At 51.3% G+C, this 70859-nt stretch overlaps 2 protein-coding genes across 2 annotated transcripts; both read right to left on the reverse strand.

The window, feature by feature from the left end:
- Window positions 1-208: 208 nt before the first annotated feature.
- Window positions 209-9965, reverse strand: LOC308637389 (cell adhesion molecule CEACAM1-like; the record flags this gene model as incomplete). Its single annotated transcript, XM_081273693.1, has 8 exons — window positions 209-274; window positions 531-572; window positions 1063-1094; window positions 1420-1472; window positions 2402-2522; window positions 3161-3427; window positions 4779-5057; window positions 9902-9965. 8 exons carry the CDS (start codon window positions 9963-9965, stop codon window positions 209-211), a joined length of 924 nt encoding a protein of 307 aa, XP_081129819.1.
- Window positions 9966-24146: 14181 nt separating this feature from the next.
- On the reverse strand, window positions 24147-53635 carry LOC308637390 (cell adhesion molecule CEACAM21-like; the record flags this gene model as incomplete). The annotated part of the gene is given in 9 exon segments (XM_081273694.1): window positions 24147-24433; window positions 27534-27615; window positions 27619-27670; window positions 44765-44806; window positions 45298-45329; window positions 45670-45722; window positions 47410-47676; window positions 52344-52703; window positions 53572-53635. Coding segments are annotated over 9 exon segments (1239 nt in total).
- Window positions 53636-70859: the final 17224 nt, after the last annotated feature.

Raw genomic sequence — 70859 nt, forward strand, 5'->3', positions numbered from 1 at the left:
CTGGAAGCCCCTGCCCCTGGGCACAGGCAGCCTGGTTCTGGCCATTGACAGCCCAGGGCAGCCTGTGTCTCTAGAATCCCCAGGGACCACCCCCCCCTCTAGGTTACAGAGTCCAGAAGGGCTCAGGCTCCACCTCTGTCCCATCACCCAGCATCTGGGGTCTAGCAGGACCCTCCCTCAGCCCACATGGAGCATCGTGTGGTGGAAACTAAGAATCCACATCAGCCTTGTGGTCGGCCCGGCAGTAGGTGTCCAGGTCAGGGTTTAGTAATTCCTGAAAAAGAACAAAGAGGCTCTGACCCTTCTGAACCAGGAGACCGTGAACTCCTAGGCCCTGGCCCACCTGGGACTGCTCTGTCCCTGTGTCTGTCTGGGCTCAGAGGCTCCTGTTCCCAGGCCCCCCCATCCCCTGCTCACCACCCCCTGATCCCATTTTGGCTGCTGTTTCCTGGCAAGATCAGGAAGGTGTGGGGAGGGGCATCTCTTGGGTACACCCTGGACTGTGGGCAAGGGTCATCACCCACACTCACCTGGTAGATGGGGACAGCAGCTCCGTGGCCAGGGAGTGGGGCCTGGCAAGAAGGGAGATTGGAAATCAGGGTCAGCAAAGGGAGGGTCATCAAGGCTGAGACTCCAGGGAGCAGGTGCTGGGTGGTGCCTGGAAGGTTCTGGTCTCTGACAGGCCAGAGCTTACTCCCTGTGTCTGTTTAGCCCTTTCTTCTCAGGAGTTACCAGCTCTGGGTCCTGAGCACCAGCCTCCACTTCAGGACAGACGCTCCAGTTTCTGGCCAGACTGTGGCCCCCATCATTAACCCAGGGCCACCGATAGAAGCTCCCTGCACCCATTCTGCACCAGGACTCCCCCGAGATGGCAGGAAGTAGGGTGGACTGAGGACAGAGCGATGGTCGTCCTGTCCCTGAGAGTGGCCAAGTCTCTGGCCAGGGCCAGGCTAACCTTGTCCTGGTCCAGCATGAGTGGGGGTGTCTGTGCTGTGTGGGGGTTGACAGTGCCCCTGAGCCTGCAGAGCTAGTCCCCTGTGTAGAGATAGCTGGGGGACTCACCAGGGAGGTGGAGCTGTCAGAGGGACCTTGGCCTGGGGACAGAGACAAGAGTTAGCAGACATGAAGAGGCCTGGGCTCCTCCTGCAGGAGGGGTTAGGGGTCCTCAACTTTCAGAGTGTCAGGGAGACAGCATGTCCTGGGAGAGACCCTGTAGCCCTTGCAGTGGCCCAAGGAGCCAAGGAACCTGAGGAGTCTGGGCTGGCTTGGCCAGGTGGGTCCCCTGTTGTGTTTGATGATAGGGATCCTTGAATCCCCAGTGTAAACATTCAACCCTGGACGTGTGGTTGTGGGCAAGGGTGGACACTGTGGGGCAGGCCTAGGGGCTCCCAGCCACCCTCAGGCTGAGGGGGCACTTACCGGGTCTTGATACTGGGGTGCACTGGTCTCTGAGGCCATGCTGGACACTGGCCCTAGGAAAGGTCAGGCTTATTCATGAGGGTCATGGACTGGGGTCAGATAGAGGATGAGGAGGGCACCCCATTTCCAAGGAGGGTGTGAAACCTTCCTCTCCCCATCAGGTCTGTGTCCCAGGGGGCCCAGGGGAGGGGAGCAGAGGAAAGGCCTTAAGAAGACACTGCTGCCCTGGGCCAAGGTGAATGACCCTCCCAGGTGCAGACCCAGGAGATCATTGGCTGAGGGACCCAGAAAAGGGACTGAGGATTGAGGAAGAATTAGAGCAGGAGGGTTTGACTGAGTAAAAGGGTCCAGAGCCCTGGGGACAAGCAGGGTCACCACGTAGGCAAGACATCTGGGAACCACGTGCATCTTGAAAGTCCCCGACCCCCATTGGTGATCCTGCTGTGGAGGACCCTCTGCTCAGGCCAGGAGATGAGGTAATGTGACAGTGGCCTTTAGTGCTCTCCACCCACGTGACCAGGAGGCAAAGAACTTTCCAGGACACACTATCTGGCTGGGCCCTGGGATCCCACCTCACACATCAGGGGCCTTGGGTCACACAGGAGGTGTGCAGAGTGGACCCTCCTTCCTCTCCAGGCCCCAGCCCTTGCCCTGAGTGACCTGGGACAGGACCCCTCATACACATAGCTTCAGCCCTCTCTTGGTGTGGTGCAAATACTGCAGGAGGTGCCGTGTTGAACACTAGTCTAGGGAGGGACACCAGTGCTGTGGGGACAGGTCCTGGTGATCAATGTGCGGAGGAGGCAGCTGTTGAGCAATCATCCCAGGGCCAGCAGCTGGTGAGGGACGGGGGGCGACTGGGTAAGAGGGGAGGGTCCCTGGGAAGTGGGGAGGTCGGAGTCAGGCCAGAGTCTGAGGACGGGTCTCCTTCCCTCAGGCCTGGGGTCACCTGGGTGGGATCAGGTGGGGGAAGCCTGGGTACCTTCCAGTTCTTGTGTGGAGCAGGAAACACCCCAGAGCAGCCACCAGAGCCACCCCGACCAGGACCCCAGTCACGATGCCAGCGACGGCCTCCACAGGGAGGCATGGGGTCCCCTCTTCTGCTGAAAGAGAAGAGAAAGGGGCTGAAGGTCAGGTCTTCAGGGGAACCAGCTGGGCCCTGCAGGGGGCCACACAGGGTGGAAGGAAATGGCACCGAGGTCCCAGTGCAGTTTGTCATGTCGTCACCATGTCCTCCTGACTCTGCTTCTGGCGATTTCTTCACGTTTGGTTTTGAAACCTGCATCTGCTCTAGCCTGACCCTCTCCACATGGAGCTGGACCACATCCTGCTCATGCTCCTGTTAAGGTCTCTTCCTCTTCTCTTTCATTTTAATATATTTTTAGATGTTGAAGGACCTTTATTTTATTCATTTGTGTGTTTGATGCTGAGAATTGAACCCAGGTTCTCACACAGGCCGGGCAAGTGCTCTACCACTGAGCCCCACCCCACCCCCTCTTCCTCTTTTCTTCCTTCCCATCTCAGGACAGTGTCAGTGGGCAGCCCTCACAGACTGTCTAGCCCAGGCCTAGCCTCGGGTCAGATCAGAACCAAGGTGGCATCAAGGCACCTAATTTCTGGGTAGTCAACCACATTCTCTCCAAGCTCTAGCATCTACCCCATGCTCATGGCTGGTGCCATATGATGGCCCTTGACGGTGAAATATGTGAGGGAAGCACTGGGTGGGACGGGGGCCACTCACAGATCACAGCCAGTCTGTAGCGGTCACTCCTGGTGGAACTGGCGGGGTTGGAGGCCTCACACTGATACTCCCCGGCATCCTCCTGTCTGACGGGGTCTATGCTGAGGGTCCTGTGGTCCGGGGACAGCTGCATCCTGTCTGTGAGCTGCAGAGTCTGGCTATTGAGGATCCACGTGATGAAGATTCCAGGGTCACCTGAGAGGCAGGTCATGGCCACAGAGTGTGGTTCTGTGTTGGTGGCTCTGAGGGAGGGCTGGGCCACAAGCCCTGTGGAAGAGCATCAGGAGGCTGACTGAGAGTGGGCCTGAGGCCTGGGACCCTCTCTGTCCTCAGAGACATCTGCCTTTTCTCAGGGCCATCAGGATGTGGGTGAGGGGTCCAGAGGATGAGCTCTTTCCCACCCACCCACCCCTACCACCCCAGATGGAGTCGGAGCAGGACAGGATCAGAGCTGCTCGTCCCCCATCTGAGGGGGCTTTCCTCCTGTCATTTGGGGAAAAAGAGGATGAATGTATTGCAAAGCCATGCAGGTTCCTGGATGCTCACGGAGGAGGTAAAAGAAAGCAGAGAGGTGACAGAAAGGGACAAGTTAGTGATGGAAAGAAGTGACTTGACTTCAAGGTCCCTCCCCTTATCTGGGAAGCTCCTTCCACTACCTAGGACTTCCTGGGTCTGCGAAAAGCCCCTCCCCACATTCCACATGGATCCTAGATTGGTCATGAGAAGTCAGAAGCAAGAGGAGAGTCTCTGGGATGGAGCGGGAGGCTCAGGCAAGGACAGGATTTGCTTGTGCCAGGCGAGGAAGTAACTTCTTCCACATTGTTTCCAGAAAAATCAAGGCTCCACCCAGCACTTGATACTGTGCTCCCGGGTCCACTTACCAGAGATGGTAATGTTCTTGGTTGTGGTCCTATTGAGGTTAGTGACAGAGTTATGGGCGACACACACATAGGATCCGCTATTATTTGTAGAGAGGTTGGGGACTGAGAGCTCTTGTGTGGATTCCAGGGGCCTCCCTTGAAAGACCAAGAGAACTGAGCAGGCGGGTTAGAGTCTGCGTGGCAGGAGAGGTTGAGATCTGTCCCTGAATGGACATGTGAGTCTGGGGGTTTATGATGGGGGCATCCGGGCCATCTGGACAAATAGAATAAAGCCACCGGGAAAGGGAAGTTCCTAGACTGTAGAAGGCCACAATATAACTACTGATCCATGTCACAACCTTGTTTTTTTTAAATGTCACAACTAGGCTTGGGAGTACAGTGGTATAGCACATGCCCAGCATGCATGAGGCCCTGGGTTCAAATCCCAGCAACATACACACTCACAGAAAGTCTCAACCAAACCCCTTTGTTCACTGAAATTAGTCTGTGACATTCCCCTGCTTCTCTGTCCCAGGGGGTGACCCCAGGCCTCCCCAGGGAACCACAAGCCCTCCTCTCCTATTCATGGCCCAAGGCTGGGCCTGCCTGGATGTGCCTGGGGTAAATGACACAGCCAGTCCAGGTGCCCAGGAGAGAGGGTCTGTGTACTTGGACCAGAGAGGGACTAAGTGGCCCAGCCTCTGGCCCTGTGTGTTTGAGTTCACAGCCAGGGTAATGGAGGAATAGAAGTTACTCACAGGAAATATTCAGGGTGAGTGGGTCACTGCGGCTGGCACTCACTGGGTTCTGGATTTCACACTCATAGGGTCCTGTGTCATTCCTTGTGACACTGAATAAAATGAGAGTCCTGTTGTTGTTGGACAGCTTCAGCCTGTCACCATCTGGGATCATCTGACTGTTTATCTTCCACAGGTAGGTCGCATAATTAATCTCAGGTTCACAGGTTAATGCTAGAGAGTCCTCACCCTCCATGGGTTGGGAGTTGTTGATTGTGATGTCGGGTTTGGGTAATTTCTCTGTGCAGACAACAGAGGATTGCCCTGTGATCCCCCAAAAGGTGTCTTTCCACCTGGGCTGGCCTCTCACCTCCCACCAACCTGAGTCCTGAAGAACCAGGCAGAGTGGGTATCCTGGGCAGATGCAGGAGGATATGAGGGTTCAGAGGTCGTGGGGCCCCCTGCGCTGTGTCTGGGAGAAGCACAGAGTTTCTCACAGGTGCACTTATTTGCAGAGTTTGGTCCTGGAGATACCCAGGACTGGGAGTTAGAAACCCCGTGTCTCTGCTGGTCCTTGCTGGCCCTGGCTGGCCTTGAGACACAGAGTCCCTCCAGCTGCACAGACTCCAGGGCTCGGCCCACATGTGTGTCCTCTGAGCCTTTGGTTCTCAAGGCCATCCTAGAGGTGGGTCATGATGGGACACCCCATTGTGCCTAAACCCCAAGAAAACCCCACAGCCTCATCTGAGAATTGGGTGTGTGAACAGAAACCAGGATACCAGGGGAAAGCTTGGCATTCAGTTTGGTGGTCAGGCTGGGGCCACAAGGGGGACAGTTCTGCTCAGGTGTTTCCTGGTGATGGACAGGAGCCAGTGGCACCTGAAAGGCAAAGCATGAGTCCAAAGAATGCTCTAGGGTGAGAGGGACAGACAAGGTTTAGAGCAGAATCATGTTCCTGTCCTTGGTCTTTATATCCCTCTCCCCCTGCAGAGAGCCGGTAAGGCATGTGGAATTGTCCTGAGAGACCAGTGGATGGTTCCAAACACATCAGCACTAAGAGGATGAAGAGGGGACAAGGACCTTGCTGAAAATACATCCCTCGTGGGCTTGTGTGTGGCAGAACTGTGGTAGAAATGGGGGATGTTAAAGTTTTCCCATATGGGAAAATAGTGTTTAATACCCAGGATCTAAGACTCCTTTATGAAAGAAATATTTCTCTAAGGAGCACAGTGTCTTAGACTGAGCTCTGAAGTCCTGAGGGGTCACATTATGGCCCAAGGCAGATGGTAAAGTCAGTTTGAAACCTTAGCAGCCTCCTGAGTAGAGAGAGACCTGTGGGTTCTGATGGAGGACTGAATTGGTCAGAGGGGACATCTGAGGGTCTCTGTTATGTAAAATGAGGCCCAACACCAAACTCAGAGAAGTATTATTGATCATGTTAATCAATCTAGAAGTCTATGTTCCCAATTGCTATGGAGACTCAGCAAAGTGGGGAAGCACCTGACACAGGCCTGTGGAATGCCTTCTTCCTTTTCTTTTCACCCCAGGAAGTGCAGTGAGATCATCAAATCGATCCAAATCAGGGCCTAGAGCCTAATGTAAGTGACCGTGGCTGGAGCATCACACCATGTGGGGACAGACCTCCCTTGTGGTGATGGTGACCTCATGGGGACACAGGCACATATGGAATAGACAGTTAGCCCCTGAGACAGCACCGTTCAGTCCAGCGCCCCCTTGGGGAAGGTCCTGGGAGTCACTGGAGGAGCCTGAGCCCCACTTAGGGACCAGGATGGAGCCACCAGTCATCTGGGTGTAAGGAGCCTGGGACCTAGGGGCTTGCCGCCCTGTCCTGCCTCTGCCCCCCTCGCTGAGTCAGTGCAGAGAGTAGATGGAGGAGATGTGCAGGCCTGTGTCCTGCCCTATTTCACATGTCATTGTCATGGAAGGAAAGAGCCCTGGATGGGACACAGTGGTGCCTCCTTCACAGTGGAGGACATTGCCCCTGATGCAGCCTGACAGGGGCACCTGCCTCGACTGTTTCTGTGCCCTTTACTACTGCCCATCAGGGGGCCTGGCCCCAGGTGTTAGCAGGAAGTGGACAGGACAATGGCCATTAGTGCAGGAGGGAAGGGCATGGCTCATTGTGCAGGGCAGGGCCAGTCCTGCCTGAATGAGAAGGAGGGAGAGGATGGACAGGCAGGAGCAAGACAGCCAGAATCGCCATGGCAGGGAGCCGTGGGGCTACAGTGACTTAAAGCCCCAGGTCCAAGAGCCTCATGGCTGCCTCAGAACTGACCCAGGGCCACCCTGAAGACCTCCCCAGCCTGGCTACCCAACGGGCATCCTGTGATGTGGCTCCTGGGTGGCCTCAGGAGAGGTGGTTGTTGGGATGGAGCAAGAGCCTGAGCCTCCAGGAGGGACAGGGAGCAGGTGGCAGTATCCCCTGGGATTGCACATGCGGGTTCCAGGATCTGAAGAAGTTCAGGGTCATTCATTCATGATCCCTTCCCCCTTATCACAAAACCATTGAGAGTTGGCCACACCCTGGGCTCTGTGCTGGTTGCAGTTTCCATTGGGGAGTGAGAAAGAAAAGTCCTGTCCTTTATGCTTCAGAAGGAGTGACACCCAATACACCAGGACACATGTGGCTTCAAGTCCAGCAAGGGAGTGTGTGGACCAGCTCTGTGAAGGGGAGGCCTAGACATTCTGTTGAGGCAGGTGATTTGGTTCCGGAGTAAAAGTTGATTATCCTCCATTTGCTTTCACTCCCAGACCACACTGTCCCCTCCAGGCTGCCAGTGACCTGAGTCAATGTCTGGTCTCTGGTGCACAGATGCCTAATAGGCCCTCAGCATGCAGAGCACGGGGCTCTGGCTGCAGAGTGCCATGCACCACTGACCTGCCACCCATGGTCTGTGTGACCTGATTCAGGAACTGTGTTCCCCGTTCCTCAGTTTCCCTTTATTGGATACCTGGGAAGTGGTGTCTGGTTCACCATGTTGTCTATGAATTAATCTTGAAATCCTCACAGACCTTGGTTTGGAGGAGCTGCCCCCAAATGAACAAGCCCCTACTCTGATCTGCCTCCCAGTGAGAGTGCCCTGGGCTGGTCCCGGGAGGACCAGGAGCTCCAGGAGCATCTCTTTCCTCTGTTCCTCCCCTTGGGGACATGGACCTTCCTGTGGAGCTCCATAGAGGTCCATCAGGGCACCTGATTGGCCTGAGGAACCTGTCCCTCTGCTCACCACACCTAGTCCTGGGAGAAGGAGATGCCCAAGTGCCCCTGCCCAGATGTGGCTCCTTGGACTGTGCCCTGGCTCCTGACCACCTCCAGGAGCCACCAGATCAGGTGGCCAGTAAATCCTTGCTCCCCAGCGGCCCTCAACAGGAAGCCAAACTCCAACCCTGGCCACACGTCCTCAGGGTCACCTGGAGTCAGGAGCCTGGACAGAGGTCTGGAGCAGGAGCTTCCTGGGCTGACCTTCTCTGTGAGGACTCCAGGGCCCTCAGGCCAGGCCTGACTCAGTCCTGCAGGGTCTTTCTCAGGGCCATGCTCCCTGGAAGGACACAGGGGCTGGGCTGAGACTGCTCTGCCTGGGCCGAGTCTCCCACCAGTCCACCCTGCTCTCTGCCAGTGGATTCAGGCAGAGGACTCAGGTCTTGTGAAGTGTGTCTGCACTCTGTGTGTCCTGCACTAAATGCTCCAACTCCACTGTGGGGACGTAACTCACAGGAGGAGGTCTCAGTGTGCCGTGGAATTAACCCCTCCAACACGCGGAGGGCCTGGGGTATCACTCACCATGTACACGGAACTCTCCAGTTGCTAATTCAGGCCTGAGATCATTATATAATATTCGTAGGGTATAGAATCCTGTGTCCTCCTTTGTCACACTCATGAACAGCAGGGACGCATTGGTGTATAAGGTCTCTCGACCACTGAATGCAGGGCCTGTGTTAATTTTCTGTGTGAGTATCGAGTATGATATAATTTCATGGCTGTCTTCTGCTGTTTTTCCTTTGAACCAGTTGTAGCCTATGGTATTCTGTGATGCATTGTGGACAAGGAGAAGAACGTCTGTCCCTTCAGCAGCATCGAAAGGCACTGGTTCAATAGTGAGCTGGGCATTGGGGTGCGGGTTCCAGAAGGTTAACAGTGAGACTAGGAGGGAAGAGACAGAAATCCATCAATACTGGGCCCTTTGTATTGGGTGGAAAGATGGGGCCAGGTCCTCAGCAGGAGTCCTCATTCCTCAGCCTTGGGGTGTGTGGTGTATGAGTCCCTGAGTCAAGGTCAGCAGATTGATCTACATTCCTTCAGAACCCCCTGTACCTGTCATCCTGTCTTAGGAACACCTTTCCCCAGGTGTCTGCAAGGCTGGCCCCTCAGTGCCCTCAGATCCCTGCCCACACCCAGGGCACCTGGGCACCCGCCTCCCCTGACCACCTCCTTACAGACCCCAGGTCTTCCCTGTGGACATTCCCCTGCTCTCTGCCCTCCTAGATCTACACAGCACAGTCCTCACCTGCAGATCTCCCTCTGGCCTGGCTTCCTGCCCTCTAGAGAGGAAGCTCCAGGAGGCAGAGACTAGTCTGACCCTTGTTGTAGCCCAGGGCCTGGACCAGGCTCAGCCTCCTGTGGATGAGTGAAGCAGGGTCCCCACCCTGAGCGTCCAGGTGTCTGTGCTAATGTCTGAGGCTGGTGGCTGCAGACAATGTTCACTGGTCTTTCTATTTTTAAAACATTGTTTCTAGTTATTGATGGACACAAAATCTTTACTTATTTTTATGTGGGTCTGAGGACCAAACCCAGTGCCTCACATGTGCGAGGCAGGTGCTCTACTACTGAGCTGCAGCCCCAGCCCTCTGTTGCCCTTTCTATTTGGAGAGTTGCCCTTACAGAGATGCCAACATTGATAGTCAAAATATAAAGGCCCCTGGTGATTAACTTGGAAAAGAGAACCCCTGAGCTTTCCGTCTACCTTCAACATTTTCTGGTCACTGAGAGTTTCCTGTTGGTGAGCTTCTGTCTGTGCTCTGTTCCCATTGGGTTCCCAATGAAGCCCTGTGTCCCCTGTGAGGGTCATGTTCTCCCCAGGGGTGGCACCAGCTCCTGCACCCTCTTTCAGGGAACTGTCCCCTCTTACCTGCCAGCAGAATCCCCTGCCAGGGGATGCCCCCTCTGCAGGGACAGGCTGAGGGGGGCTGCATGGTCCCCGCTGCTGCTCTGTCCCCTCTGTGGAAGGAGCTTCACTGCAGACCCGCTGGGAAGCCGAGGTCCAGGCCAGTCAGCCCTGCTGCCCTGCTCCTCTCTGAGCTCTGCCTCCTCCCAGGGCAGGAGCACTTTCCTGGGTCACATGGGCTGGGGGCGGGGTCTCTGTTGAGGAACCTCTCTGTCCCCTCCCTCTCAGTCCTGCCTCCTGTCCCTTCTGCTTTCCCTGTTGGGTTTCACTACTGCATGCCACACCCCGAGGAGCAAGGCAGGTGGGGACGCTGTCCCCTGAGAGAAGTGGCTCACCCAGCACTGGCCTCAGCTGTGTCCTGGCCTCAGGGCTCTCAGCACCACCCAGGGAGCCCCTGGGGTCCCCTCACCCCTGGGCATATTTCCGTTATGACAGGGAATCCCAGGTTAGCCACACATCTTCCCCATGTTCTCAAATGCTCTAGGAAGGTGGCTTTCCTTCCAGTAGGAAGGGACAGAAACAGGTCTAGGGTTTAGAAAGGGGGCCACTGAGTGATGGCTGGTGAGGGGACCTGCTCTCTGTCCTGGTGTCTCCAGCTTGGCCTCTGAGTGGCTATCTCAGGACTTCACACCCTTTGTGTCCTGGGAGGGGAGGACTGTGGTAGTGGAGGTAGGTGACCATGGGCTCCTTGGTCCAGGGAGAGATTTTAGGGAAACCCTCCCTCTCCATTGTTTGGTGCAGCTGTGGCTCAGGCCTGCCCATGCCTTCCTTGGGTGGCCTCTGTCCTCTACCTGGTGATTCTCCTGTGGTCACCCTGACTTTTTTCCATGGGTGATGCCAGGAGGCAGGGCCTTCTCAGAGCCCCCTGGCTGTGCAGGGTCCTCACAGACCCAGTAAGGAGTGAAGGTGGGAGACACCCTGCAGTCTATTGGGGATGGAAATCAGGCCACAATTCCACCTCCCGAGACAAAGCCTAGTCCAAGCCTCAGAATCAATTTGCCAAGTGTTGACTGTGCATCTCATGTCGCCCCCTGGTGTTCATGAGGAGAACTGTGGCCAGTGTCAGGGTCTGTAGCAGGGATGGGGCCCAGTGTCCAAATGATGAAGGCTGGCCCTGACCCTGGGCACAGGTGGTTTTGACTTACAGGCTGCAGAATGGGTCCTGCTTACTCAGGGTCTCCAGGTCTCCTGATTCTGTCCAGTGAAGTGAGAGAACGGGAGCTGTCCTGGGGTCTCCTGCTCCAGAGTAGGAGAACTGTGCACCCAGGGGATGGGCAGCCTCAGGAGGGGCCATCTGTGCCTGAGGGTTCAAAGGAAGGACCTCAGGAAGTGTCGCTTGAGGCTTTATGGTGGAAGTACTAGCTTTGTGAGCTGGGTCTGCAGTTGGCTGCTTGTTTCTTGTCTTTAAATCCTTGGATCTTCGTCTCAAAGGGCCTATTGGAGCATCGTGTGAATATTATAAAGATTCTCTGGCCAGACACATGACACAGCCTCTCATCCCAGCTGTTCAGGAGGCTGAGACAGGAAGATTGCTAGTTTGAGGCCATCCTGGGCAACTTAGTGAGACCTTGTCTCAAAATAAAAAATGAAATGTATATTGGTGATAGAGTGCCCCTGGGGCCAATCCCTAGTCCCCTCACCTCTCTCTCTCTCTCTCTCTCTCTCTCTCTCTCTCTCTCTCACACACACACACACACACACACACACTATCTAAGCAGAGTGGGTGTATTTTATACATCTTTCTTAAAAACATTTTATTGTGCAATACTTATAACAAAAATGTGCTATATTAACCCTTGTAAATGTGCAAATACATGCCATGATTCCATTCAAATATACAACGACTACTACTATTTCCAGGATTTTTTTCATCACCTGCACTAAAACTCTGACCATTAAGCTATCACATCTCAGGACTCTCTAGCCTTGGATAACCTTGAATCTATTTTCTGTCTCTATGAATTTGCCTATGCTAGATACTTCATATAAATGAAATTATACAACCAGATACCATTTGCTTCTTGTTTAATCATGTTTTCAGGTTGACCTAGGTTGTAATGTGCATCAGAACTTTATTTTTTATGGCCAAACAATAATCCAACATATTTGTAAGCCACGTTTTTTATGTATTCCTCTGTTGATGGACACGGGGTTGTTTCCACACCTGCCTGTTGTGAAGAATGGTGTGGCGAGCCTTAGCCTGGGGGAGCTATTGGAGTCCCTGTTTCCCATCCTGTGGGCACGTGCCCAGCCGTGGGAGTGCTGGGTAGATGGGCTTCTGCCTGGCTCTGGCAGGAAGTGCCCAAGTGCTCTTCACTGTGACTGCAGCTCTTCAGAGTCCCTGGGGAATGCAGGAAGGTGTGGGGTGAGGTGTCATTGTGATTTTGATTTGCTTCCTTAGTGACTAATGACACTGAGCATCTTGTCATGTGCTTATTGGCCACTGGAATATCTCTGGAGACAGGCCTTCCAAGCCCTTTGCCCTCCCTCTTCTCTTTCACCCCTGGGGATTGATCTGAGGGGCGCTGTACCTCTGAGCTACACCCCCAGCCTTTACATGTATTTATTTATTTTTGTTTTGGGACAGTTGCCCAGGCTGGCATCAAACTTGTGAATCTCGTGTCTTAGACACCTGGGATTACAGATGCCCAGGACTGTGCAAGGGTCCTTGGCATATTCTAAAGTTAGGTTATTCTTTGGTTGCAGATTTATACCCATTTGTTATATAATCTAGATATGAAATCCATATCACGAAATATATCTGCAAATATTTTCTTCTATTCTGTCATTTCTTTGTTTATAAGTAATTTTGACAAAAGCATATGAGTCCACACTCGTTTACAAAAACAAGTTCAGTCTTCTAAGGTAAATACTTTTAGGGTTATCAAAAATAAATTCATTTTTCATATTTGAATGTCTTTTCAAGGAAGGATTCATTCTCCCGCATCCTGCTTGTTGGAAGTACTGCTGAGGATCCGATCACAGGCTTCCTCTTCCCAGTGTGCACAGAGCTCCCCACGTCCGTGATGTCATGGACCCAGCAGGTGTCACTCATGTGTGGCTACAGACCCGGGAAGCCCTCAGTGCTGCGGAGGTTCAGGCAGCCGTGTGGTCATACCTTGACACGTCTTCTCCAGGGACTTCAAGTGATTGGTAGTGACAAACATCAGTCTCTGCCCTCTTACACTCAGTTCTTCTGCCAAAAGGGGGAGGATTTCAAATGCCGAGTTGTTACTGGAGGTTGGTGTAGACACTGCTGATTGTCACAGCTGGGGGACGGGGTCCCCCTGGACTTAGTAAAAGAATCCCAGATGGTGCTCAACACTCCACAGCACACAGCCCCACAGGATGACCAGCCCCAGTGTCAGTGGAGAGGAGAGGGGAGCCCTGCTCTGCGCCCTTCCCAACCTGCCCAGTGCCTCCCCTCCCCCTGCTTCTTCCCATCCCTCACCACCCCTCCCCCACCACCGCTCCCTCCCATTGCATCTTCAGTTTCATCCTTTGAGGGTGCCCTTTGCCTAAGGTCAGCCCTCACCTGCCCTCTACGGGGCCTGTGTTTGCACCTGGCAGGAAGTGTCCACTAGAGGGCGTGCACGCTCTTCCCTGAGCCTAGGTGAGCCTTACTGTCCCAGTCCTGGTCCTGGGTGGAGCTGCAGATTTGCTCTAGAGGGAGCTCCTGGGACAGGCACCTGGGACCCAGGGAAGAGCCTCACGTAGGAGGTTTGTGCACCTGGACTGGTGACCCAGAACCAACGCCAGAGCCTAGGTCATTTGGAGGGGGAATGTCAGACTCAGTGGCTGGACACTCAGGACCCTGATGCCTCTGCCCGTGTGGCCACTGGGGGAAATGTCTGTGAGCCTGTGTCCCTAAAGGCTGTGTCACCTGGGCTTTTTGTAAATAGGTGTCAGCAGGGCTGCTGTGGAACATTCCAGACTGGACCTTCTACAATGGGATACGGGTCCTCCCAGGTATCCTCACTGGAAGAATCAGGAGGGATGTGACACTCACAGGCACAGATGCCCATCAGGGCATGAGGGAGCAGGGGGTCTCTGGGCCTCACTGTCACCCCTGAGTGGGGACCAGGAAGTTGGGCGTGGTGGTCCTGCCCACTCACCTCAGCAGGGGCCATTGCTGGTTGTCTGTAGGGAACTGGGCTTCCCACCACCCCCTTGCAGGGCAGAGGAGGATCTGGAACCTTCCCCTAGAGTCAGACAGTGGAGGACGCAGGTGAGTTAGGAGATGGAGGTGGGAGCTCTTGGTTGATGGGCAGCCAGGAGGCGCCCAGGCTCTGAGTGCTGCAGCTGACAGTGGTCAGAGTGGTCCTCTGGGAATCCAGCCTTGTCCCTGCAAATGTTCAGGAACTCCCCACCTCTGTGCTCCTCAGTTCCCTTCCTGAGCTCCACGCCACAGCCACCCTCACAGCTGAGGCCCTGGGTCCTACACCAGCACTTTGTCCCCATCTCACTGTGCAGCTCTGTGTGGCTGCCCACCTCTCTCCTACCCCAGGTCTTCTGAGTGGCTGCCTTACACCATTGTCCCCATGAGGATAAATGCCCAGCTGAAGGCAGAGTCCTTCCTGATGGGCTGAGGAACCAGCAACGGGGCCCCCTGAGTCTTGATTATCAGTGAGTCCCCAGGAGGTGGCAGCAGCTGAGCAGATCTGGAGAGAGGGACTGGGGTGGGGGTGGGGCCCAGGAATGACTGAACTTGCTAGTGCAGATGGCTTGTGCTGTGGGAACAGGGAATTTAATGGGAAATGTGAGGTTTTTCTTATTTCTTAGATTTTGGGGTTTGGAGCTGCAGGTTCCCCTGAATGTCCCTGTCAACCTCAGTGTTATGCATACATGGCAAGACTTCAGGTTCCACACTCTGATGCAGGTTGGTACTGGGAGCACCATCAGCCTGGCCCAGGGGACCCTCTGCATGTGCAGCTGCTGCAGACAGCTGTGTTCTCTGCTAGGAATAGTGCTCCTTCCTCCCTGGGCCTCCTGATCCCAGCTCCCTGATGCCCCAGCCTCCTGGCAGACCTAGCAATCATCCCCTATCTCAGTCCTCACAGAAGTCTGTGAGCTGGCTGCCCAAGGGCTTCGTGCCTGTCATTGGCTGTGTGTGCTCCTGATGTCTCCTGGTGCTAAGATTCTCCAGGTATCCTCTGGGGGGGGGGGAGAGAAAGAGAGAGAGGGCGACAGAGAGAGCAAGCACACCTGCATACATGTGCAGCCTCAGGCTAATAAGGGATTTTGAGATTTTGGGGTTTGGACCTACAGGTTCCCCTTGAATGTCCCTGTCAACCTCAATGCTATGATTAAACATCATTAAATAGATGTCTATTTAAAGCAAGAATAGAAAGAGCAGGACTTGTAATAAATGGTGTTTCCTGTTGTGGGTTGGGCCACTCTACTTCACTGTTCATTTCCTGTTGGGAACACTGTCCATCCACACTCTTGGCCACTGACCTTGGAGTTCCACCCACTAGACAGGAGCAGGGGGTGGACTGCAGCGGAGTGACTTGAGTCAGCTCTGCCTCACCAGAGAGAGCTCACATGTTGTCCTACTGTGTCCAGATCTGCCACAAGAAGAGTGTCCTCTGGAGGCCCCTCTGTCTACAGTGTATGCAGGGAACCTGCTGTGTGCCACATTCCTGAGGTCACCTCAGAGTCACCCCAGAAAAGGCCCACAGCACTGGCTTCCCATGTGTGGGCTGTGGTCAGGGATGTGAGCCTGGCTCTCCAGGTCCCTGGAGCTGCCCTCTCTGAGGCCCAGGTCTCCTCAGGAAGCTCTGCCACCCACCCTGTTGCCCCTCACCAGCCCTCCTGTGACTCTGCCTTGTCCTCTGCTGTCCTTCTCTGACTGGTGGCTCTGCCCTGTCCTTGCACCTCTGCACTGAGGCCCAGTCTTCATGGTGATCAGTGAGTCTGGCGCTGGCTGTAAGGTTTGTCCAAAGACACAATTACAACAAATTTGGTTAGAGAAAGTAACTGGCTTCTGAACCTGTTTCTGGAATCAGGCCGTGCTCAGAACCAGCAGCTTCAAAGAACCCCAGGGCTGCCACGAGGCCCAGCATGGTTTATGGTGGAAAAAGGAAGTGAGGTGTGGAGACCGCAGAGAGGTTCAGAGCCTGGCTGGTTTGCTGTGTTTGAACCAGTTGGCTGCCCAGGACAGACTGATGGACACTGTGACCCAGGGAAGCTCCGTGGCTGTAACCAACAGTCACTCGGCCATTGTTACATGAGTAGACCGCTCTGTTGATCAGTTTCAGTTAGTACAAATGACTCCATCTGTGTTTGTTCTTTTGGGCTCATTATGGGAGCCGAGTCCTATGCAATGGCTTCCAGAAGGTTTTATTTAAGAGGTTTTTTTGTTTTGTTTTGTTTTTGGTACCAGGTGTTGAACCCTTGGGTGCTTAACCACTGAGCAACATCTCCAGCTCTTTTTATTTTGAGACAGGGTCTCACTAGATTGCTTACAGTCTTGCTAAGTTGCTGAGGCTGGCCTTGAACTTGATCCTAATGCCTCAGCCTCATGAGCCACAGGGATTACAGAAGAGCACCCAGTCCAGAGCTCCCCAAAGTACCTTGTGAGTCTGTCAAAGAAGGCTCTGGAAGGGCTCTGTGAGACAGGAGGAGGGGGAGATGGGGCCTAATTTCCTTTCCTCTGGGATGACTGTGGTTTGTGACATCCATCCAGTGGTTGAGACTAGGAGGAGGAGGGGTCAGAGCAGGGCAAAGACACACTTTATTAATGGGCAGAAAGATCCTTTCTGTGCATGCAGAACCGAGGTCGGAGTGACCTGTGTCCTGAAGGTCAGGCAGGAAGTGTCCCATCGGGGCTGGTGTTCCAGGAACTGAGCATCGGCCTCCCCAGACACAGACTCCAGGATGCACTGACACAGGAGGGCCTGGCCCAGGTCCTGCTCCAGGTGACCAGGCCTGACTCTCTGCAGAAGGACCCATGTAGCACTTATGGGAACCCAGGATTGGCACCTCCTGTCTCACATGGAGGAGCTGGAGCCCTTCCTCTCCCATCCTGGACACCAGAGATGTTTGTGACGTGGCTCTGAGACACATGCCCCAGAGACTCAGCCTCTCCACACACCTCACAGGGGCACAGCCACACCAGGTTTGTCTAGAGGCACCTGGAGAAGGACCCAGGGAGTGTGCGGGGCAGGGCAGGGGGGCCCAGGCACTGTCCACAGAGCCAGGCTGGGCAGAGGCCCCCCCTCTTGGACAATGACCTAGGGACTTGTCCTTGGAAGGCAAGCAGCAGGGCCCAGGGCTTCCGTGTGTCCACTTCTCTCCGAGCTCTCTGTCTCAGGCCTTCTCTGGTGATGTGGTCAGTCCTGGGTGCTGGGGTGGGGGGAGGCTGAGGGACACAGTGAGCGCTCAGCTGGAGGGGCTGCCTGCTCATTCACCAGTCACCCACCTGGGTGGGAACACTGGGATGCCTCTGTCCTGAGTGTCCCTTGTCCTGTCACTTCTTGCTTTTTACTTTTTCTTTTAATTCAGAGCCAAGCACCAAACTCAGGGCACTGCACATGTTAGGTAAGTGCTTTTCCACTGAGCTAAATCCCCAAGCCCTGACCTGTAACTTCTCTGGAAAAACTCCCCCTTAGCCGGCTCTATGGGGCAATACCCACCACTATGCTCAGGGCAGGGACCTGAGGAGCCATTTGTTCCCTGGGAACAGGTGTGGACGTAGGTCACCATATCAGCTCTGTGCTTGAGGATCTGAAGCCTACAGTGAGGAGAGGGTCAACCCACCAGCCAGCTCCTCCAGGGACCCTCTATAGCTCCAGGGCATGGGGGACCTCTGCAGTTGTCCATGATGGTGCCCACCTGTGCCCAGCTCTCCCCCACAGGGTCACTGGCACATTAGAGCAGCTTCCTTCCAACTGGCCTCAGAGGTACACAGTTCCCAGAACTCTTAGGGAGAGAGAGAACCCATAGAGAGAGGCCTGGGCCTTGGGAGGACAGAGGCCAGGCCTGTGATGTGGTGGACGAAGGCTACTCCCTGGGTAGGGTCTGGTGTTTGCTGGTCCAGGAGGGCGAGGCCTGCAGGGGCTGGTCAGGCCTGGTGGTGGGTGCTCGGGGCTTTGGGGTTCATCCTTAGCAGGACTCAGCCTGGGCTTGAGTCCCCTAGCAGGTGTGCCAGGGAGCATCTTCCAGGGGGATGGTGAAGCCACATTGGGAGAGAGATCTTGTCCTCTCAGCCCCATCTCTCACTGGGTCTCAGCCCAGGTGCCCCTGTCCCTGCAGAACACCATCTCGCTCCACAGTGGAGAGGACACCTGTGAGACCTGCAAAGGGTGGGACCTGGGGTTGCACAGGACCTTAAGTCAAGAATAAGGTGTGTCAGGTCACGGTTCTGAGCATTTACTGACTCAATTCAAGTTCTCAGGAAATTCCACCTTTAGCAACTGTAAAAACATAAGTCCCTGAGAACTGCCGCATTACAGCAAAAAATATTCAACAGAGATGAATAATTAATAGGTAAGGCCAAATGTGGGTTATAATTCACTGCCAACTGAGTGTGTCACTCTTGCTGGAACTGACCATGTTGGGGACCTCCCATTTTACTCCCCTCCATCCTCCTGTCTGCTGGGGTCTATGCTGAGGGTGCTGTGGTCCTGGGACAGCTGCAGTCTCTGTGAATTGCAGAGTCTGGCTATTTAAGATCCACCTGATGGAGATTCCAGTGTCATCCGAGAGGCAGGTCCTGATCACAGAGAGTGGTGTTGTGTTGGCGGCTTGGTTGGAGGGTTCCCTGGGCTCTGCTCTGTCCTCCTCTGTGGAAGGGGCTTCGGCTTCAGACCTGCTGGGAAGCAGCGGGGCCAGGCCAGTCAGTGCTGCTGCCCAGCTCCTCTCCCAGCTCAGCCCCCTTCCAGTTCCCTTTCAGTGCCCCACGCCACACCTGGAGAGCCAGGCTGATGGGGACCCTGTCGCCTGAGAGAACTGGCTCACCCCAGCATGTGCCTCAGCTGTGTCCTAGATTAGGGCTTTCGGCACCCCACAGGCAACCCTTGGGGTCCCCATACCTGTGAGATGATTTCCTTTTATGATCCAGAGCCCAGTTTGGTGCTGAATCTTCCCCATGTTCTCAAGTGCTCTGGGAGGGAGATTTCCTCCCACCAGGACGGTGACAGCGTAACTCTGGAAAATGGAATGGGTCCCACTGAAGTATGACAGGTACCGGGACCCACCCTCTATCTCTGGTGTCACCCCCCAAGCCTCAGAGACCCAGACCCTAGTGTCTCAGGGAGAGCTCCAGGGCCCGTGGTGTAGGAGCATGTGACCTATTTCCTGGGAAGGGAGGATGGGGCAGGGGGAGGCCAGTGACCGTGGGCTCTCTGTACCTGGGGAAAGATCTGAGGGGGAGCTCCTCTCTCCATTTGTTGGAGCCCTAGCTCAGGCCTTCCCATGTCCCTGTGGGGGCCTCTGTCCTCTGCCTGCATTGTTCTCATGTGGTCACCTGCCTTTCCCCATGGGTGATGCCAGGAAGGAGGGGACTACATAAGGACGCGTGGCCTAGCAGGGTACTCCCAGGATCAGGAAGGATCGGTGGGAACAGAAGCTTGTGGGAGGGAGCCCACGGGGCCATTGGTGCCCAGGTGGCAATCAGGTGGCATCTCCACCTCCATCTCCAGCCAAAGCCATGCTCTTGTCCCCAAGAATCACCGCGGTGAGTGTTGGCTGTGAGTCCCATGTCGCCCCCTGGAGGTCATGAGGAGATTTGTGGTCAGTGTCAGAGACTGTAGCGGCAATGCTGCCCAGGGTCCCAATGGTGAGAACTGGCCCTGACCCTGGGCACAGGTGGCTCTGACCTACAGGCTGCAGGGTGGGTCCTGTTCAGTGCGGGTCCCAGGGTGCCTGGCACCAGTGTATGGTAAGTCCAGGGAGAGGAGAGGAGTTGTCCTGAGGACTCCTGCTCAGAGTCAGGAGAACTTTGCACCTGGCGATGGGCAGCCTCAGGAGGGTCCATCTGTCTCAAGGTTTCAAAGGGTGGTGTCTCCTGAAGATCATGACCCAGAGGGTGCACTGTTGGGAATCCCTGGGACGCCCTTGCCTTCTGACATTTGGATAGAGTGGTTTTCTGTTTACTTTCCCTTCTGAGAGTCGAAGGCATGTGGCAGGCTCTTCCTGTCTGCCTGGTCCCACATGTGACCAACCTGAGCACAGGTGACCCCTGCAGACCCCATCATGAGCACCTAAGGCTGGCAGTGAGCAGGGAGAGAGCTAGGAGGGCTGTCCCCTCTCTGTGAGATTCAGCAAAGATGGAGGGACCAAGTGGCTGCGGATTTTGGCTGAGGTGGGGCACAGGCAGGTTTGGGTCCCCTGACGGGGGTGGAGGGCACCCCAGGCAAAAGCAGCACCTGGTGTCACAGGGAGAGAGCAGCAAGGAGGTCGCTCTTCGGGCTGCAGCTGGCCTGGGGTGGTAAGTAGCCTAGGAGTGGCCTTCCTGCTGGATGGTGAGGCCAGGTGTGTTGTACGTGTCTGTCCCTCTCACAGGTGTGAGGAGGGATGGGCTGAGGGTGTCCTTGGCAGTGGAATTTCCTAGTGGCTTCTACCTCAGTGCCTGTCCCTGGAGAGGGTTAGGAGTGACCTGAAGCTGTGCTCGGGACAAAAATCTGCTGTGGCCTGCTGCCCTCAGGGAGAGAGGAGAGGGACCAGGGTGCTCCTGCATGCTGGAGCCTCAGCTGTCCCACCTGGTGAGTCTGCTCAGACACCTGCCTTGGGTGAGGATGTCAGAGCTGGTGGTTGTCACTGACCTGAAGCTGACATGTGTGGGGGCAGGTGTTCAGGAGCCCAGAGCACAAGGCACCTGTTGAGGGGAGGGTCACAAGGGCCTGTGCACCGTCACGAGGTAGGAATGGGAAGGACTGCTGGAGAGACAGCACCTTAACTCTGCCTGTTGTGACTTGAGGCTGTGTCCAGGGAAAAACAGTGGCTGCAGGGACAGGGTACATCTGGGGACTGCTCAGATGCAGAAGGTGAGGAGGACTCCACCCCGTCCATGTCAGGGAGGCTCCCCTGAGCTCACAGGAGACCCTTCCCCTAGGCAGTCTGGGAGGTGTGTGACCTGCAGGGACACTGCAGGGGCTGCACCTGAGTCCCTGGAGGGCCAGGGCTGGCTCTATAGGAGCAGAGTTCCTCCATGGATGGGACGAGATGGGAATGAGGAAGACGGGGTGACACACCCGGCTTGGAGGACTCTGCTTGGCTCAGGTTCCCAGGGGCTCACGTGTGGCTCAGGGAGCAGGATGCTGTGCTCAGGGGGAGCTCCAGCTGCTGTGGTTCCTGGATGGGCCCTGGGGCCAGAAGTGAGTTAAAAGTTCCCATCAAGTTTTAAGATGCAGCAGTGACCTGAGGCACAGGGGACTGTGTTCCTGTGCACACGCTGGAGCTTCGGAAGAATGCAGCTTCAGGACACCTTGATTCTGTTTTCTGAGCTACTGTGTGGGAGCCAGTCTGTGGCAGCAGCACCAGGAATCCAAGGCTAGAGAAGTCACCGTGTGTGAGCTGATGCTGTGTTCATGCAGGACGAGCCTCACTAGAACTGAGTCATGGGGGAATCTCCGAGGGTCTCTTCCTACTTCTCATCTCAGGACAGACAACTCTCTGGCATCAGTAGAGTGTCCTCTGATTTCCAGGAATGTAGTGGCCTGATTCACATGACCTACATGAGAAAGTCACCCTTCCCAGTCTTCAGGGAAAGAGTCAGAGCAGTGGCCCAGGTGTGTGGAGGAGGCTGCAGTGGACATCCTGGGCCCCAGGTCAGGGAGGAGATCCTCTGTCCCATCACCATGGAGCCTGGAGAGCCCCATGTGGGGAGCCCTGAGCCTCTGTCCTGGGTTCGGGAGTGTGGAGAGGAGACAGGTTCCAGAGAGACCAGGCAGGGCAGAGTGGAAGGTGGTGGGAGGGCAGGGCTGGAGCCTCGGACAGGGCCTGAGACCTTGTTCAGGGCCTGAGTCTGGGTCTGGCCCTGTCCCCTGATTACTGTGACAGTCCCATGTCCCAGCAGAGGTGAAGATGTCCTGAGTACTGGCCTTTGACTGGGAAAAAAATCAGTGGCCACAGCCAGCCACCCTGGGTCCCTGGAGCGTGAGGGCCACTGAGTGCTCTGCTGGCTGCAGGGCCTTGGGACCCTCCCCCTTCCCTGTGGACAGACCCGACCTTTGCCCTGGCTCCACCTCCCAGCTCCTGTCTCCCAGGAAGAGAAACCCTGAGGGAACAACTTAGAGACCATGATTCCCCCGCGTGACACAGGAGAGAGCTGACCTGGAACCTGAGGGGAGTGTCTGCCAAGAGACGTTCCCACAGGAACCAAAAGAGCGAAGGAGGGAAGGGGGTCTTTATTCAGCACCTTTCCAGGTGACCCACAGGGCTCTTCCCTCTCCCTGAAGCCCCTGCTCCTGGGCACAGGCAGCCTGTTTCTGGCCATTCAGAGCCCAGGGCAGCCTGTCTGGATCTCCAGGAACCCAGGGACCCGTAGCGCTTCAAGGTGCCAGAGTCTCCCAGGGCTCTGGTTTCATCACCCAAAGTCTGTGGTCCTAGTTGGACCCTCCCTCAGCCCATCTGGAGCCTTGTCTGGTGGGAACTAAGAAGCCACACCAGCTCTGTGGTCAACCCGGCAGTAGATGTCCACGTCAGGGTTTAGTAATTCCTAAAAAGAACAAAGAGGCTCTGACCCTGTGGCTTTCTGAGAACAGGAACCAGGGAGTCCTAGCCCCTGGCCCACCTGACTGCTCTGCCTCTGCCCCTGGCTGAGCTCAGAGGATCCTGTTCTCAGGCCCCTCCCTCTCTTACTCCACCCCCTAATCCTGTTTTGGCTGGTGTTTCCTGGAAAGCTCAGGAAGGTCTGATTATGGGTACCTCCTGGGTCCCCCTTAAATTGAGGGCTGGAATATGCATCACCACACTCACTTGGTAAATGGGAAGAGCAACTCTGTGACCAGGGACAGGGGCCTGGGCAGGGGAAGGAGAGTGGACATCAGTATCATCAAGGGACGGTCATCAAGGCTGAGACTCCAGGGAGCAGGAGATGGTGGTGCTTGAAGGTTCTGGTCTCTGACAGGCCAGAGGTACTTCCCTGTGTCTGCTTTAGACCTTCTCTCTCAGAAGTTACCAGCTCTGAGTCCTGAGCACTAGCCTCCACTTCAGGATAGACAGCCCAGTTCTGTCCACAGGTTGTCCCCCATCATTAACTCAGGGTGACTGATAGAAGATTTGAGCACCCCCTCTGTAGCTGCTGGCCTCAGGGGTCCCCTGAGACAGATGGAGAAAAGCAGGGTGGACTGAGGACAGAGTGAGGGTGGCCCTATCCCTGAGATGGCCCAATCTCTCTCCAGGGTCAGGCTAAGCTTGTCCTGGTCCCACATGAAAGGGGGTGTCTGTGCTGTGCTGGGGTTGACAGGCCCCTGCCCTGAGCCTGCTCAGCTGGGTCCCAGGTAGGTAGGGAGGTGGGGGACTTACCAGGGAGGTGACTCTGTAGGAGGAACTTGGCCTGGGGAAGAGACAAGAGTCAGCAGGAGGGTGTGAGGAGGGCTGTCCCTGCTGCAGGAGGGGCTGGGGGTCTTTAGAGTATCTGGGCAGACAGCATGTCCTCGGGGAGACCCTGTAGCCCTTTCAGTGGCCCAGGGAGCTAAGGAACCTGATGCCACAATTGTGGGCTGGCTTGACCAGTTGTGTCCGCTGACCTGAGTGTTTGATGACAGGGTTCTTGAAGCACCAGGAAAATGACTCTGAAGGGGTGAGTGACAGCAAGAGTGGATACTGAGGGGCAGGCCTAGGGGCTCCCAAGCCACACACTTGCTGAAGGGGCACTCACCAGGTCTTGATGCTGGGGTGTTGTGATTTCTGAGGCCATGCTGGACACCAACCCCAGGAAAGGTCAGGGTTAATCATGAAGGTGCAGGGACAGGTCATGAACTGGTTTCAGATAGGGGATGAGGAGGGTACCCCATTTCCAAGGAGGGTGTGAAACCTTCCTCTCTCCATCAGGTCTGTGTACCAGGGGGCCCAGGAGAGGGTAGGGGAGGAAAGGCCTTAAGTGGCCCCTCTGCCCAGGAACAGATGCAAATGTCCCTTCCAGATAGACTCAAGAGGATTTGGCTGTCTGACCCCAGAAAGGGACTGAGGGATTAGGATGAATTAAAGCAGGAGGGTTTGACTGAGTGGAAGGGTCCATGCCCTGGGGAGCGGGGAAGCAGGGTCACCATGTGGGCAGGACACTGCAGCAGCCACTTGCATCTTGACAATCCCTGATGGAACTAATGAGGTTAGAGACCTCACACTGATACTCCCCGGCATCCTCCTGTCTGACGGGGTCTATGCTGAGGGTCCTGTGGTCCGGGGACAGCTGCATCCTGTCTGTGAGCTGCAGAGTCTGGCTATTGAAGATCCACGTGATGGAGATTCCAGGGTCACCTGAGAGGCAGGTCATGGCCACAGAGTGTGGTTCTGTGTTGGTGGCTCTGAGGGAGGGCTGGGCCACAAGCCCTGTGGAAGAGCATCAGGAGGCTGACTGACAGCGGGCCTGAGGCCTGGGGCCCTGTCTGTCCTCAGAGACGTCTGCCTGTTCTCAGGGCCATCGTGATGTGGGTGAGGGGTCCAGAGGATGAGCTGGATGGTTGAGGCCATGGACAGTGGGTGAGGACCCAGAAATAAGATGCCCTTGTTATGATCTTGGGTCTGAAATGGTTCAAGTCTGTTCTGGGAAACTACAAAATATACTGCAATACGTTGACCTTGGACTACACAGCAACCTCCTCAGGTTCCTCATCTTTTTTTAAAAAAATTTTTAATTAGTTTTAAAGAGAGAGAGAGAATTTTTTAATATTCATTTTTTAATTTTTGGTGGACGCAACATTTTATATTATTTTATTTTATTTTTTTATATGGTGCTGAGGATCGAACTCAGCGCCCCGTGCTTGCCAGGTGAACACACTACTACTTGAGCCACATCCCCAGCCCAGGTTCCTCATCTTAAAATAGGAATTTGCTGAACATCCCTCTGACCCTAGATGACCCCAGGCAGACCCCAGACTTCTCCCCTTGATATCTCTCTGGGATCCAGATGGGAAACCTCTTCTCAGGCCCCAGGTCCAGCCACCTCATTATCAAGTGGATTTTCCCATGGACTCTTGTGTCTTATCTTCCAGAACTTCTGTGCTGGTCTTGGTGCATCTTGTGCTGCTCTAACAGAGCACCTGAGACTGGGTGGTTTATAAAGCTCACAGTTCTGGAGCCGGGAAGTTCAAGATCATGGGGCCGCATTGTTGAGGGCTCCTTGCTGCATCGTAACGGGGGAGGCCATCCTATGGTGAGAGAGCTCATGAGAGAGGAAGAGGGAAAGGGGCCTCATTCACCCTTTATCAGGAAGCTACATCTGCAGGACCTGGTCCCCTTCTGTGACAGCAGTATTTCTCCTTTCACAGGGACCCACGTCCTTCCTTAATGCCACACCTAAGATCCCTGCTGCACTGGAGTTCAGTAACCAATACATGTTTGTGGGGGGCACATTCCCACCACAGCAGTGATTCTATAAACGTTTGGTCTCCTTTTCTGGAACCTCTGCCATGTATGTTGGGCGGGGGAATTATCAGCCTGTCCACCTTGGATCCAGGCAGGATGTGCATGGAGTGGAGCAGACATGGGCTTTTTGTTCAGGGATCACTAAGGAGTGAAGATGCCCAGCCCAGTCCTCATGGCTCAGATGGTTGGATTCAGATGTAAAGCGTTTCTCAATTAATGCAGGAATGGACACTCTGGTCCTGGACCAGCTGTGTGATGGCAGGGGGACCTGGACATTCTGTTGAGAAGGGGATTTGTTTGTAGAGTGAAAATTGATTATCCTTCATTTGCTCTCACTCCCAGACCAGGCTGTGTCCCTCCAGCTGCCAGTGCCCTGAGCCATTGACTGTTCTCTGATGCACAGATGCCTAACAGGAGAGCAAACAGAGGATGTGCCTCTGATCTGCCACCCAAGGTCTGTGTGGCCTGATTCAGCAACTATGTTCCCTGTGCCTCAGTTTCCCTTTATTGGATACCTGGGAAGTGGTGTCTGGTTCACCATGTTGTCTATAAATCAACCTTGAAATACTCACAGTAACCTGACCTTGGTTTAGAGGAACTGCCCACAAAGAAAAAGCCCCTACTCTTATCTGCCTCCCAGTGAGAGCGCCCTGGGCTGGTCCCGGGAGGACCAGGAGCTCCAGGAGCATCTCTTTCCTCTGTTCCTCCCCTTGGGTGTTGGGGACCGCAAATCAAGTCAAGATGGCGCCTGGCAGTTTGCCAGGAGGAGTGGTCTGTAAGGCAATGCCACCGAGCCATTAAGTTGGTAGGGATTCCTTATTGGCTAACTGCTGTATCTAGATGATGCTCATTGAGTCAAGCTGTGTGTAATCAGTTGGGTATATATGCCTCTGCTGTTCTGCAATAAAGCGGCTCCTGCTACCTTGGGTGCTCGCTACCTTGAGTTCCCGCTTCAACCTTCAAGTTGCTTGTCACCTCCCGGTTATTTTGCCCAGCCGGACTGCGGCACTTGGGGACATGGACCTTCCTGTGGAGCCTCTTAGAAGTCCATCAGGGCACCTGATTGGCCTGAGGCACCTGTCCCTCTGTGATCACCACACCTAGTCCCAGGAGAAGGAGATGCCCAGGTGCCCTTGCCCAGATGTGGCTCCTGGGACTGTGCCCTGGCTGCTGACCACCTCCCGGAGCTACCAGATCAGGTGGCCAGTAAATCATTGCTCCCCATTGTCCTTCAGCAGGAAGCCAATCTCCAACTCTGATTACATGTCCTCAGGGTCACCTGGAGCTGGGACAGAGATCTGGGGCAGGAGCTTCCTGGGGCTGACCTTCTCTGTGAGGACTCCAGGGCCCTCAGGCCAGGGCTCACTTAGTCCTTCAGGGTCTTTCTCAGGAACAAGTTTCTGGGAAGGACACAGGGGCTGGGCTGAGACTGCTCTGCCTGGGCTGAGTCTCCCACCAGACCTCCCTTCTCTCCGCCATTGGATTCGGCAGAGGTGTCTGAAGTCTGTCTGCACTGTGTGTGTCCTGAGCTAAATGCTCCACTGTGGGGAATAATGCACAGGAGGAGGTAGGCAGAGTCCAAGTCTCAGGGTCTTGTGTGTGCAGTGGAGTTGACCCCTCCAATACCCAGTGTTGAGAGCCACAGCCAAAGGGGCCCCAGCAAACTTCCAGCTGCCAGCAAACTTCCAGCTGCCGGCTGATGATTGGCTCACAGCGGCCCCAGCAACATCTAGCTGATTGGCTCCTCTGCGGTGATGTTCATTGGGCTGTTTCCCTGCCCTTTCAGACCACGGAGCTGCTCATTGGGGGACTTCTTTGGCTCCGCCCACACAACCCAGCCAATTGGCCTCAAGAGCAGGAGGATTGTGGGAGATGGAGAGGCTGGTTGGGGTGAGAGGCTTGTGGGAAGCCGGTGGTGGCAGTTGGGCTCTGAGGGTTTTTTCCTGAGGAGCTGTTTTGTTTGGCGTGTGTAGTTCTAAAAGTAAAGTTAGTTTCTTTTGACAAGTGGCTCCTGAATTGTGCCCCGCCAGACTGTGGCAACCCAGAGGGCTGGGGCATCCCTCACCATGTACCCGGAACTCTCCAGTTGCTAATTCAACCCTAGCATTGGCAGTTACAGTTTGCAGGGTGTAGAATCCTGCATCGTTCTATGTCATTTTCTGTAAAATCAGGGACCCATTGGGGTATATTTTCCCCCCACCCCTGGATATAGGCCCTAGGATAGTCACTTGTCTGGATACCATGTATGATACAATTTTATGGCTGTTGTCTGCTGTTTTTCTTTTGAACCAGTAGTAGCCTATGAGATTCCGTGATGCATTGTGGACGAGTAGAAGAACGTCTGTCCCTTCAGCAGCATCGAAAGGCACTGGTTCAATAGTGAGCTGGGCAGTGGGGTGTGGGTTCCAGAAGGTTAACAGTGAGACTAGGAGGGAAGAGAGAGAAATCCATCAATACTGGGACCTTTGTATTGGGTGAAAAATGGCTTCCAGGTCCTCAGCAGGAGTCTTCATCCTCAGCTTTGGGGTGTATGTGCATGTGTGTCCGTGGGTCAAGGCCAGCAACATTACCTCCATTCCTTCAGGACCCTTGTACCTGTCATCCTCTCTTGGGAACACCTTTCCCAGGTGTCTGCAAGGCTGGCCTCTCAGAGCCCTCAGATCCCTGCCCACAGCCAGGGCACCTGGGCACCCGCCTCCCCTGACCACCTCCTTACAGACCCCAGGTCTTCCCTGTGGACATTTCCCTGCTCTCTGCCCTCCTAGATGTACACAGCACCTGGCCTCACCTGCAGATCTCCCTGCTGGCCTGGCCTCCTGCCCTCTAGAGAGGAAGCTCCAGGAGGCAGAGACTAGTCTGACCCTTGTTGTAGCCCAGGGCCTGGACCAGGCTCAGCCTCCTGTGGATGAGTGAAGCAGTGTCCCCGCCCTGAGGGTCCAGGTGTCTGTGAGCCAGTGTCTGAGGCTGGTGGCTGCAGACAATGTTCACTGCTCCAGTTGCCTTTCTATTTGGAGAGTGGCCCTGACAGAGCTGTTAACACCGATTTTCAAAATACAATGGCCCCTGGTGAGTAACTTGGGGAAGAGAACCCCTGAGCTTTCCATTCCCCTCATCAGCTCCAGGTCACTGAGAGTTTCCTGTTGGTGAGCTTCTGTCTGTCTTCTGTGTTCTCTTCCCGTAGGGTTCCCCATGAAGCCCTGTGTCCCCTGTGAGGGTCATGTCCTCCCCAGAGGGCACCAGAAAGACTCTGTGCTCCACCTCCCGCCTTCCTCAGGGAACGGTCCCCTCTTACCTGCCAGTAGGATCCCCTGCCAGGGGATGCCCCCTCTGCAGGAACAGGCTGAGGGGGGGCTGCATGGTCCCAGCTGTCACTCTGTCCCCCTCTGTGGGAGGAGCTTCACTGCAGACCCGATGGGAAGCCCAGGTGCCAGGCCAGTCAGCCCTGCTGCCCTGCTCCTCTCTGAGCTCAGCCTCCTCCCAGGGCAGGACCACTTTCCTGGGTCACAGGGCTGGGGGCGGGGTCTCTGTGGAGGAACCTCTCTGTCCCCTCCCTCTCAGTCCTGCCTCCTGTCCCTTCTGCTTTCCCTGTTGGGTTTCACTACTGCATGCCACACCCTGAGGAGCAAGGCAGGTGGGGACGCTGTCCCCTGAGAGAAGTGGCTCACCCAGCACTGGCCTCAGCTGTGTCCTGGCCTCAGGGCTTTCAGCACCACCCAGGGAACCCCTGGGGTCCCCTCACCCTGGGTATATTTCCTTCATGACAGAGAATCCCAGTTTGGCCCACGTCTCCCCTTGTTCTCCCCCCTCTGGAAGGTGGATTGCTCCCGGCAGGAAGGGGTCCTACTTGGCTCTGGAGCTAGAATGGGTCCCACTGAGGAATGACTCGGGGGGGGGGGGCCTGTCCTCTGTCTTGTGTCACCAGCCTAGCTCAGAGTTCCACATCCACATGTCTCAGAGGGTGCTTCAGGGCCTTGGGGTGCAGGGGCAGGCCACCTGTGTCCTTGGAAGGGAGGATGTGGCAGTGGGAGGCAAGTGACCCTGGCTCTGCTGCCCTGGGTGAAGGATTTCAGGAGAGATTTTCTCTTCATTTCTTGGTAGAGCCGTGGCTCAGACCTGTCATGGCCTCTTGGGTGGCCTCTGTCCTCTCTGAATTATTCTTTTGTGGTCACCTTCCTTTCCCCAGGTGTGATGCCTGGAAGGAGGGAACTACACGTGGTCGAACAGGGTTCTCCAGGACCAAAAAGGATTGGTGGGGACCACAGGCATGAGGGAGGGAGCCCATGTGGCCATTGGTTCCAAGGTGGAAATCAGGCTATGTGTCCACCTCCATCTCTAGCCAAAACCACTCTCCTGTCTCAAAGAATCAGCATGCGGAGGGTTGGCTGCGAGTCCAAGTGATCACCAATTGAGCTCCTGAGGAGACCCCTGGCCAGTGTCAGGGACTGTAGCAGGGATGCTGCCCAGGGTCTAAATGCTGAGAGCTGGCCCTGACACCCAGGCACAGGTGGCCCTGACCTACAAACTGCAGGGTGAGTCCTGTTCACCTGGGGTCCAGGCTGCCTGACACCCAGTGCAGGGTGAGTCTGGGGAGAGGACAGGAGTTGTCCTGAGGACTGCTGCTTAGAGGTGGGAGAGTTTTGCACCAGGGATGGGCAGCCTCAGGAGGAGCCATCTGTCCCCAGGTTTCAAAGGAAGGACATGGGTGGTGTCTCTTGGAGCTCTGGGGAGAGGGAACCAGCATGGGGGCTGGTCCCAGAATACCAGGTTTCTCCATCATGGCACACAGGGACTTGGCTCCAAAGTCATCACTGTCCCTGTCTGGCTTCTGTGTAGGCCTGCTCACAGGGTCCAGGAACTGGAGATGCTCCCACCTGCATCTCCACCAGGGTCCCCTGGTTCCTCTGTTGGGAAGAGAAAGCCCCGTGAACCCCCAGCCCCTCTGAGATGGAAACAAAGTCAGGTCCTGTGTGCTGAGCCCCCCTCATGCCCCAGACTCCTTGGGCTGCTGAGATGTCTACAGGGACCATAGGCACAGGAATCCTCAGGCCTGGTGCCCTTGAGGCTAAGAGTCACCTTCCTCTGTGGTCACATGGGGCTCTGGCTTTCCCTGGTAGAAATTCCATCTGGGATGGAGAATCTGGAGTTAGTTCCAGATCAGGCATCAGTGAGTGGAGGAAGGACAGGCAGCTGCCCAGACCTCCTGGGAAAAGGGATGTCACTCACTGGGTAGAGATGGGGAGAGGTTGTCAGGGCTGTGGAAAGAATCAGGAATGACCCTCACTCTTAGGAGGCCTCTGTCTGCCCCCAACACCACCAGCATGAAGGCCTCATCTCTGGGCAGCTTCAGGCACTTGCTGGCCCTCTCGAGAGCTGAGGCCAGTGTTCCTTTGTCCACATGGAACATACTCTGACTTTGTCGGCCACATGGAGGTCATGTGCTTTGATTGATTGGTTCTTCATACATTTCATGAGTATTCATTGAGCATCTATTATGTGTCGGGCACTGGGCTGGGTATCCCATGGGGGGCAGGACGGATGAGGTGCCTGCATTCATGGAGTCTCTCTTGTTCAGGGCAGACAGACACTCAGGGAGCACCTGGAACCGAGGAGCTAGCTGAAACAGAGAGAAGGGCCAGTGGTGACAGACTTTAGGCAGCCAGGGCCTGTGCAAGTGTGGGAGCTCAGAAGGCTCCCCTGTGAAAGGGCCTTTCGGACCAGGACTTGAAGCCAGAGGACATTCACCTGGGAAGACCTGAAGGAATAGGGGAAGGAGCTGGCTGCAGAGGATGTCCTTCAGCATGGAGCTGGCAGAGGCCATCTGGGGCAGCTTAGAGAAGCAGGAGGACTGTGGGCTGAGGCTGGGCTGGGGAGCCCTGGGGAGCAGCCAGGCTGATCTGCGGCCCTTTGGTGGACAGTGAGGAAAGCACAAATGGGAGTCTAGGAAATGTTTTCTTTTCTTATATTGTCTTTAAGCCTGCATGAAATGAACATTTAATTTCAAGAAAAGAACTACTTTTAGTCTAGAACTCTCAATATCACTTAACAAAGCTCTTCTGTGACCTCAGGTTTGTGGTCTGATGCCCAACATGATTCGGTTCATAGTACTGGGGATCCAGCCCCATGTCACCACCCTCAGTCCAGGCTGGAACCAATGTGGGCACAAGGGAGGTTCAATACCCATGATCCTCACATGAGCCACAGTGTTCAGGTGGACAGGTTCTGTCCCCTTCCCCACCCTAGATGACCTCAGAGCCTGCTCAAATCACAGCCCGGGGTGGTGAGTGTGTCCAGGACTCCTCTTCCCTCCTCAGGGGCTTCCCCATCCCCTCTGTCCTCAGGGTGTCTGGGCTGCACTGTCAGGAAAGCTGGAGGATCCTTCCAGACCCCACCTGGAGACACCTTAGGCAGAGAATCAGGCTTCAGGCTCAGAGACCCTGTCACACCTCATGGTTCCAATCCTCCACAAAAGTCAGGCTGCTGAGGCTCGGCTTGGAATCAGGTCTTTGACTCTTCAGTTTCTCCCAGAGTCACAGAATTTGGGGAAGATCGTATGGAGGTTGCTTCCAGCCATTCACATGAAGGTCTGGATGGGATTGGAGAGGTTCACGCTGCCCTCTCCATGCAGTGTGACCCAGGGAGTGTCTCAGGAGGCATAGCGCTCTGTGGGAAGGGGAAGGAAGGTGTCCCAGGAACCTGCCATTTCTCCCTCATAAGGTTCCATCAGCCTTCCTGGGTGGTGATAACAGGGTGGCTAAGGCCATCCAGATCATCCACCTGAGCCTGTGTCCGTCAGGTCACCTGGCTCAGCGTCCTGCTCACTGCTGTGTTTTGAGGAGCTTCCTCATCTGTATAGTGAGGAGGAGATAACAGATCCCAGAAGTCTGTTATTTTTCCCTAGGGAGCACTAGGCTGGGAAGTTCAAGGCCAAGGTGGTGCACTATTAGGAATTGAGGGGACTCTTTTGCCTTCTGATTTCTGGTCAGAGATTTTTCCTGTTTATTTCACCTTCAAAGGCATGTGGGAGTCTTTTTCTTTCTGCCTGTCCCACAGATTACCTGACCTGAGCACAGGTGACTCCTGAAGAACCCGTATGATCACTGCAGGCTGGCAGTGAGCAGGGATAGCGCTAGGAGGCCGACCCCTCTCTGTGCAGGATTAGGGAAGATGGAGGGGAGCAGGTGGCTGAGGAGTTTGGCTGGAGGCAGGTGCACAGGGAGGTTTGGGTTCCTGGGCCTGGAGGTTGGGGGCAGCTTCTGCGTCCACTCCCCCCAGGGAGGGAGGAGAGGGACTAGGGTGCTCCTGCATGCTGTAGCCTCAGGTGTCCCACCTTGTGGGTCTGCTCAGATACCTACCTTGGGTGAGATTGTCAGAGCTGGGTGGTTGTCATTGACCTGAAGCTGGCATGATGTGGGGGCAGGTGTTCAGGACCCCAGGGTACAAGGCATCTGTAGAGAGGAGGGTCACAAGGGCTGAAAAGATTCTTGTGGCAAGAATGGGAAGGATCCTGGAGAGGCAACACCTCGACTCCACCTATCAAGATCTGAGGCTGTGTTCAAGGAGTCTTCCATGCGGCCTGCGCAGTGGTTTCATTAATGAGGTTCTAGGCATAAAGTTAGTTAGAAGAGATCGAAATAAAACACACAGACCAGTTACCTTATTTATATTGCTAGGTCCGAGATGGGTCACCTCTCTGGTTCCCACCTCTAGCCACCCAGCAGGGCAGCGAGGATTACTCAGGGCTAGCAGGAGAGAGAGAGAGCGAACACGCCTGGGAGTAGCCTTTTATTGGGGAACAAGAGATTCAGGGGAGAATTCCATCCAATGAAGGTTGAGGGGGGGCTGTACTCCAAGGTCAGGGTCAGTGATTGGGTCCCTGGGGTCAGTGGTCAGGCACAACCCCACATGGATGGGCTCTCTCATGAGGAAAGGGTCGGGAAAGCTTCGACACAGCCAAAGCACCTCAGGCCCTTAACGGGAGTCACCCAATCACGTGTTAGAATGGCTTCCCACATATCCCCCCTTTCTTTTCTTAACAATGAGGCTGCGGTTCACTCTCTGGAGTTCCTGGATTCTTGATTGGAAGAATCGCCATCCTATAGTTACAATACAAAAGAGAATTAACAGCAAAGAGAATAATCCAATAATGTACCAAGCGGAGTGCTTAAGAATATTTCCAGGGTTGAATCCATTTAATTCCTTCAATATTTGGTTAGCCAAAGAAGAAGGATCTGAAAATCAGCTCTATTATTTTGAATGTCTTGGATATGGTGATGAAGTTCCAGAATATCCAAGCTATTATTACTATTTTGCCAAATACCAAATAAATGGTTTTTAACCTTCTCCCCATCCCAGAGAGAAGCATTGTACTTGGCAGCTGTAACACATACATACTTATAATTAGCATGGCATTTAAGCCTTTCCTTAAATTTTAAGGCTGAAAGTTCATTACCTATGTTTATAACAGTCGCCTCTAAGGCGTTTAATTTAGTCTCAATCCTTTCATCAATATTTACTTGATTACGCAGAGCCTTGGAAGTATTTTCAGCTAAATTATTAAGAAATTTTGCATGCTGAATATTCTGAGACAATGTCAGAGACGCAGAGACAGTTGAGGCAATAAAAGAGACCAGTACTAAAACACCAACAATTATGACTCCAATAGCACGCTTAGGTCTTGTTAGCTGGGCATGAATTTGCTGCAAGACTTGTAAACCAGCATCAGCATACCATGGCTCTGAAATATTAGCAGGTAATAAAACGAAAGAGGGCTGATGAAGTATCAGCACTCCTTTTCCTCTATTATACCTAGTAATACAATTGGTTAGGTTGCACTTATTACAAGTAACAAAATATCTATCATCTATCCATTTAACTTTTACATTTCCAATAATTAAAACATAAGGAGATTGGACACAGGCTCTTAAGCCATAGCAAGATCCCTCTTTGCAGTTCTTGCCGACAAATTTTGGTAAAGGTTTATCTGTAAAATGTAAATACTCTGAGGCAGCAATTAAACGCCAAATATCTCTTTGAACACCTCCTTCACTAAAAGTCAAAATATTACTAACAAATCCTGCAGGTGTCATAGCAGAATTTCTTCATAATTGTCTCTTATGAATTTTTGAAGTCCAGTCTAAAATATACCCACTATCTTTAGACACCTTATGTTGTACAGGAAAGGTATTTACACAATCCATCCATTTAGGAAAGGTGCCAATCTCAATTATAGAACTATTTGGACAGTGGGGTACCGGTGGAGGTTTTGCAGAAATGACTGGCTTGTTATGGGAAAGTCCCATCTTAATTACTGATCTAGTATTAGGTTTTAAGTCCCCATAAATAGAATTATTTGTCAGTCTAGGTTTACCGATCGCTGTCTTTTCTTCGAATGATACTTTCAGACAGCCAGCATGTTTATCATGTGACCAACACAAAGGTAATTGGGCACTGTAGCCAGAATAATTAAATCTAGTCACATGATTGGGAGTAATATGAGTATCTGTAAATCCTCCCATCATGAATGAGTCATTAGTAAATACTGGAATAGATTCTCCAGTCCACACAGCTGGGTGTACCAGGGGTGGATCTGGGAAATATGTCCAATAAGTGTCTATTTGATTCCCTTTTACCTGACAGCCCAGTAGGGCAATTACTGTTGCTACCATCATCACTGGGGTCCTGCTCTTTCCTAGGCGTCGAAGTATTCGGGAAGCCTGGGTAGTTAGCTTCTTCACATCTTTCCACGAAATCAGCTTTTCGGCTGGTTCAATTTGGTCTTTCTTCATCTTTTTCCGATATCTCCTCCTTCTGGGTAGTGGCTTCTCCGGGTCGATCCTCAGTCGCTTGAATCTGGGTTCTATCTCCTCCATGTCTGATAGCACGTTCAGGCACCCAAATAGGACGGAAAGCACCTTCTGGGAAGATACAAGCATGGCCTTTTCCCCACATTATTACTGGGTCCGGACCCTTCCACTGACCAGTCTGTAAATCTTTCCACAAAACTCTGCCTAAGGGGCCTGTTACTGAGGGAGACATTTGCCTCTCAGCAGCAGTGTGACCTTCTGTGTCACAGTTTAAAAAATTTAAAACAAATAAGGCATGATTAAGGCTATTTTTGGGAGTCACAATCCTATTCCCCCCTTTTAATTTTTGTAATTGAAGCTTAATAGATAAATGAGCTCGTTCCACAATGGCTTGACCTTGGGGGTTATAAGGAATTCCTGTTTTATGATTAATTTTAAACTCTTGGCAAAATTGTTGAAAAGAAGAGCTTACATAAGCTGGAGCATTATCTGTTTTAATCTGCATAGGACACCCTAAAATGGAAAAGGCTGCTAAGCAATGAGAAATTACATGTTGAGTATTTTCCTTAGTACATGCTGTGGCAAAAATAAATCTAGAATAAGTGTCCACTATGACATGCACATAACATTGCTTACCAAATTGAGGAATATGAGTTACATCCATTTGCCATATTTGATTTGGTTTTAATCCACGGGGATTTACCCCTGATGGCAGAGATGGAGTGTGAATAACACACTTAGGGCATTGGCTTACAATCTGACGAGCTTGTTCTCTGGTAATATTAAATTTTTTATGTAAGCTAGAAGCATTTTGATGATGTAAGGAATGGGAAGCTAGTGCACAGTCATACGAAGACATCTGTTGACAAAAAGCTACTAACTTATCAATTTTGTCATTACCTGAAACTAGAGGTCCAGGAAGATTAGTATGGGCATGTATGTGTCCTATGAAACATGGGTACTTTCACATTAGCACTGTCTTTTGTAAATTATGAAATAATTCAAATAACTCCTGTGATGAAGTAAACCCAATAACTGAGGTTTCAATATTTTTGGTAACTCCAACTGCATATAAGCTGTCAGAATAGATATTAATAGGCTCATTTGAAAAGTAATCTAAGGCACAAATCAGAGCTTGAAGCTCTGCTCTTTGGGCAGAAGTATAAGAAGTTTGTATTACCTCTGTGTGAACACGGCTGAAGAAACCTGCCTTACCGGAGTGGGAAGCATCCGTGAACACCGATAAAGCTTTCTCTCTTGGATAATCTCGTACAATCTTTGGAAAGATAAGTGACGTTAATGATGCAAATTGTACAATCTTATCACGAGGATAATGGCTATCTATCTGGCCAGGGAAATCTGCAAAAGCTATCTGCCATGAGCTAGAAGTTTGAAAAAGCCAATTAGTCTGTTGAACAGAAAATGGAATAATTATGATATCAGGCTCAGATCCAATTAATTGTAAAATCCTAGTTCTACCTTTAATTACTAATTGAGCTATAGAATCATGAAAAGGAATTAATGTTTTTTGAGGGGAGTGGGATAAATAAATCCACTCAATAACTCCTAATCTTTGCCATATGGCTCCTGTTGGGGTATGTTCAGTTGGAAATATTAATAAATACACTATTTCTTTATGATCTATTCTAGTAAGCTTTCCTTAGAGCTGTTTTGGCACCACTTGTCGCGTCTACCCGCCGGCAGGAAAGACGACAACAGCAGGATTCTTCTTTAACACACTTTATTGGAAGCTTCCATGAGGTATAGATGAGAGAGAAAAAGGCCCCCGGGATTGGAGTGGATGAAACTAGGCAAAATTAGTAATTGAGCAATCCGATCCCCTGGGGAGATGGACACAATGCCCTTTGGAGCTTCCACCATAACCTTTACTATCCCTACAGTATCAGGACTTATGACTCCGGGAAAAACATGAAGACCTTGTAAAATAGAGGATGCACGTCCAATTAGCAAACCTACAGTGCCAGGTGGTAGAGGCCCTTTGAACTCAGTTTCCACCAATTGAACCCCCATCTTAGGTGTTAACACGAGTCTGGAGGTGGAACAGAGGTCCAATCCCGCGGCACCTGTAGTGGCTCTCCGCGTTGCATGGGATGGCGTAGAGACGGCCATGTCTCGGGTTCGGGTGTGACATTCTCCACTGCCCCATATATTTGCGGGCCCTGGGGTCGAGGGCCCCGTCGGCCGTTTTTTGGCCCAGCTGAAATAGGCTGTCCATGGATGTCCCTCACTGATCTACACTCTCTTGCCCAGTGCCTCCCCTTTTTGCATTTTGGACACAGTCCTGGTGGACGAAGGCCAGTGGAAGGGCCACTGTAAGGAGGTCCAGTAGAATTAACATTTTTGGGACACTCACGTCTGACGTGACCGGGTTGACCACACTGGAAGCATGTCCTGGCGGCAGGACCGCCCCCTTTTGCAACCCGGAGGACAGCAGCTGCAAGACCTGCATTAGTTAAAGGTCCTCCAATCTCTCTACACACTTTCATCCATGCTTCTATGCCTTTGTTCTTATAAGGAGCGATTGCTGCTTTACATTCCTTGGTGCATTGCTCAAAGACCAATTGCTTGACAAGGGGCATGGCTCTATCAGGATCCCCAAAAATCTTTCCAGCAGCATCCACCATCCTTGCTACAAAATCTGAAAAGGGTTCTGTAGGGCCTTGTAAAATCTTGGTCAAATTACCAGATACCTCTCCTCTATTTGGAAGTGACTTCCATGCCCGAATGCAAATGTTATTAATTTGATTATATACCTCAGGAGGGAATCCTGTCTGTTGATTAGCAAATCTACCTTGGCCCAAAAGCATTTCCTTATCCCAATGCGGATGTCCTGCTGCATGGTTTTGGGCGGCTTGTTCTATAGCGCCCTCTAGCACAAATGCTCTCCAGTCCAAATATTTACCGGGGGAAACACAAGCCCGAACAAGGCTAGCCCAATCAGAGGGAGTCATACAGTATCTAGACAGACTCTCCACCTGAGTTAGTGTGAAGGCGGCATCCACTCCATAAGTGCGCACAGACTCTGCCAGGGTCTTCACAATTTTGAAATCTAAAGGCTCCGAAAATCTTCCCCTATTATCATCCTGAAAAACTGGATAAGCAAGACCCATCTCAGCATTAACAGCCTTCCATGTTTGAGCATGGAAAGCTCTCCCCGAAACACTTCCACCATACGGCGGTGGATCCGGTGGCTCACATTTCTTGAGCCCCGATCTATCTTTGTTCCCTTCTCCGACAGCTAAACTCCCTAGCTGGCGAGACAGCCTTCCAAGCTCCTCCTCCTCATCCTCCTCGTCCTCTGACCCACTTTCGCATGGAGGCGTGCGCAGCGCACTGAGATCTGGATACAATCGTTTCCTCCCCTGTGTCTCGCTCCGCACACTTCCATCCTCCCGAGATACCTCACCTTTTGCCGGAGGCAATCGTCTCCTCCCCTGTTTCACGCTCCGCACGCTCCCATCCTCCTGAGATGCCTCACTTCCTGCCGTCTCTGATTTCTCCTCATGTAACTGTTCTAGAACTTCCTGTCCTTGAGCAAGTGCGTCATGACACCTGCCATCTGTGAAGCAACTACGGACTATCTTCCAAAGGGGTATCACTCCGCCCTCTAATATGCCCTGCTCAGAAGCAAAGTCGAGATCTTTGCCTAACTTATCCCAACTAGGTATAGTAAGACTGCCCGAATATGCAAACCACGGTGCAGCAACATCTACCTTCTGTAAAAATCTCTGTAAAGTGCTATGCTTCACTTTCAGGCCCTTGGAGCGTAACAGACCATCTAGGGCCGAGAAAAGCGGACTTGAAGGTGCGGCACCCCTGACACAACAACAAGAAAAACACAGAAAACAAAAGACACAGACGACAAAAAGAACACAGAAAACAAAAATGAAAGCACACATTGCAGCTGCAATAAAATATGAGGCCTACGGGGTCCCGCTCTCGGGGACGAGGGGTCCGCTCACGGACGAGGGGTCCACTCAGGGACGAGGGGTCCACTCACGGGACGAGGGGTCCACTCCGGGACGAGGGGTCCACTCACGGACGATCGGTGCACCACTCCTGTCGACTGAAAGTTCTGATTCTCCCGGGTTTCGGCACCACTTGTCGCGTCTACCCGCCGGCAGGAAAGACGACAACAGCAGGATTCTTCTTTAACACACTTTATTGGAAGCTTCCATGAGGTATAGATGAGAGAAAAAAGGCCCCCGGGCCCGAAAAAACCACCCCTTATATATTTCAGCTGCAGCCCTGCTCGTACACCATTGGACAAAGAGTGCATAGCAACACAGCAGCAGCCAATAGAATGATAGACCCAGCACTTGCACATAATGCAAGAGACACCCAGCTCCAGCTTGTGCAAAGCAACAAGCACTTCTTAAAAACAGTTTGTTCCAGGAGCTGGACAATTGATACATTGTATTCTAGGGAGTGGCTGAAAACAAAGAACTGGGTCTCAGCCCAAGAATTAGGCTCACGCCCACACAAGGCAGCACAGCAAAATGGCTCTCTACAATTTCTTTATGATCTATTCTAGTAAGCTGTGCATTTTTAATTTAATCTCTCTCTTAAAAGCCTTAAAAATCATTAGGGGTTTGTACAGAAACTGTTGTTCCGCTCCGGTAAAATTAAAGATGGCGGCCCCCATGGTCGGCGCGATGACGTCACATTGCGCGACCACCTACTTCCTCATTTTCATCCCGGGGGCAGGCCGACCAGAAGTTTGTGTTCCGGCTAGGCGGAAATGGTGACAAGAAGGCGGGTTCATCCGCGCCATCTGAATCTACCGTGTGGCGCTGAGTCCTGCAATATCTATTATCGTTAGTAAATGGAGCTCTGAACTTAAAACCTCGCATGCGACACTTGCGCGCAAAATGATTATTTTTTCCACAAACGTAACATCTCCCGCTCAGACAAAATCTGGCTAAAGAAATCCAATCGCTAGGAGGAAGGTTTTGTGAGCAAATATTTTCTATCAGACTCTGTACAAAAGGCGAATTTGGACCATATGTCTCATATGCACTTTTTAATTCTTTAATAGTTTTAAATGGGATTACAGCATGAACTCTAACTCTCTGATCTTGCTCATTAGTTTGCTCAAAAACTGGAAAGAGGTGAAAACCAGTAGTATCGTCTCCCATTTCTTGAGCCTTCTTAATACCTTGCTGGACTGGGGTAAGAAAAGTCATCTTTAATTCAGCATACCTGTTAAATTTGGTCCTTCTAGCAGGTACTGGCCGAATTCGAATAGTTTGGGCAGGCAGTGTTAAATGCAGCCTATTAAAATCTCCCTCTAAGTCCTGAATTTAGACATCTGATTCTTCTTCCTCAGACTGTGAGCCGCGGTCAGACTCTGCACTATCGCCATTTCGAATTTGGTTTTCTAAACCACGTGGTTGAGAAGAACCCTGAGCCCCTCTAGGAGTCTCTTCCGTATTTTTCTCTCTAGGAAGATCATCTACCTCTTCCAGAGGGCTCTCTAATATTAGGGATGTTTCTCCTGTATGATGCTGTTCTGTACAATCTGCCTGCAGGCTAGCCTGATCTTGCGAGTTTAAGTTCACATTTTTAACCTTTGGCTTGGCCCTTAGTGCCTTTGTTTTTAAACGGCTCAAGGGAAAGGGAATTAACTTAGCCTCAGGCTGATTTTCCATTTGAATAGACTTAACAGCTCTTTGAATGCCTTTTAAAAGGTCCTCAGGGGGCCACGAACTCTGGCCCATATATTCAAAAAGACAAACTTCAAGGGCCGTCCAAGTTTTCTGTATATTTTCTATGCCTCCAGGTAGTTCATTAGAAAGACAGACTCTCTGTAATTTCCTTCCTAATTTCTACCAAGTAAGTAAATTTGGAGACTCTTGGTTAAAAAACCAAGGACAATATTCACCTACAATCTTTAAAAATTGTAATAACTGAGTTTTCTTTATCTGTTTTCCTTTCTGATTAATTATACTGTCTAAAATAGTCAGATACATTTCCTTATCCGTAGAAGTTGAATTTCCCATTTTAGGTAATTTAATGTCTCTTTCCTTCAATATCTCCAGGTACTTTTGTGACCCAATTGTCACCTCTTCCTTTATCTTTATTTTTATTCCTTATCTTCCTTTATTTTTATTTTTTTTCCTTATCTTTATAGCACGCACTCCCACTCAATCTAACTAATCTAGAATGCCCCACGTTGGGCGCCAATTCTACCACGCGGCCTGTGCAGTGGTTTCATTAATGAGGTTCTAGGCATAAAGTTAGTTAGAAGAGATCGAAATAAAACACACAAACCAGTTACCTTATTTATATTGCTAGGTCCGAGACGGCTCACCTCTCTGGTTCCCACCTCTAGCCGCCCAGCAGGGCAGGGAGGATTACTCAGGGCTAGCAGGAGAGAGAGAGAGCGAACACGCCTGGGAGTAGCCCTTTATTGGGGAACAAGAGATTCAGGGGAGAATTCCATCCAATGAAGGTTGAGGGGGGGCTGCACTCCAAGGTCAGGGTCAGTGATTGGGTCCCTGGGGTCAGTGGTCAGGCACACCCCCACACGGATGGGCTCTCTCATCAGGAAAGGGTCGGGAAAGCTTCGACATAGCCAAAGCGCCTCAGGCCCTTAACGGGAGTCACCCAATCACGTGTTAGAATGGCTTCCCACAAAGGAGAAACAGTGGGTTCAGGGACAGGGTACAGAGGACCCTGGTGACTGCTCAGATGCTGAAGGTAAGGAGGAATCACCCCATTGTAGTCAGGGAGGTTCCCCTGAGCACACAGGTGACCCTTCCTCTGGGCAACCTGTTGCTGTGAGTGTGATGTGCAGGGTCACTGGATGGACTGGAGCCAGATTCCCAGGGACTCATGTGTGGCTCAGGGAGCAGGATGCTGTGCTCAGGGGGTGCTCCAGGCTGGTGTGGTTCTCAGGACAGACACTGGGCACAGAAGTTAGGAAAAGTTCCCACCAGATTTTAGGCTGCTACAGGGACCTGAGTCTTAGGGGACTTGTGTTGGTGTGTGCACACACACAGGTGCATGTATCTTTGTGGAGTCATCCCCGGGGCCTCATGTAGGCAAGGCAACTGCCTCCCACTGAGCTTGAACCCAGCCCCTGAGTATCAGTCACCAGGAGCCTGCAGCAGGCTCTCAGCCTCCTGAGGTCCACTGTGGTACAGGAATATGCTAGTGGACGAGTCAACAACCCTCACGCCTCGACATGTGCAGAAGCCTCACAGTATAGTAGAGGCCATTGGGATCATGCCTGGAATAACTCTCTTGTGCAGAATGGAAATGGGCGGATTCCCCAGCAGACCCTTCTCTTCTGGGTCCTGCCTGCTGCACCACCTGGGAACCAGCAGCCTGGGACTCTGTCCGTGGTGCTGAAAACCAGCAACTGCTGAAGGCTGCTGAGCTGGGATCTCAAGGTTCTGTTCTTAAGATCTGAGCATCATCAGCAGGGAGAAGGTGGAGAGGGGATGGAGTGTGGCCTGTGCCCTGCTTTTCATTAAGAGCTAGAAGTGCTGCCTATGTCACTTCATGAAATGACACCGTATTCCAGGTGACCCAGTTCAGCTACCCATGTGCACTTTTCAGTGAAAGAAGAATAAAAAATGCCCTTGAGAAATGTGGTGGACAGAGAAATGTCCCCACAGAGATGTCCCCATCCTCACCCACAGAATCAGAATGTGCCACAAGGTAGAAAACGCCTTACAGATGACATTAAGTGTCATGAGATTGAGGAGTTCTTGTGTCCATCTGGTGGGTCCAGGTATCACAAGGTCCTTCCCTTGCAAGTGAGAGAGGGAGGCAGGACTGCAGAGGGGTGGGAGGGGTGGGGGGAGCAGAGCAGAGAGGATGCAGGGTGATGCTGCTGGCTTCAAAGGGGAGTCGGGCCCACAGGGGAAGCAGGCAGCAGCTAGAAGCTGAAAAAGGTGAGGAAACTGACTCCCCTGGAGCCTCTAGAAGAATGCAGCTCATGGCCACCTTGGTATCTGCTGTTGGAGCCACTGTGTGGGAGCCAGTCTGTACCAAGAGCACCAGGACACCAAGGCGAGAGAAGTCACCATGTGTGATGTGATGCTGTGTTCATGCAGAGGAGCCTCACTAGAGCCGAGTCATGCTGGACACTCTGACGATTTCTTCCTACTTCTCATCTCAGCACAGACCACTGTGAGGCATCAGGAGAGTACATGAGCTTTAGTACATGAACCGTTTATTTCCAAGAATGTAGTGACCTGATCCACATGAACCTATGTGACAATGTCACTCTTCTAGCCCTCAGGGAAAGAGTCAGAGCAGTGGCCCAGGTGTGTGGAGGAGGCTGCAGTGGACATCCTGGGCCCCAGGTCAGGGAGGAGACCCTCTGTCCCATCACCATGGAGCCTGGAGAGCCCCATATGGGGAGCCCTGAGCCTCTGCCCTGGGTGCTGGAGTGTGCAGAGGAGGCTGGTTCCAGAGAGACCAGGCAGGGCAGAGTGGAAGGCGATGGGAGGGCAGGGCTGGAGCCTCAGGCAGGGCCTGAGGCCCTTGTTCAGGGCCTGAGCCTGGCCCTGTCCCCTGATGACTCTGACAGTCTCTGTCCCTGTCCCAGCAGAGGTGAAGATGTCCTGAGTACTGGGCTTTGGGCAGAAAAGAAATCAGTGGGCAGAGCTAGCCACCCTGGGTCCCTGGAGCGTGAGGGCCACTGAGTGCTCTGCTGGCTACAGGGCCTTGGGACCCTCACCCTTCCCTGTGGACAGACCCGACCTTTGCCCTGGCTCCACCTCCCAGCTCCTGTCTCCCAGGAAGAGAAACCCTGTGGGAACAAGTTGGAGACCACGATTCCCCTGCGTGACACAGGAGAGAGCTGACCTGGAATCTGAGGGGAGTGTCTGCCAAGAGACGTTCCCACAAGAACCAAAAGAGCGAAGGAGGGAAGGGGGTCTTTATTCAGCACCTTTCCAGGTGACCAGTAGTGGCCCTTCCCTCTCCCTGGAAGCCCCTGCTCCTGGGCACAGGCAGCCTAGTTCTGGCCATTGACAGCCCAGGGCAGCCTGTCTGGGTCTCCAGAAATCCAGGGAACCCTCCTCCTCCAGGTTCCAGAGTCCAGTAGGGTCAGGCTCCACCTCTGTCCCATCACCCAGCATCTGGGGTCTAGCAGGACCCTCCCTCAGCCCACATGGAGCATCGTGTGGTGGAAACTAAGAATCCACATCAGCCTTGTGGTCGACCTGGCAGTAGATGTCCGGGACAGGGTTTAGTAATTCCTGAAAAAGAACAAAGAGGCTCTGACCCTTCTGAACCAGGGGACCATGAACTCCTAGGCCCTGGCCCATCTGGGACTGTCTGTCCCTGTGTCTGTCTGGGCTCAGAGGCTCCTGTTCCCAGGCCCCCCATTCCCTGCTCACCACCCCCTGATACCATTTTGGCTGCTGTTTCCTGGCAAGATCAGGAAGGTGTGGGGAGGGGCATCTCTTGGGTACGCCCTGGACTGTGGGCAAGGGTCATCACCCACACTCACCTGGTAGATGGGGACAGCAGCTCCGTGGCCAGGGAGTGGGGCCTGGCAAGAAGGGAGATTGGAAATCAGGGTCAGCAAAGGGAGGGTCATCAAGGCTGAGACTCCAGGGAGCAGGTGCTGGGTGGTGCCTGGAAGGTTCTGGTCTCTGACAGGCCAGAGCTTACTCCCTGTGTCTGTTTAGCCCTTTCTTCTCAGGAGTTACCAGCTCTGGGTCCTGAGCACCAGCCTCCACTTCTGCACAGTCACCCCAGTTTCTGTCCAGACTATGGTCCCCATCATTAACCCAGGGCCACCGATAGAAGCTCCCAGCACCCATTCTGCACCAGGACTCCCCTGAGATGGCAGGGAGTAGGGTGGACTGAGGACAGAGCGATGGTGGTCCTGTCCCTGAGCGTGGCCAAGTCTCTGGCCAGGGCCAGGCTAACCTTGTCCTGGTCCAGCATGAGTGGGGGTGTCTGTGCTGTGTGGGGGTTGACAGTGCCCCTGAGCCTGCAGAGCTAGTCCCCTGTGTAGAGATAGCTGGGGGGACTTACCAGGGAGGTGGAGCTGTCAGAGGGTCCTTGGCCTGGGGACAGAGACAAGAGTTAGCAGACATGAGGAGGGCTGGGCCCCTGCTGCAGGAGGGGTTAGGGGCCCTCAACTTTCAGAGTGTCAGGGAGACAGCATGTCCTGGGAGAGACCCTGTAGCCCTTGCAGTGGCCCAAGGAGCCAAGGAACCTGAGGAGACCAGATGCCACAAGTCTGGGCTGGCTTGGCCAGGTGGGTCCCCTGTTGTGTTTGATGACAGGGATCCTTGAATCCCCAGTGTAAACATTCAACCCTGGACGTGTGGTTGTGGGCAAGGGTGGACACTGTGGGGCAGGCCTAGGGGCTCCCAGCCACCCTCAGGCTGAGGGGGCACTTACCGGGTCTTGATACTGGGGTGCAGTGGTCTCTGAGGCCATGTTGGACACTGGCCCTAGGAAAGGTCAGGCTTATTCATGAGGGTCATGGACTGGGGTCAGATAGAGGATGAGGAGGGCACCCCATTTCCAAGGAGGGTGTGAAACCTTCCTCTCCCCATCAGGTCTGTGTACCAGGGGGCCCAGAGGAGGGGAGCAGAGGAAAGGCCTTAAGAAGACACCGCTGCCCTGGGCCAAGGTGAAGGACCCTCCCAGGTGCAGACCCAGGAGAACGTTGGCTGAGGGACCCAGAAAAGGGACTGAGGATTGAGGAAGAATTAGAGCAGGAGAGTTTGAGTGAGTAAAAGGGTCCAGAGCCCTGGGGACAAGCAGGGTCACCACGTAGGCAAGACGTCTGGGAACCACGTGCATTTTGAAAATCCCCGACCCCCAGTGGTGATCCTGCTGTGGAGGACCCTCGCTCAGGCCAGGAGATGAGGTAATGTGACAGTGGCCTTTTGTGCTCTCCACCCATGTGGCCAGGAGGCAAAGAACTTTCCAGGACACACTATCTCCTGGGCCCTGGGATCCCACCTCACACATCAGGGGCCTTGGGTCACACAGGAGGTGTGCAGAGTGGACCCTCCTTCCTCTCCAGGCCCCAGCCCTTGCCCTGAGTGACCTGGGACAGGACCCCTCATACACATAGCTTCAGCCCCCTCTTGGTGTGGGGGCAAATACTGCAGGAGGTGCCGTGTTGAACACTAGTCTAGGGAGGGACACCAGTGCTGTGGGGACAGGTCCTGGTGACCAATGTGCAGAGGAGGCAGCTGTTGAGCAATCAGCCCAGGGCCAGCAGCTGGCGAGGGACGGGGGGCGACTGGGTGAGAGGGGAGGGTCCTCGGGAAGTGGGGAGGTCGGAGACAGGCCAGAGTCTGAGGATGGGTCTCCTTCCCTCAGGCCTGGGGTCACCTGGGGTGGGATCAGGTGGGGGAAGCCTGGGTACCTTCCAGTTCTTGTGTGGAGCAGGAAACACCCCAGAGCAGCCACCAGAGCCACCCCGACCAGGACCCCAGTCACGATGCCAGCGACGGCCCCCACAGGGAGGCCTGGGGTCCTCTCTTCTGCTGAAAGAGAAGAGAAAGGGCTGAAGGTCAGGTCTTCAGGGGAACCAGCTGGGCCCTGCAGGGGGCCACAGAGGGTGGAAGGAAATGGCACCAAGGACCCAGTGCAGTTTGTCATGTCGTCACCATGTCCTCCTGACTCTGCTTCTGGCGATTTCTTCACGTTTGGTTTTGAAACCTGCATGTGCTCTAGCCTGACCCTCTCCACATGGAGCTGGGCCACATCCTGCTCATGCTCCTGTTAAGGTCTCTTCCTCTTCTCTTTCATGTTAATATATTTTTTACATATTGAAGGACCTTTATTTTATTCATTGTTTGTATGATGCTGAGAATTGAACCCAGGTTCTCACACAGGCTGGGCAAGTGCTCTACCACTGAGCCCCACCCCACCCCCTCTTCCTCTTTTATTCCTTCCCATCTCAGGACAGTGTCAGTGGGCAGCCCTCACAGACTATCTAGCCCAGGCCTAGCCTCAGGTCAGATCAGAACCAAGGTGACATCAAGGCACCTAATTTCTGGGTAGTCAACCACATTCTCTCCAAGCTCTGGCATCTACCCCATGATCATGGCTGGTGCCATATGATGGCCCTTGACGGTGAAATATGTGAGGGAAGCACTGGGTGGGATGGGGGCCACTCACAGATCACAGCCAGTCTGTAGCGGTCACTCCTGGTGGAACTGGCGGGGTTGGAGGCCTCACACTGATACTCCCCGGCATCCTCCTGTCTGACGGGGTCTATGCTGAGGGTCCTGTGGTCCGGGGACAGCTGCATCCTGTCTGTGAGCTGCAGAGTCTGGCTATTGAAGATCCACGCGATGGAGATTCCAGGGTCACCTGAGAGGCAGGTCATGGCCACAGAGTGTGGTTCTGTGTTGGTGGCTCTGAGGGAGGGCTGGGCCACTAGCCCTGTGGAAAAACAGCAAGGGGCTGACTGACAGGGGGCCTGAGGCTAGCAAATAACTTCTTCCACGTTGTTTCCAGAAAAATCAAGGCTCCACCCAGCACTTGATACTGTGCTCCAGGGTCCACTGACCAGAGATGGTAATGTTCTTGGTTGTGGTCCTATTGAGGTTAGTGACAGAGTTATGGGCGACACACACATAGGATCTACTATTATTTGTAGAGAGGTTGGGGACTGAGAGCTCTTGTGTGGATTCCAGGGGCCTCCCATTGAAAGACCAAGAGAACTGAGCAGGCGGGTTAGAGTCTGCATGGCAGGAGAGGTTGAGATTTGTCCCTGGACGGAAATGTGAGTCTGGGGGGTTTATGATGGGGGCATCCGGACCATCTGGAGCAAACAGATAAAGCCACATGTAATGTCATCAGAGGGAAGTGGAAGATCCTAGACTGTAGAAGACCACAATATAACTACTGATCCATGTCACAACCTTGGTTTTTTTTAAAAGTCACAACTAGGCTGGGGAGTACAGTGGTACAGCACCTGCCCAGCATGCATGAGGCCCTGGGTTCAAATCCCAGCAACATACACACTCACAGAAAGTCTCAACCAAACCCCCTTTGTTCACTGAAATTAGTCTGTGACATTCCCCTGCTTCTCTGTCCCAGGTGGCTGACCCCAGGCCTCCCCAGGGAACCACAAGCTCTCCTCTCCTATTCACGGCCCAAGGCTGGACCTGCCTGGATGTGCCTGGGGTAAATGTCATAGCCAGTCCAGGTGCCCAGGAGAGAGGGTCTGTGTACTTGGACCTGAGAGGGACTAAGTGGCCCAGCCTCTGGCCCTGTGTATTTGAGTTCACAGCCAGGGTAATGGAGGAATAGAAGTTGCTCACAGGAAATATTCAGGGTGAGTGGGTCACTGCGGCTGGCACTCACTGGGTTCTGGGTTTCACACTCACTGGGTCATTCCTTGTGACACTGAATAAAGTGAGAGTCCTGTTGTTGTTGGACAGCTTCAGCCTGTCACCATCTGGGATCATCTGACTGTTTATCTTCCACAGGTAGGTTGCATAATTAATCTCAGGTTCACAGGTTAATGCTAGAGAGTCCTCACCCTCCATGGGTTGGGAGTTGTTGATTGTGATGTTGGGTTTGGGTAATTTCTCTGTGCAGACAACAGAGGATTGCCCTGTGATCCCTGCAAAAGCGTCTTTCCACCTGGGCTGGCCTCTCACCTCCCACCAACCTGAGTCCTGAAGAACCAGGCAGAGTGGGTATCCTGGGCAGTTGCAGGAGGATCTGAGGGATCAGAGGAGGTGGGGCCCCTTGGGCTGTGTCTGGGAGAAGCACAGAGTTTCTCACAGGTGCACTTAATTGCAGAGTTTGGTCCTGGACAGACCCAGGACTGGGAGTTAGCAACCCCATGTCTCTTCTGGTCCTCGGTGGCCCTGGCTGGCCTTGAGACGCAGAGTCCCTCCAGCTGCACAGACTCCAGGGCTCAGCCCACGTGTGTGTCCTCTGAGCCTTTGGTTCTCAAGGCCATCCTAGAGGTGGGTCATGAAGGGACACCCCATTGTGCCTAAACCTCAAGAAAATCCCAGAGCCTCATCTGAGAATGGGGTGTGTGAACAGAAACCAGGATACCAGGGGCAAGCTTGGCATTCAGTTTGGTGGTCATCCTGGGGCCACAAGGGGGACAGTTCTGCTCAGGTGTTTCCTGGTGACTGACAGGAGCCAGTGGCACCTGAAAGGCAAAGCATGGGTCCAAAGAATGCTCTAGGGTGAGGGGGACAGACAAGGTTTAGAGCAGAATCATGTTCCTGTCCTTGGTCTTTACATCCCTTCTACCCCTGCAGAGAGCAGGTGAGGCATGTGGAATTGTCCTGAGAGACCAATGGATGGTTCCAAACACATCAGCACATAAGAGGTGGAAGAGGGGACCAGGACCTTGCTGAAAATACGGCCCTCGTGGGCTTCTGTTTGGCAGACCTGGGGTAGAAATGGGGAATATTAAAGTTTTCCCATATGGGAAAATAGTTTTAATACCCAGGATCTAAGATTCCTTTCTGAAAGAAATATTTCTCTAAGGAGCACAGTGTCATAGACTGAGCTCTGAAGTCCTGAGGGGTCACATTATGACCCAAGGCAGATGGTAAAGTCAGTTTGAAACCAGCAACCTCCTGAGTAGAGACAGACCTGTGGGTCCTGGTGGAGGACTGAACTGGTCAGAGGGGACATCTGAGGCATCTCTGTTACGTAAAATGAGGCACAACACCAAACTCAGAGAAGTATTATTGAGCATGTTAATAAATCTAGAAGTCTATGTTCCCAATTGCTATGGAGAATCAGCAAAGTGGGAAGAACCTGACACAGGCCTGTGGAATGCCTTCTTCCTGTTCTTTTCACCCCAGGAAGGGCAGTGAGATCATCAAATTGATCCAAATCAGAGCCTAGAGCCTAATGTAAGTGACCGTGGCTGGAGCATCACACCATGTGGGGACAGACCTCCCTTGTGGTGATGGTGTCCTCATGGGGACACAGGCACATATGGAATAGACAGTTAGCCCCTGAGACAGCACCATTCAGTCCAGCTCCCACTTGGGGAAGGTCCTGGGAGTCACTGGAGGTGCCTGAGCCCCACTTAGGGACCAGGATGGAGCCACCAGTCATCTGGGTGTAAGGAGCCTGGGACCTAGGGGCTTGCCGCCCTGTCCTGCCTCTGCCCCCCTCGCTGAGTCAGTGCAGAGAGTAGATGGGGGAGATGCTCAGGCTGTGTCGTGGCCTATTTCACATGTCATTGTCATGGAAGGAAAGAGCCCTGGATGGGACACAGTGGGGCCTCCTTCACAGTCAGGGACATTGTCCCTGATGCAGCCTGACAGGGGCACCTGCCTCGACTGTTTCTGTGCCCTTTACTACTGTCCATCAGGGGGCCTGGCCCCAGGTGTTAGCAGGAAGTGGACAGGACAGATGGCCATTAGTGCAGGAGGGAAGGGCATGGCTCATTGTGCAGGGCAGGGCCAGTCCTGCCTGAATGAGAAGGAGGGAGAGGACGGACAGGCAGGAGCAAGACAGCCAGAATCGCCATGGCAGGGAGCAGAGGGGGTACAGTGACTTAAAGCCCCAGGTCCAAGAGCCTCACGGCTGCCTCAGAACTGACCCAGGGCCACCCTGAAGACCTCCCCAGCCCGGCTACCCGAAGGGCATCCTGTGATGTGGCTCCTGGGTGGCCTCAGGAGAGGTGGTTGGTGGGATGGAGCAAGAGCGTCAGCCTCCAGGAGGGACAGGGAGCAGGTGGCAGAACCCCCTGGGATTGCACATGCAGGTTCCAGGATCTGAAGGGGTTCAGGGTCATTCTTTCATGATCCCTCCCCACCTTATCCCAAAACCATTGAGAGTTGGCCACACACTGGGCCCTGTGTTGGTTGCAGGGTCCAGTGGGGAGTGAGAAAGTCCTGTCCCTTATGGTCCAGTGTGAGTGACACCCAACACACCAGGAAACATGTGACCTCAAGTCCAGCAAGGGAGTGTGTGGACCGGCTGTGTGAATGCAGGCCTAGATATTTTGTTGAGGAAGGTGATTTGGTTCCAGAGTAAAATTGATTATTCTCCATTTGCTCTCACTCCCAGACCACACTGTCCCCTCCAGGCTGCCAGTGCCCAGGACTAAACTAGCTGAGCCAATGACTGGTCTCTGGTCCACAGATGCCTAATAGGCCCTCAGCATGCAGAGCCCGGGGCTCTGGCTGCAGAGTGACATGCACCACTGACCTGCCACCCATGGTCTGTGTGACCTGATTCAGCAACTGTGTTCCCCATGCCTCAGTTTCCCTTTATTGGATACCTGGGAAGTGGTGTCTGGTTCACCATGTTGTCTATAAATTAACCTTGAAATATAGTAAACTGACCTTGGTTTAGAGGAGCTGCCCAAATGAACAAGCATCTGTTATTTGCCTCCCAGTCCTCCCAGGAGGATCAGCAGCTCCAGAGCATCTCTTTCCTCTGTTCCTCCCCTTGGGGACATGGACCTTCCTGTGGAGCCCCATAGAAGTCCATCAGGGCACCTGACTTGGCCTGAGGCACCTGTCCCTCTGTGCTCACCACACCTAGTCCTGGGAGAAGGAGATGTCCAGGTGCCCTTGCCCGGATGTAAATCCTGGGACTGTGCCCTGGCTGGTGACCACCTCCAGGAGCTACCAGATCAGGTAGCCAGTAAATCATTGCTCCCCAGTGGCCCTCAGCAGGAAGCCAAACTCCAACCTTGGGCACATGTCCTCAGGGTCACCTGGAGCCAGTAGCCTAGAAAGGAGGTCTGGAGTAGGAGCTCCCTGGGCTGACCTTCTCTGTGAGGACTCCAGGGCCCTCAAGCCAGGTCTGACTCAGTCCTGCAGGGTCTTTCTCAGGGCCATGCTCCTGGGAAGGACACAGGGGCTGGGCTGAGACTGCTCTGCCTGGGCCGAGTCTCCCACCAGACCACCCTGCTCTCTGCCAGTGGATTCAGGCAGAGGACTCAGATCATCTGTAGCCTGTCTGCACTGCGTGTGTCCTGCACTAAATGCTCCAACTCCACTGTGGGGACATAATGCAAAGGAGGAGGTAGGCAGATCCAGGTCTCAGGGTCCTCTGTGTGCAGTGGAGTTGACCCTCCAACACCCAGAGGGCTGGGCATCACTCACCATGTACACGGAACTCTCCAGTTGCTAATTCAACCTTAGCATTGGCAGTTACAGTTTGCAGGGTGTAGAATCCTGTGTCATTCTGTGTCACATTCTGTATCAGCAGGGATCCATTGGAGTATATTTTCTCTCTGCCACTGAATGCAGGCCCTGGGGTAGACACCTGTGTGGATACCACGTATGATATAATTTGGTGTCTGCTGTCTGCTGCTTCTCCTTTGAACCAGTTGTAGCCTATGATATTCTGTGACGCATTGTGGACAAGGAGAAGAACATCTGTCCCTTCAGCAACGTTGGAAGGCACTGGTTCAATAGTGAGCTGTGCCGTGGGGTGTGGGTTCCAGAAGGTTAACAGTGAGACTGGGAGGGAAGAGAGAGAAATCCATTAATACTGGGCCCTTTGTATTGTTTGGAAAGATGGGGCTCACGTCCTCAGCAGGAGTCCTCATTCCTCAGCTTGGGGTGTGTTGGGTGTATACATGGTTGTCCCTGTGTCAAGGCCAGCAGCATGACCTTATTTTCTTCAGTACCCCTGTACCTGTCATCCTCTCTTGGGAACACATTTCCCAGGTGTCTGCAAGGCTGACCCCTCAGTGCCCTCAGATCCCTGCTCACACCCAGGACACCTGGGCACCCGCCTCCCCTGACTACCTCCTTACAGACCCCAGGTCTTCCCTGTGGACATTTCCCTGCTCTCTGCCCTCCTAGATCTACACAGCACAGTCCTCACCTGCAGATCTCCCTCTGGCCTGGCTTCCTGCCCTCTAGAGAGAAGCTCCAGGAGGCAGAGACTAGTCTGACCCTTGTTGTAGCCCAGGGCCTGGACCAGGCTCAGCCTCCTGTGGATGAGTGAAGCAGGGTCCCCGCCCTGAGGGTCCAGGTGTCTGTGAGCCAGTGTCTGAGGCTGGTGGCTGGAACAAATGTCCACTGCTCCAGTTGCCTTTCTATTTGGAGAGTGGCCCTGACAGAGCTGTTAACACTGATTTTCAAAATACAATGGCCCCTGGTTATTAACTTGGGGGAAGAGAACCCCTGAGCTTTCCATCCCCCTTCATCAGCTTCAGGTCACTGAGAGTTTCCTGTTGGTGAGCTTCTGTCTTCTGTGTTCTCTTCCCATCAGGTTCCCCGTGAAGCCCTGTGTCCCCTGTGAGGGTCGTGTCCTCCCCAGGGGGCACCAGCAGGACTGTGCCCACCTCCTGCCCTCTTTCAGGGAACTGTCCCCTCTTACCTGCCAGCAGGACCCCCTGCCAGGAGATGCCCCCACTGCAGGGACTGGCTGAGGGGGGCTGCATGGTCCCAGCTGTCACTCTGTCCCCTCTGTGGAAGGAGCTTCACTGCAGACCCGCTGGGAAGCCCAGGTCCAGGCCAGTCAGCCCTGCTGCCCTGCTCCTCTCTGAGCTCAGCCTCCTCCCTGGGTCACAGGGCTGGGGGCGGGGTCTCTGTTGAGGAACCTCTCTGTCCCCTCCCTCTCAGTCCTGCCTCCTGTCCCTTCTGCTTTCCTTGTTGGGTTTCACTGATGCATGCCACACCCTGAGGAGCAAGGCAGGTGGGGACGCTGTCCCCTGAGAGAAGTGGCTCACCCAGCACTGGCCTCAGCTGTGTCCTGGCCTCAGGGCTCTCAGCACCACACAGGGAACCCCTGGGGTCCCCTCACCCTGGGTATATTTCCTTCATGACAGAAATCCCAGTTTGGCCCACGTCTCCCCTTGTTCTCCCCCCTCTGGAAGGTGGATTGCTCCCAGCAGGAAGGGGTCCTACTTGGCTCTGGAGCTAGAATGGGTCCCACTGAGGAATGACTGGGGGGGGGCTGTCCTCTGTCTCTGTGTCACCAGCCTAGCTCAGAGTTCCACATCCACATGTCTCAGAGGGAGCTTCAGGGCCTTGGGGTGCAGGGGCAGGCCACCTGTGTCCTTGGAAAGGAGGATGTGGCAGTGGGAGGCAGGTGACCCTGGCTCTGCTGCCCTGGGTGAAGGATTTCAGGAGAGATTTTCTCTTCCTTTCTTGGTAGAGCCGTGGCTCAGACCTGTCATGGCCTCTTCGGTGGCCTCTGTCCTCTCTGGATTGTTCTTTTGTGGTCACCCTGCCTTTCCCCAGGTGTGATGCCAGGAAGGAGGGAACTACACGTGGTCGAACAGGGTTCTCCAGGACCAAAAAGGATTGGTGGGGACCACAGGCATGAGGGAGGGAGCCCATGTGGCCATTGGTTCCAAGGTGGAAATCAGGCTATGTGTCCACCTCCATCTCTAGCCAAAACCACTCTCCTGTCTCAAAGAATCAGCATGCGGAGGGTTGGCTGCGAGTCCAAGTGATCACCAATTGAGCTCCTGAGGAGACCCCTGGCCAGTGTCAGGGACTGTAGCAGGGATGCTGCCCAGGGTCTAAATGCTGAGAGCTGGCCCTGACACCCAGGCACAGGTGGCCCTGACCTACAAACTGCAGGGTGAGTCCTGTTCACCTGGGGTCCAGGCTGCCTGACACCCAGTGCAGGGTGAGTCTGGGGAGAGGACAGGAGTTGTCCTGAGGACTGCTGCTCAGAGGTGGGAGAGTTTTGCACCAGGGATGGGCAGCCTCAGGAGGAGCCATCTGTCCCCAGGTTTCAAAGGAAGGACATGAGTGGTGTCTCTTGGAGCTTCGGGGAGAGGGAACCAGCATGGGGGCTGGTCCCAGAATACCAGGTTTCTCCATCATGGCACACAGGGACTTGGCTCCAAAGTCATCACTGTCCCTCTCTGGCTTCTGTGTAGGCCTGCTCACAGGGTCCAGGAACTGGAGATGCTCCCACCTGCATCTCCACCAGGGTCCCCTGGTTCCTCTGTTGGGAAGAGAAAGCCCCGTGAACCCCCAGCCCCTCTGAGATGGAAACAAAGTCAGGTCCTGTGTGCTGAGCCCCCCTCATGCCCCAGACTCCTTGGGCTGCTGAGATGTCTACAGGGACCATAGGCACAGGAATCCTCAGGCCTGGTGCCCTTGAGGCTGAGAGTCACCTTCCTCTGTGGTCACATGGGGCTCTGGCTTTCCCTGGTAGAAATTCCATCTGGGATGGAGAATCTGGAGTTAGTTCCAGATCAGGCATCAGTGAGTGGAGGAAGGACAGGCAGCTGCCCAGACCTCCTGGGAAAAGGGATGTCACTCACTGGGTAGAGATGGGGAGAGGTTGTCAGGGCTGTGGAAAGAATCAGGAATGACCCTCACTCTTAGGAGGCCTCTGTCTGCCCCCAACACCACCAGCATGAAGGCCTCATCTCTGGGCAGCTTCAGGCACTTGCTGGCCCTCTCGAGAGCTGAGGCCAGTGTTCCTTTGTGCACATGGAACATAGTCTGACTTTGGCGGCCACATGGAGGTCATGTGCTTTGATTGATTGGTCCTCCCTACATTTCATGAGTATTCATTGAGCATCTGTTACGTGTTGGGCACTGGGCTGGGAGTTCCATGGAGGGCAGGACAGATGTGGTCCCTGCATTCATGGAGTCTCTCTTGTTCAGGGCAGACAGACACTCAGGGAGCACCTGGAACCGAGGAGCTAGCTGAAACAGAGAGAAGGGCCAGTGGTGACAGAGTTGAGGCAGCCAGGGCCTGTGCAAGTGTGGGAGCTCAGAAGGCTCCCCTGGGAAAGGGTCTTTCCGACCAGGACTTGAAGCCAGAGGACCTGCTCCTGGGAAGACCTGAAGGAATAGGGGCAGGAGCTGGCTGCAGAGGATGTCCTTCAGCATGGAGCTGGCAGAGGCCATCTGGGGCACTTTAGAGAAGCAGGAGGACTGTGGGCTGAGGCAGAGGGCAGAGCTGGGAGCCCTAGTAAGCAGAGCAGCCAGGATGGGCACTGCTGCCCTCTGGTGGACAGTGAGGAGAGCACAAATGGGAGTCTAGGAAATGTTTTCTTATATTGTCTTCAAACCTGCATGAAATATACATTTATTTTCAAAAAAAGAACCACTTTTAGTCTAGAATTCACTCAACAAAGCCCTCTGTGACCTCATATTTGTGGTCTAATGTCCAGTCTAGTTTTGTCTGTAGTACTGGGGATCCAGCCCCACGTCACCACCCTCAGTCCAGGCTGGAGCCTATGTGGGCACAACGGAGGTTCAATAACCATGACCCTCACATGAGCCAGAGTGTTCAGGTGGAGAGGCGCCATCCCCTTCCCCACCCTCGAAGACCTGAGAACCTGCCGAAATCAGAACCCAGGGTGGTGAGGGTCTCTGGGACTCCTCTTCCCTCCTCAGGGGCTTCCCCATCCCCTCTGTCCTCAGGGTGTCTGGGCTGCACTGTCAGGAAAGCTGGAGGATCTTTCCAGAACCCACCTGGAGATACCTGAGTCAGAGAATCAGGCTTCAGGGTTGGAGACCCTGTCACACCTCATGGTTCCAATCCTCCACAAAAGACAGGCTGCTGAGGCTCCGCTTGAAATCACGGTCTTTGGCTCTTCAGTTTCTCCCAGAGTCACAGAATTTGTCCAAGACCATTTGGAGGTTTCTTCTAGCCATTCACAATGAAGGTCTGATGGGATTGGAGAGGTTCACGCTGCCCTCTCCATGCAGTGTGACCCAGGGAGTGTTTCAGGAGGCATGGCACTGTGTGGGAAGGGGAAGGAAGGTGTCCCAGGAACCTGCCATTTCTCCCTGTCAGTGCCATCAGCCTTCCTGGGTGGTGATAACAGGGTGGCTAGGGCCATCCAGATCATCCACCTGAGCCTGTGCCCGTCAGGTCACCTGGCTCAGCATCCTGCTCACTGCTGTGGGTTTTTTTTATTTTTTTTTTATTGGTTGTTCACAACATTACAAAGCTCTTGACATATCATATTACATACATTAGATTGAAGTGGGTTATGAACCCCCAATTTTACCCCAAATGCAGATTGCAGAATCACGTCGGCTACACATCCACAATTTTACATAATGCCCTATTAGTAATTGTTGTATTCTGCTACCTTTCCTATCCCCTACTATCCCCCCTCCCCTCCCCTCCCATCTTCTCTCTCTACCCCATCTACTGTAATTCATTTCTCTCTTTGTTTATTTTCCCATTCCCCTCACAACCTCTTATATGTAATTTTGTATAGCAATGAGGGTCTCCCTTCATTTCCATGCAATTTCCCTTTTCTCTCCCTTTCCCTCCCATCACATGTCTCTCTTTAAAGTTAATCTTTTCTTCCTGCTCTTCCTCCCTACTCTGTTCATATTTGCTCTCATTATATCAAAGAAGACATTTGGTATTTGTTTTTTAGGGATTGGCTAGCTTCACTAAGCATAATCTGCTCTAGTGCCATCCATTTCCCTACAAATTCCATGATTTTGTCATTTTTTAGTGCTGCATAATATTCCATGGTGTATAAATGCCACATTTTTTTTATCCATTCATCTATTGAAGGGCATCTGGGTTGGTTCCACGGTCTAGCTATTGTGAACTGTGCTGCTATGAACATCGATGTGGCAGTATCCCTGTAGCATGCTCTTTTAAGGTCTTCAGGGAATAGTCCGAGAAGGGCAATAGCAGGGTCAAATGGTGGTTCCATTCCCAGCTTTCCCAGGAATCTCCAAACTGCTTTCCAAATTGGCCGCACCAATTTGCAGTCCCACCAGCAATGTACAAGTGTACCCTTTTCTCCACATCCTCGCCAGCACTTGTTGTTGTTTGACTTCATAGTGGCTGCCAATCTTACTGGAGTGAGATGCTATCTTAGGGTGGTTTTGATTTGCATTTCTCTGACTGCTAGAGATGGTGAGCATTTTTTCATGTACTTGTTGATTGATTGTATGTCCTCCTCTGAGAAGTGTCTGTTCAGGTCCTTGGCCCATTTGTTGATTGGGTTATTTGTTATCTTATTGTCTAATTTTTTTGAGTTCTTTGTATACTCTGGATATTAGGGCTCTATCTGAAGTGTGAGGAGTAAAAATTTGTTCCCAGGATGTAGGCTCCCTATTTACCTCTCTTATTATTTCTCTTGCTGAGAAAAAACTTTTTAGTTTAAGTAAGTCCCATTTGTTGATTCTTGTTATTAACTCTTGTGCTATGGGTGTCCTATTAAGGAATTTGGAGCCCGACCCCACAATATGTAGATCGGAGCCAACTTTTTCTTCTATCAGACGCCATGTCTCTGATTTGATATCAAACTCCTTGATCCATTTTGAGTTAACTTTTGTGCATGGCGAGAGAAAGGGATTCAGTTTCATTTTGTTGCATATGGATTTCCAGTTTTCCCAGCACCATTTGTTGAAGATGCTATCCTTCCTCCATTGCATGCTTTTAGCCCCTTTATCAAATATAAGATAGTTGTAACTTTGTGGATTAGTCTCTGTGTCCTCTATTCTATACCATTGGTCTACCTGCCTGTTTTGGTACCAGTACCATGCTGTTTTTGTCACTATTGCTCTGTAATATAGTTTGAAATCTGGTATTGCTATACCGCCTGATTCACACTTCCTGCTAAGAATTGCTTTTGCTATTCTGGGTCTTTTATTTTTCCATATGAATTTCATGATTGCTTTATCTATTTCTACAAGAAATGCCATTGGGATTTTGATTGGCATTGCATTAAACCTATAGAGAACTTTTGGTAATATCGCCATTTTGATAATGTTAGTTCTTCCTATCCATGAACAGGGTATATTTTTCCATCTTCTAAGATCTTCTTCTGTATCTCTCTTTAGAGTTCTGTAGTTTTCATTGTATAAATCTTTCACCTCTTTTGTTAGGTTGATTCCCAAGTATTTTATTTATTTTTTTTGAGGATATTGTGAATGGAATGTTTTTCCTCATTCCCGTTTCAGAGATTTTGTCGCTGATATACAGAAATGCCTTTGATTTATGCGTGTTGATTTTATATCCTGCCACTTTGTTGAATTCATTTATTAGCTCTAATAGTTTCTTTGTAGACCCTTTTGGGTCTTCTAGGTATAGAATCATGTCATCTGCAAATAGTGATAATTTAAGTTCTTCTTTTCCTATTTTTATGCCTTTAATTTCTTTTGTCTGTCTAATTGCTCTGGCTAGTATTTCAAGGACTAAATTAAATAGAAGTGGTGAGAGAGGGCATCCCTGTCTTGTTCCAGATTTTAGAGGGAATGCCTTCAACTTTTGTCCGTTCAGAATGATGCTAGCCTGAGGCTTAGCATAGATAGCTTTTACAATGTCAAGGTATGTTCCTGTTATCCCTAGTTTTTCTAATGTTTTGAACATAAAGGGATGCTGTACTTTGTCGAATGCTTTCTCTGTGTCTATCGAGATGATCATATGGTTCTTATCCTTAAGTCTATTGATGTGGTGAATAACATTTATTGATTTCCATATATTGAACCATCCTTGCATCCCAGGGATGAATCCTACTTGATCATGGTGCACAATTTTTTTTGATGTGTTTTTGTATTCAATTCGCCAGAATTTTATTGAGGATTTTTGCATCTAGGTTCATTAGAGATATTGGTCTGTAGTTTTCTTTCTTTGAGGTGTCTTTGTCTGGTTTTGGAATCAGGGTGATGTTGGCCTCGTAGAATGAATTTGGAAGAGCTCCCTCTTTTTCTATTTCCTGAAATAACTTGAAAAGTATTGGTATTAATTCTTCTTTAAAGGTTTTGTAAAACTCCACTGTATACCCATCCGGTCCTGGGCTTTTCTTGGTTGGTAGTCTTTTGATGGCTTCTTCAATTTCATCCATTGATATTGGTCTGTTCAAATTGGGTGTATCCTCCTGACTCAGTCTGGGCAAATCATATGACTTAAGAAATTTATCGATGTCTTCACTATCTTCTATTTTATTGGAATATAGGTTTTCAAAATAATTTCTAATTGTCTTCTGTATTTCTGTAGCATCTGTTGTGATATTGCCTTTTTCATCCTGTATGTTAGTAATTTGAGTTCTCTCTCTTCTTCTCTTCGTTAGCATGGCTAAAGGTCTGTCAATCTTATTTATTTTTTCGAAGAACCAACTTTTAGTTTTGTTAATTTTTTCAATAGTTTCTTTTGTTTCAATTTCATTGATTTCCGCTCTGATTTTAATTATTTCTTTCCTTCTGCTACATTTGCTGTTGTTTTGCTCTTCCTTTTCTAGGGCTTTGAGATGAAGTGTGAGCTCATTTATTTGTTGGTTTTTTCTTTTTTTGAGGAATGACCACCAGGCGATGAATTTCCCTCTTAAAACTGCTTTCATTGTGTCCCATAGATTCCGATATGTTGTGTCTGTATTTTCATTTATCTCTAAGAATGTTTTTATTTCCTCCTTTATGTCTTCTGTAACCCATTGATCATTCAGTAACATATTGTTCATTTTCCATGTGATGTAGGATTTTTCCTTCCTTCTTTTATCATTGATTTCCAGTTTCATTCCATTATGATCAGATAAAATGCATGGTATTATCTCCACCCCTTTATATTTACTGAGGGTTGCCCTATGGCATAATATATGATGATCTATTTTTGAGAAGGATCCATGTGCTGCTGAGAAAAAAGTATATCCATTTGATGATGGTTGATATATTCTATATATGTCAGTTAAGTCTAGGTTATTGATTGTGCTATTGAGTTCTATAGTTTCTTTATTCAACTTTTGTTTGGAGGATCTGTCCAATGGTGAGAGAGGTGTGTTGAAGTCACCCATAATTATTGTGTTGTGGTCTATTTGATTCTTGAACTTGAGGAGAATTTGTTTTATGAATGTCACAGCACCATTATTTGGTGCATAATTATTGATAATTGTTATGTCTTGTTGGTGAATGGTTCCTTTTAACAATATATAATGTCCTTCTTTATCCCTTTTGATTAACTTAGTCTTGAAGTCGATTTTATTTGATATGAGGATGGCCACCCCTGCTTGCTTACGAGGACCATGTGCATGGTATATTTTTTCCCATCCTTTCACCTTCAGCCTGTGTATGTCTTTTCCAATCAGATGTGTCTCCTGGAGGCAGCATATTGTTGGATTTGTTTTTTTTAATCCATGATACCAGCCTATGTCGCTTTATTGGAGAGTTTAAGCCATTAACATTCAGAGTTACTATTGATATATGGTTTGTACTTCCAGCCATTCTTGATTATTTATCCTTTTTTAAAAAAAATTTAGTTTGTTTCTCCATGATTATCTTTCCCCTCACCCTCTGTCTTTACCGAGGCACTTCCCACTGATGGTTTTGGTTATTGTTTTTCATTTCTTCCTCGTGTAGTGTTTTGCTCAAAATGCTTTGCAATTCTGGTTTTCTGGCTGCAAATTCTTTTAACTTTTGTTTATCATGAAAGATTTTTATTTCGTTGTCATACCTGAAGCTTAATTTTGCTGGATACAGAATTCTTGGTTGGCATCCATTGTCTTTCAGTGTTTGAAATACATTGTTCCATGACCTTCTTGCTTTCAGTGTCTGTGATGAAAAATCCGTTGTTAACCTTATTGGTTTACCCCTGAATGTAATCTGTCTCCTTTCTCTTGTAGCTTTTAATATTTTCTCTTTGTTCTGTATATTGGATATCTTCATAACAATGTGTCTTGGCGTTGGTCTACTGTGATTTTGTGTGCTCGGTGTCCTGTATGCATCTTCAATTTGTATATCTGTTTCCTTTTTTATTTCTGGAAAGTTTTCTGTAATTATTTCATTCAGCAGGTTACTCATTCCCTTGGTTTGAATCTCTGTACCTTATTCTATCCCGATGACTCGTAAGTTTGGTTTTTTTATGTTATCCCATAACTCTTGGATGTTTTTCTCGTGATTTTTTTACCAGCCTTTCTGAGTTGGCTAGACTCTTTTCAAGATGATATATTTTGTCTTCATTATCTGATGTTCTGGCTTCTACTTGCTCCACTCTGTTAGTGATACTCTCAATTGAGTTTTTAATTTGGTTTATCATTTCCTTCATTTCTAGAATTATTGTTTGATTATTTTTTATAATCTCTATCTCCTGATAAAGATGCTTAACTTCTTCTTTTATCTGTTTATGTAATTCATTCTCAATGTGTTCTTTCGCTGCTTGAATTTGCTGTCTTGTATCCTCTTTAAGGTTCCATTCCATCTGTCTAAGGTGTTCCTTGAGTTCTTTATATGACCATTTTTCTGATGACTCTAGGTCCTCCTGAATATTTAGGCTGTCCTGCATGGTTTGTACTCCTTTTCTTCCTTGCTTTTTGAAGCTGCTCATGTTACTTCTTGTTCTGTTTGACTGCTGAGTTACTGTTTACTCCTATAAATTTATTTGATGCTTGGGAGGAAAGGTATTAGAAGGGAAGGGATGAAGTCACTAAAGAGAATGAGAGTAAGCAGGTAGAATTCAAGGAAGAGGGGATAAGAAAATTGAAAAGAAATGAAAATACAAACGAAGAAAAAAATAGGAAATAAAAGAAGAAAAAAATTAAAAAAATAATAATAAAAAAATTAAAATTAAAATTAGAAGAAAAAAATTTTTTAAGAAATTGTAAAAAAAAATTTAAAAAACAACAAGAAAGAAAAATGAAAATGAAAGAAAAAACCCAAATCAAAAAAAGAGAGAAAAGAAAAAAGAAAAAAAAAACTAATAAATGCAGTCTTAGAGTTTGATTAACTTCTCTTCCAGTAGGTGGCGCTGTGCCCACCAGGCCAAGTTTCTCCTGTCAATAGGCGGGAACCAATCACTGTGCAGCAGCTCCTCCCAGACTGGGCGAGTCTCCAATCCTGAGTGCCTAGGGCCTCCTCTTGTGTCTAGTCACTTCCCCACTTTTCCTCTAGCCAGGCCCCTCTCACGGGTGCCACTCACCACAATACTGGCTACACGCCAGGTCTGCTGCTCGCGAGAGCCCTGTTTTCATGGACAACTGGGCACACTCTCCCAGTTTGCCATTCCCTCAGACCCTAAGTTTGTAGAGCTTGGGGCTGAGAATCCTCAGCGAATTTTACTTGCCCTCCGGTAGCCACACCCCCGGTAGCTGGTGCAAGAAACCTCAGCTGTCAGCACTGGTGGGAGCGGTAGTTCCGAGCCGCGGGTCCCGCGCCACGTCTGATTCCCTCGGTCTGGCTATCGCGCTCACGGGAGAGCTGGGAGGGGCCCTTACAGGAGAGCTGGGAGGGGCCCTTAAGGTTTCCCCAATGTGTGGAGAGGGAAGGCTAGAGAATTACACACCTGTAGCCACAGGTTTCAATGAAGTTATCTCCTCCGCCGCAGTCTGGTGACGTCAGTTCTCTGCCATGGTGGTATCTCTTGCAAATGGCGACAGTTCGTTTCCCTTTGCCGGGTGACCAATGCAACAGGTGGGTCCTTACTGTCTCTCCCAAGCCCCATTTCAAACCTGTGGCCACTACCTATGAAGGCTCGGTTGGCATAACCTCCATAGGATCAGAAGGGCCGACCAGTTATTTCAGCCGGATGGATTAGTGCTGAGTCATAGCTGTTTGTCTGTGGGAAGCAGGCAAACGAGAGCTTGAATTCAGCCGATCCGGGCTCAGTGTGTGTTCTGAGAGGCCCAGACTGTTTGCCCCAGATCCACGTCAGCTCAGCATTGCCTAGTGATCCTGAGCAAACAGAGTTTAGGTTGTTAATGACACCCTACGACCGCACAGCTGAAGAGATCAGAGACTTGATCTCTCCGCGCCCGCCGCCATGTTGGAATCCCCCTCGCCACATTTTTTTTATCCATTCGTCTATTGAAGGGCATCTAGAAAGGGAGAGAGAAGGGAAATTGCATGGAAATGGAAGGAGACCCTCAGGGTCATACAAAATTACATACAAGAGGAAGTGAGGGGTAAGGGAAAAATAATACAAGGGGGAGAAATGAATCAAATTAGAGGGGGTAGAGAGAGAAGAGGGGAGGGGAGGGGAGGGGAGGGGGGATAGTAGAGGATAGGAAAGGCAGCAGAATACAACAGACACTAGTATGGCAATATGTAAATCATTGGAAGTGTAACTGATGTGATTCTGCAATCTGTGTACGGGGTAAAAATGGGAGTTCATAACCCACTTGAATCAAACTGTGAAATATGATATATCAAGAACTATGTAATGTTTTGAACAACCAACAATAAAAAAAAGAGTCACAATCTGAGGGGACTCAGTCTGAAGGTGAGGAAGACCTAGAGGAGGGCTTTGCTAAATTACATTTAGCTGGACCGGCACCCACCATCTGAATTTGGATGCTCCCCTCTGGGAGAATGGGGTTCAGTAATTACTCTGAACTGGCAGTCGCCATGCTTACACTGCAACAATGTGGTCTTAGAAGAGTGTGGGAATCTGGGGGAAGACATTACAGGTTTTCAGCTTTTTCCAGTCTTTGAAGAGATTAATGAACAAAACCAGTGTGTCCGCGTGCACACTGCAGGTCCCTTCAAGACTCTAAAGGAGCTCAAATGCGCTTGTGGTACCTATGGCCCTGACTCACCTTTTGTGCAAATCCTGCTCCAGTCTTTATGCCTAGTGACTTTACCCCCAAATGATTCAAATTCAATGGCAAAAGCATGCCTTTCTGGGGATGATTGTCTCCTTTGGCGATCTCACTGGACTGTACCGAACAGGCTGAGAGAAACAGGAGACAAGGTCTTCAAGCTCCCTTAGAAATGTTAACGGGAACTGGGTGCTGGGTGTGTGGGAGACTCCCCCTTCTCAGAGAACATCAGGGAATCCCTTACCCCTCCCCCTCCTCTCCAAAGGGCACCAAGCCAAAGAAGAGCGCCAAATTCAAAGGTTTTCTCAACCAATCCCCCCAGACTTAGCCTCCACTCAAAGTTCATGAGTCACCCTGCCAATCAGCACCTGCCAGGTCCCCTATGCGACCCTTCTTAAGCTGAAGCTTGTAAGCACATGCTCTCTCTCTACCATCTTCCTCTTATTTCTCTCCTCTCTCTACACTTTCTCTCTTCCTCTGCTCTCTTTCTTTCTCTCTGCCTCTCCTTTTCTTCCCCTTTGGACAGCTCCCCAATAAAATTGCTTGGTTGAATCTCCGTCTCAGGTGAGTCACTCGCCTTTCACTGGAGAATTTGCAGACCTAGAAAGACAATTAAATTATGATTTAGTCGTTTGTGATTAGATCACTGCATGTGCCAAAAAAGCCTGGCTCCAAATATCTTCCTGGGATCAAACAAAGTTAGTTTTTAACCAAATTAAACAGGGACTGGAGGAACAATTCTCCTGTTTCGTAGCACACCTGTACGAGGGAGCTAATAGATCAATCGTGGATTCAAATGCTTCTGAATTCATAGTTAAATACTAACATTTGAAAACACCAATAAAATTTGTCAGGACATACTCTGACCTCATCAGAAGAAAGGAACAGCCTGGATTTATTCGCCTTTGTGTGGATGTTGGTCCCACACAATTATAAGGTTTTACACTCGCTGCTGCTTTAAAGCAGGTACTTCAGCCCCAGTCCCAAAGACGACATTCCCCTGGGTGGTGTTTTAATTGTGGTAGGTAACAGTCACTGTAAAATCAGAACATGCCATTTGGCTCCCTACTAAAGATGGGCTGGCACAATTAGTACTTTCACTCTGTCACTCTGATGACAGCCCACTTAAAAACCTCAACTTCCAGGTCTCTGGACCAAATGTACTGGGCTCAACTATCTAGCAGGAGCGCCAAAACCAATCATAAACAATTTCAAGGTATTGTAGATACTGGAACAGATAAATCTATTTTATCTTGCTGATTTTGGCCCCCAAACTGGGCTTTACGTACTGCACCAGCCAATTTAGAAGGCATAGGGCAGATCTCTCAACCTGCTCAGAGTGCCCAGTATCTTCGCTGGGAAGACTGAGATGGTAATACTGGAATTTTTAAACCTTATATTTTGGACACATTACCAGTAAACTTATGGGGTAGAGATATTCTAAGCAGTTTACAATTATTATTAACTCCAAATTCTATCAGGTCATTTGAGGGACTTAATCAAGGATCTACACCTAGGGAAATTAGAGAAACTTATAGGGTGAGTACCTACTTATGACCCAATCTCCTTGACAGAGATTAATTAATGCACTCAGCCAAAATTTTTGGTAGGGGACCTGACCTTTTCCCTGACCCAAAAAATCAGCAGAGAAAATTAATTGGCTCACAGAAGAGCCAATCTGGATTAGTCAGTGGCCCCTAACAAGGGAAAAACTTAAAATATCCCATATGTTACTTGAGGAACAGCTTCAAGATGGTCATTTAGAGCCTACACTCAGTCCTTGAAACACACCCATATTTTTAATTAAGAAAAAAATCTGGTAATTGGAGATTATTACAAGACCTTAGAGCTACTAATCGTATTATAGAGCCCATGGGAGCATTACAATCTGGGCTTCCTTCTCTCACAGCTATCCCTTTAGATTATTATTTGATACTAGTAGATCTAAAAGATTGTTTTTTTCTCTATACCTTTGCACCCAGATAACTGTAAAAGTTTGCCTTTAGTGTCCCAGCCATTAATTTTAAAGAACCAGTTAAAAGACATTGCTGGAAAGTGCTGCCTCAGGGAATGCCGAACAGTCCTACCCTGTGTCAGAATTTGTGGCACAGGCCATCATGCCTGTGAGGGAAAAATTCCCTGATGCATATATTATTCATTTTATGGATGACATACTTTTAGCTCATGCTAATTCTGATGTACTTTTAAAATTTTTTTGCCCAATTAGAAGCTTCACTCACAATAATGAGTTTGTGCATAGCACCTCAGAAGGTGCAAAGGACAGCTCCTTTAATATCTAGGTCATGTGATTGAAGGACAGACATTCCATCCTCAAAACTTACAAATAAGAGTCAAGGAGCTGCACACCCTTAATGATTTTTGAAAACTGAGGAAATATTAATTGGCTGAGGCCATCTTTAAAGCTAACTACATCAGATTTGAGTCCTTTATTCCAGATATTACAGGGAGATTCTTCTCCAACTCCTTGTCAGCTCACAGCAGAGGCAAGAACGGCTTTGAGGAAAGTTGAAATTGCTATTAAAAATGCTCAACTTACTAGAATTAATCCACAAGAGCCTATATATTTATTGATATTTCCAATTGCTCACGCTCCTACAGGAGCACCATGGCAAACATTGGGAGTTAATGAGTGGATTCATTTAGGCCACGTTCCTCAAAAGTCATTAACTCCTTTTCATGATTTTGTTGCTCAATTAGTGATAAAGAACAGAAGGATAGTTTTACCGCTAGTTGGATCGGAACCTAATATTATAATCATTCCACTTTCTGCTCAACAGATTGATTGGCTCTTTCAAACTTCTAATTTGTGGCAAGTAGCTTTTGCTAATTTTCCTGGTCAGATAGAGAGTCACTATTCTCATGATAAACTTATTCAATTTGCATTAGTAACTCCATTCATTTTTCAAGAATTGTATGTGCATAACCAATAGATGGCGCACTAACAGTTTTCACTGATGACTCAAGCTCAGGTAAAGCAGGTTTTTATAGTAATGCTCATACAGAAGTAATACAAACCTTATATGTTTCTGCCCAACGAGCAGAACTACAAGCTCTCATTTCTGCTTTAAGTCATTATGCAAATGAGTCCATCAATATTTAATCTGACAGCTTATATGCAGCTGGAGTTACAAAAAATATTGAAACTTCAATTATTGGATATACACCATCCACAAAGTTATTCAATTTGTTTTATACCCTGCAGATGATGGTGCAAATGTGAAAGCACCCATGTTTTATAGGCCACATATGGGCCTACACTAATCTTCCTGGGCCTCTAACATCAGGAAATAAGATTGATAAATTGGTTGCTGTTTGTCAACAAATGGCTTTGTATGACTGTGCACAAGCTTCACATTCTTTACATCATCAAAATGCTTTTAGCTTACATAAAAATTAATATTACCAGAGAACAAGCTTATCCTACTGTATGTCACTGCCCCCAGTGTGTTATGCATCCATCTTTATCATCTGGGGTAAATCCCCATGGATGAAAATCAAATCAATTATGGCAAATAGATGTAACTCACATTCCTCAATTTGATAAACAATGTTATGTACATGTAATTGTAGATACTTATTCTAGATTTATCTTTGATATAGCCCATGTAAAAGAAAATACTCGACATTTTATTTTTCATTGTTTACCTGCTTTTGCAGTTTGTTTTTTCATATATCTTGTGACCACTCATATTTCTTCTTCTGTGCAGTGCCTATTCAATTCTTCAGCCCATTTATTTATTGGGTTATTTGTTTTTATGGAGTTAAGTTTTTTAAGTTCTTTATATGTCTTTATATATTAGGATGCCCTTTATGGATTGAAACTGATAATGCACCGGCTTATGTAAGCTCTTCTTTTCAACAATTTTGCCAAGAGTTTCGGATTGACCATAAAACAGGTATTCCTTAGAACCCTCAAGGTCAAGCCATTGTAGAACAAGTTCATTTATCTATTAACCTACAAGTACACAAACTAAAAGGGGGAGATAGGACTATGACTCCCCAAAATAACCTCAATCATGCTCTGTTTGTTTTAAATTTTCTAAATTGTGACTCAGAAGGTCACACTTCAGCTGACAGACACATGTCTTCCACAACAACAGGCCCTTTAGGCCATGTTTGGTGGAAGGGCTTACAGACTGGTCAATGAAAAGGATCAGATCCAGTGATTATGTGGGGCAGAGGTCATGCTTGCATTTTCCCAGAAGGTGCTTTTCATTCTATTTGTGTACCTGAATGCACCATCAGGCATGGAGGATATAAAACTAACATTCAAATGACGGAAGACTGACCCAGAGAAGCCTCCACTCAAAAAGAAGAAATCTCACAGGAAGAGAAGAAGAGTGATGGCCATGAGAAACTGAACAAGGAAGCTAATCTTATGGATGGACCTGAAGAAATTGATGCTACAGGCTACATGAAGAATGACTCAACAGGAAGGAAATTTAAATTTCCAATGATGATGCTTGCTGCAATAATAGCTCTATTGAGCTGTTAGGTAAAAGGGAATCAGGGAGAAACTTATTGGACATAGTTTCCAGATCCACCTCTAGTACACCCAGCAGTGTTTACTAATGACTCATATATAATGGGAGAACTCGCAGACACTCATATTGCTCCCAACCATGTGACTAGATTTAGCTATTTTGGCTATAGTGCTCAATTACCTTTGTGTTGGTCCCATGATAAACATGCTGGCTGTCTAAAAGTGTCACTTGAGGAAAAGACAGCAATTGGGAGACCTAGACCAACTAATCGTACAGTTCCTAGAGACTCAAAACCTTATATCAGATCAGTTATTAAAATGGGACTTTCTTGGGAGAAGGAAGATGGCGGCGAAGGGAGTGCATCACCCCCGTGTGCCGTGTCACTGTGCGGGAGAATGACGAGTTAAAACAGCTGAAGGCTGTCTTGTTGGGAATTTCCAGCGAAATTGAGGTGCTCCAGAATCTAGTGGAGGGACTTGCATCGTGTGAGGATCGGCTGCGGGGGCTCGGTCGCGGGCGATTTCTCCGCACGAGGGTCGCACGGCTTGTTCAGTGGATTGCCCCGCGGCCGGAGTCTGCGTCGACCACTGGGAAGCGGCGAGGTGGCGGCGAGGAGATGCAGCGCTGTGGATTCTGTGGGCTCCTGCCAGCGGTGCAATGGCTGCACTCAGTGCTTAGTTCTCGGTTTGAGATGGAGGAGGGAAGCGGTCCAGTTCGGTTCTCCACGCCAGTCTGTCCACGGAGGACGCGCGGCCGCCATCTTGGAGAGCTGACGTAATCATCCCTGTTTTCTACTGATCTCAGCTCATTCAGCTACGGAACAGGTGATTTCAGGCTGTTATTTGCCTGTGTCTCGCAGACAGATAGCTCAGGCTCAGGGATAGAGAACCCGCGGAGACGGCTTATTGGAGCTCGCCCCTAGCAGAGCGTGCACCGAGCTCTGAGAAGCCAGGTTCTGGCTCCCGGAGCTGCTTTGGCCCAGGGCTGGGGAACCCGCGGAGACGGCTTCATGGAGCCTGCTCCTAGCAGACCGTGCACTGAGCTCTGAGCAGCCGGGTTCTGGCTCCAGGAACTGTTTTGGCCCAGGGCTGGGGGAACCCAGGGAGACTGCTTCTTGGAGCCTGCTCCTAGCAGAGCGTGCACCGAGGTCGGGGCGGCCAGGTTCTGGCTCCCGGAGCTGCTTTGGCCCAGGGCTGGGGAACACACGGAGACTGCTTCTTGGAGCCTGCTCCTAGCGGACCGTGCACCGAGCTCTGAGCAGCCGGGTTCTGGTTCCCGGAACTGTTTTGGCCCAGGGCTGGGGAATCCGCGGAGACTGCTCCTTGGAGTCCACTCCCAGCAGAGCATGCACCGAGCTCGGGGCAGCCGGGTTCTGGCTCCCGGAGCTGCTTTGGCCCAGGGCTGGGGATCCCGCGGAAACTGCTTCTCGGTCCAGGTCCTGCTGGGTGCTGTGGGGGCCAGAGGGGCAGAGTTGAGCTGCCGCCTGTGCCCAGAACAGGCCAAGCGACCCGCCGGCGTGGTATCACGTCACCCCAACTGCAGCTGGGGCCGAAGAGAGCAGCCGCCCATGCCTGGATCAGGTCCAGCGACCTGATGGCGTGGTAGTCAAGTCACCCCATTTGGAGTAGGGGCCGAGCAGAGCTGCCGCCCGAGCCTGCAAGGTAGGCAGACCTGCGACCCACCGGCGG

This window comes from Spermophilus citellus (assembly GCF_964194105.1).
Source record: "Spermophilus citellus genome assembly, chromosome: 18".
NCBI classification, from domain to species: Eukaryota; Metazoa; Chordata; class Mammalia; order Rodentia; family Sciuridae; genus Spermophilus; species Spermophilus citellus.